We start from the raw sequence: 72,089 nt of genomic DNA on the forward strand, positions 1-72,089 counted from the left end.
TGAAACGAATGAGCAGTCGGTTGGGCATAATATGGATCTATGAAGGAACAAGGAGGAGGTGTGAACGAGGAAGGGTGAGCAGGGGGACCCCAAGAAGGTATGGAAGTGGTTTGATAGGGGTCATAATAGGTCTCGGATGTACCTTGCATTCCCTGTTGGTAGGGTATGGGTCCATGTGGCCTCCTTTGGTTCATATAATAGAGTGATTCAGTGGTTCCTTTGGCTCTCTGGTATGCATCTTTAAGTCTAGGCAAGGAAGGGCACTGATTCGTAGGATGGTATTCTTCACAGACGAAACACACTTCTAGAGAGTGCATTGGACATTCATTCCTAGGATGCTTTCTAGTGCACCTAGGACAAAAAATGGCCAAAACCCTCTTGGCTTCTTTTTGCTTCTTTTGGATCCGCAAGGTATCCAGTTGCATGGCAAGACACTGCTTTACCTCACTCTTGAAATCTTCCATCTGATTTGCAAATTCATTTTTGGATAAGGTATTGCTCCCAACATTTCTGCCCTTAGCCATTTTCTCTAGAGGAATGTTTTCTTCTTCTTCTTCCCTTGAGGTTCTTCAAATATGTCTTGCTGTCCACCTAAGGGTTCTTTACTCACAGCCATCGAAGAAGAGAGAAGGTTGGCTGTGTGAAGCAGTGGGGATGTTGTGCAATCATTTTTTTGAATTATCTCTACTCCTACAAGGCATGAAAGGAAATATTTTTGGTTGATTTTTGTATCTTTCTACCTGTACCTACAAAACTAAAATAGATTGAACTGCAACTAATTATCTTGCTGAAATGAAAATGTAGAATTGAAATGAAAGCAGGAAAGGACTAATCTATTTTGCTCAAATGAAATTACAGGAATGAAATGCTAATCTACGCTTGCAGAATTGAAAATGCGGAATTGAAGTGAAATAAACTACTTAGCAGAAGGTTGTAGTAGAAAATAGAAGAAAAGTAGCAATCACCAATACTCTAACGCTTCCCCGGAAACGTCGCCAAAAAGAGTGGTGAGCCCCAGTATTGCAGCAATAATGTTGCAACTCCTGGAACTCCCTTCTTTAATTTTATCAACCCGGTAGTTCGTAACAAACTTGGAAGCGACGGTGCTGTATGCACAAGTACTAGCTCTTGCCGCAACTGTCACTTGGTCAGTTGGCACAAGTCCGTTAGGAGCTTAAGCTAACTTCTATGAGCTCTTAGAAGAATCTTTTTAACTGATGGACAAAATCTAACTCAAAGAAGGCTAATCTACTTGCAGAAAGAAACTGGAAAGTTGAAAGGAAACGTAAACGCTACCAAACCCTAATTTTATCATCTAGTCCTACTGATGCAAAAAAGAGGATGCAAGCCACTGAAAGAGGTGCCATTACTTCTAGGAAGGTAAAATACATGTGTCTAAGCTACTTCTATCTGAAGAAAACATCTTTTTGTATTTTTGAATAAGTTGTCAGAATTATCATGCATGCAATTTAACTGTTTTTTACTGTGCAGAGGTGGATTGGCGAGAGGAAATGCTTGGAGGAGGTCGGGAAGGTTCAAAGAGGGCCTAAGGGGTCCCTAACACCCTTCTAGAGAGTTTCACAAAGTTTGGCTATCAAGAAACCTCATTTGTGAGCTTCTACAGGAAGTCTGTAGGGGTTCTACAGGATGTTCTGGAATTTATACAGGATGTTTTGTAACTTTCTACAGGATGTTCTGAAAAGTGGATTTTGTAGGGTTGATGGAGGAGAAATGGTGGGAAAGTGTAAATGGGGGTTGGATAATGATGTTAAAGGGTTTAGGACCTGGCGCATGAGGCTAAGGAGCGATTGGATTTGGTTCAAGGATGGAGGAAGCGATGATGCACAAGAATGTAGAAATTAGGGCAAGGTGGGAAAAGTATGGCAAATGAAGGGTAGGAATCATGGATTAAGGGTTGGAGCAGATTATCTGATGGATGAAAGGTAGATAGAGAGGTAATACAGGTGATCTACACACAATTTTCTAAAACTAACCAAACAAAGGCTATGCAAACCCAAGATCTAGCTATCTTGACCTAATTTGACCTAAATAACAGCAAGGAAAATGAACAGCAGTTTATTTGCAACAAAACAATGTGAAATGCTATGAAAACTAAGTAATCAAGACTCCGAACATGTAACCAACTTCTGCAAATAACAATCGAACACTAATGATTGCATGGCGAAGCAAAGACTATGTTTTTGTTGGCAGCAAGGTCACCTTGATCCCAGCTCCTGATCCCACTGAGGGAGAGGTGAAATCAGAGGTGCTTGATGGCCTTTTTCTGAAGCTCTTCCCTGTTAATAACCTATCAACTCAATTTGAACATAAAAAATCTTTTTAATCATCAAAAGCAATCTAAATAACAAAGCAAGATTTAAATCTAAATAGCAGATTTTATTCTAAGAATGCAGCAAAGACACATGAAAGTAAACAAAAGAGGTACTGGGCACTTGAGATGGGCCCAACCCCAAGAGCTACAGCCTCCTAAGAGAGATTTAGAGCTGGTGCAAAGCTGGATTCATCTTTATTGAGCAAGAAAAGAAGAGTTACATCAAAAACTGTCCACAAGGGAAAGCTTGAAAATGTGTTGAAATGCAAAGCTAATCTACTAACTAAAATCGAACTACAAACTAGCTAACTTCTGCCTACAAAGTGACTAACTGAAATGAGGCCCTAAGCCCTCTTATTTATACAAATTGAGGACCCCAACAACCCTCCTAAAATTTAGGAACTCGGATGCCAAAACTTGTAGTTAACAGCACTTTTACTAGCACTTGCTCGGCTGCCCTTGTGATAATTGATTTGGTGGCCCTTGAACTCCGAGCTGATGGTGGAGAATTCGAGGTAAGGGCCCATAAATGAAGGGGACACCTTCCTACAAATCCTCTCCCTTGTTCTCCCACGAATTTGACTGTCAAGTGCTCATTAAAACCTTTGATTTTGTCTCGAAATTGACCAAAAAGACTACACAAAGCACACATTAGACTTGTTGGCATAATGACTAACCCAATTCACTCTATTGGCATAAATATAATAAAAAAATGCAATAAACTGATGAGAATGGTGGATTAAGTCGAATTCGGAGGTTGAATGAGCCCATATAATTATCCATTTTTGGGACTCATCACATGGCACATGCATGTGGTTTCTTGGTTATCATTTATCACTTGCATGGAGGATTGCCTAGATTGACAGTGGATTTGCCTAACCTTTCCATTTCCTAGATAGTTATGGAGATTGTGTGTTTATTTCCTTGTTTTGTTTTGGTTGGTTCTCATGTTTCCTTAGCTTGGGTTGAGTTATTAGTTCATGGAGCCTTGGTTGGACAAAATCTTTGGAAGCCCTATAATGGCTTGGGTTGAGTTACTAGTCCTGGAAGCCCTGTAACATCTTGGGTTGAGATACTAGTCCTGGAAGCCTTGGTTGGACAAATGCTCTAGAAGCCCTTGGTTGGTTGAGTTACTAGTCATGGAAGCCTTGGTTGGACAAATGCTCTGGAAGCTTCGAAAATGTTGTGGGTTGAGTTACTAGTCCTGGAATCCTTAGTTGGACAAATGCTCTGGAGCCCAATAGTAGCCATGGGTGGAGTTACTAGTCCTGGGAGCCAGTTGGAACAAACGCTCTGGAGCGCTAGAAGGCTGGGATATAGACCGATCGGATGATGGTTTTGGTGATGTCCGATCATGAGGTGGAATCACTGTTTGACGGGTTGAGGTGGATGGCCTCTGGAAGCCCTAGATGGTTTTTTATTGATGTGTTCTATGAGATCCCACATTCATGCTTGGAATATGGCACGAGGCTGAATGACTGAAGAGAGATTTGGCTCAGCCATTCTACGATTGAGTGGAACGTGGAAGTCCCATGCTCGGTTTGGATTTTGCATCATTAATGAAAGGTTATTTCTCCTGGTATTTCTATGAGTATTATGATGGATTATAAGTGTTGTATATGGTTGTGATTTCATTGATATTTCTATCCCTATTATGCTAGTTATGTATATGTTTTATGACAACAGCTATGTATGGCTCTCATCATGTTTTTACTTGTAAATGAATGAACAATGTATCTATGACCTAATGGATGGAATGACAGTTAAAGTGATACAGAAATAATGCTTCATGGAAAATCTCATATAAGTATGAGACCCCTATGCTCAGATTTGTTATTTACACATGTAGGTTGCATATTTACTAAGTGCTTGACAAAATGTTTGTCATGGTTAGGCTTGTTTAGGTCAATCCCTTAATCAAGTTTTGCGTTAGTGGCTTTGCCTCGGTGTCATTTATTTTCTTGGAAAGTCTCATCAAGTTCTATGCATTAGTTTTGAGACTAGCCGTGAAAAAGTGGCTTAAATCTCGCAGTCTCTAGCACAGAACTGGCTGAAAAAGATTGCAGTCTCTCACTTGTAGGCATTATGGGAGCGACTATAGGGTTCCAGTCACATGCATGCCTTGTCATGGGAGCGAATTTGGGTTCAGTTCATTGAAATGCTAGGTTAACTTAGGTGTTGGGCACCTAGAGTGGTGGATTAGCTCCTAGGGGTCCTGAAGCACCTGAGGGAGGTTTGTAAGGTCCTCTTTTGTCGACTCCATTTCCTTAAGGTTACCTATGAGGTTGAGTCCTATCATAGTGGCCTCTCATCGCATGTTTACCTTGGCTGGCCAGTTGCTTGGGTAGATGTGGGAGGAGGGTGTTACAGAGTGGTATTAAGGCATGGTTGCGCTCTCCTTGGGCTATGAGTTCATTGTGCTTTCATGTTGGTTGCATATGTGTTCCTTATGCATGTAGTCCATGTGCTTGTTGCATTTGCTTGGTGTTGATCATGGTTGTAGTGATGTCGCCATGTGAAGGTTGAAGGTGTTGTCGTGGAGTATGTCTTCATGTGTATATGGTTGATTATGCATTGTTATGCACATCAATGTTCACATGTTATCAAATGCACGTGAGGTGGTTGTTTTTGTCATGCACAAGGTCATGGTTTGTGTAGTTGATATGGTCATGTATTGATGACTCGAATCTAGCTAGAATGGTGTGTATATGGTTTTGCACTCATGTGTTATATGTCTATATGTTGTCATTATGCATGTATGGTCTTGGTTATAATCATGCATAGTAGGTTAAACATGCCTTGTGAAGTCATGGTATGCAATTTAGATCATCATGGTGATATTGGTTGTTATGATGCTAATATGTTGGTTGAGATAGAGCAGGAGTTGTAGATCAACATAATAAGATTGCGGCATTGGACTTTGGGGTAAGAGCATATCATCATACATGTATTGTATGATTGGTATGCAGGTATGTAAGTCAAGGATTGTTATATGCATTAGGGTTATATATGTTAGGTTTATGTACATGTATTTTGATGTTATGGTTACATACATAATAGATGATAGTTGATTAGTGTAGTTATATGCACGAGTCAAATAGTCATGAATGATAGTAACCTGTTGTGGTATGCATTAATATATCTATATATATATATATCTATATATATATATATATATATATATATATATATTAACTTGAGGATTATGTTATATGTTGTTGATGAGTATGTTATAGATTAACTTTTTTTTGTTGTATGCTAGTAACTTGATGATTAGGGTTATTTCATTAAGATCTTGATGTTATATGTATTGTGTTAACCTAGATTGGCCTATGCAGATGATTATGGTTACGATATTTAGGTATGAGTCAACATAATTGTGATATGGTGTTGTAATAATCTAGATTAACTTTTCATATGTGTGAATGATAGTTGTGTATGAGTTATGATGTAAACATGTCAACTAGTGACTATTTTGGATATCATGAACTTATTTATGTTGAGTTAATATGTTGTGAAGTTAAATCATGTTAACTAGATTGATTGTGCATACAAGATAGCCTCCCCTGAGATACATTAAGGTATGAGTTTTCTTATGTCGTATATTTGGTGTTGGATTGTTTAATTATGTCGTCTAATTGATTAATTTAACATGGTATGTTTGCAAATTGGTTGAATGTTTGATTAATCACATGATATGAGTATGTGTTCAAATGATCTTGTTTTAAGATGGTCGTACTAACACATATATGTTGAGACAATTGATATGTACTTGAATGTAGTTGACAGTTGTCGCATTACGTCTAATGACTATGAGTTGACTATGGATTATGACATGGTTGTTAGTCTTGGTAAAGGTTGATTTCGAATTGATAGATATGATAGCCTCGATATTTGGAACATGTGGTTAACATGTGTAAACAGTTGTAGGAAACATGCTTGGTATTAGTGTGACAAGGTAACACTTGATGTGTTTATATAAATAATAGTTGAGTGATGTGACAATACATGGTAAGCCTCAATTGTAGCAAGGTAAATGGTAAAAGAAGGGAATTGGGCAAGAATTAATCTGGCTATGTTTATGAACCTTAATTCCAAACAAATTAGCGTTTTTCACACTGAAATTCTTCTTAACCTTGATTTCATATGGCATTATGTGGATATGTGTTATATTCATGGAAATGTACTTGATAGGTATATTAGCTAGTCTCTAGTTACAAGTGAATCTCTCAAGGGGATTAGAGTCCCTCGAGAGATGGCGTGGATGCGTTTAGTTACAAAGAAATGTGCTTAGCATTACAAGATAAGGTAATTGGTATATTGTTATGTTATATATGCATTGGGAGTTATGTGTTTATGGTAGTATGATGCAGGGGATTGCATGGCAAGGAGACTACCATGAAATTCTGAAGAAGGCTCGAGTTGAGATTTCCTTTGGAAACATTGGGAACAATGGGGATTGATTCATGGTGCCTGTTGTTTGTCTTGTGCTTTTGGTCTTTTGCTGCTTTGTTGTGCTTGATTGTGGTTTTGTTTGCATATTGTGCATGGCCATGCCACTTTGTTTGTGGTGTCATATTACTGTTGATTTTCTTCTCGGTCTCTCCTTTATTTTTTTGAGTGTCTTGGGAATTAGTTGGGAAAGGAGGAAATTTAATGGAGCTTGGGGAGAGATGTGTGGTACCCAACATGTAATGTAGGACTCGAATGAAGCTCTGTGCACGAGTAAGCACATTGAAAGGTAAGACTATGACAGTTAGTTGGATTGATTGGGTCCATTGTGGTAAATGGATGATGACAAGACAATCATGAGAAAGGTAACCAGGAAGGGTAAAGTAAATGGATTTGAGGGGTCAGGAGCCTTGGCTGTGTTGGGAATGATTGCTCTAAATGTTGTGCGTTCTATGCACAAATAAGGAAGTTCTCTTAACCTTGACCTTATGTAATTATGTTGGGATCATGATTATGTTGATTTCTATACGTGTATACATGTATATATGTATGTCATTGATTGACTAGATCATTATATTTTATGTTGATGTTTATATGTATGTATGCATATCGTTGCCTGACAAGATCATGATTGTTTATGCTAATGCTTGTATATGTGTAAGTACCTATGTATATGCGTCATTGTCTGGCAGGGTCATCAGGGATCGTTCTTGTGGAGGAATGATTGCTTACGCAGGAAAATGACATGAAGAGGTTCCTGGTCTTACAAGGAATCAATTGGGAAGAGTAGTCATGAAAAATATATGAGGTTAGTATCATGTGGATATGAATTGATATTGTATGCTTGTATTATGCCTATGTTTATGTTATGACAGGTAATGTTGAGGGATGCATCAGCGAAATGAAAGCAGTGTGGTTTGAGACATGTTGGGACAAGCATGGATAAGACACTGGAAGCAAGATTTCTTGGTAAAGACATTGCGCTTTTGGATGTAAGGTATTATTGTAGTGCATATGTTGTATATGTTGTACATGTTGCATCTATGATGTTGTGTGCATGTAGTGTTGTATGCATATAGTGTGTACATGTTGTTATGCAATGATTATGTACAAGGTGGTACAGATGGTGTTGTGTGCATATGGTGCTCTGTGCATTTTGGATATGCGGTGTTGTGTACAGATGATGCTATGTACATGTTGGATATGCAATGCTATGTACATGTGGTGTTGCGTGCATGTTGTACATGTAGTTTTATGTACATATGGTGTTGTTTGTATGATTTTACAAGTGGCGCTTTGTGCATGTGGTGTTGTGTACATGTTGCACAAGTGGCGCTGTGTGTAGATGGTGTTGTGTACATGTCGTGCATGTGGCACTGTGTACAGGTGGTGTCGTGTACATGTCGTGTATGTGGTACTATGTACATGTGGTATTGTGTACATGTTGTACAGGTGGTGTAGTGTACATGTGGCATTGTATACACGTTGGGCAAGTGGTGTCATCTACATGTGATGTTTTGTACACATTGTGCAGGTGGTTGTAGTGTACAAGTGGTACTATGTACATGTGGTACATATGGTATTGGTGTACGTGTGGTATTATGTGTGTGTCGTACATGTTGTGTCGTGTACATGCAGTACTATGTATGTGCATTGTTTGTAGTCATCGTATCGTGACATGTGTATTCGTTGTGTGGTACTCTGTGTGGGTACATGTATTGTGTGGCGTTGTACGTCGTGTATAGATGTATGAATTGTGTTGTATATTAGGTGTATGTGTATGAATTTTGAGGTGTCGCGTGTTATGTGCAGATGTATGTCTTGTGATGTACATTATGTACGTATACATGTTGTGTTGTGTCGTACATCGAACGTAGGAGTATGTATCGTGTTGTGTTGTACACTGGGCGTAAGTGTATATGTTGTATGTTAGGTGTAGATGCATGTATTTCATGGTGTTGTATGTTGTGTGTGGTGGTATGGGTGTGAGGTACACTATATGTGTGTGCACACGGTTGGAGAAGGCACTAGGTGTTTGTCAGGTGCAACAACCAATCCAGAGTGCGTAGGAAATAAGGACAAAGGTGGAAGCCATGGATTGATTAAAGGATAAGTATCAATATTTTATTTCAATTTTATTATGCATGTGATTTATGATTCTAGTCTATGATGATTACATGTGATCTATGATTCTGGTTTATGATGCTTACGTGTGATTTATGATTTTGATCTATGATGGTTGTGTTTCAAGATAACCTGATGTGATATGTTATAAATGATTATTTGGTCAAAGATGTTAATTTGACTTGTTGTGATAGGAAGCAAACATAATTGCAAATGTACTTTATTGACGAACTACCAATGAGGTATGATTTGAAGTTATTTCAATTTATTTTGAATCTAATGGAAGATATGTGCTTGGTATAGGAAGCACGAAAATGCTTAGTTGGATGGTTGAAATCGACTGAAGAATTCGTAGTAGAAGCAAAAGAAATTGGAACATGCAACAATATGTTGGTAAATCACTTCAGGAGTAGGGCCATTATGGGACATTAGTACCCATTAGTGACCATTAACTGCCATGAGCATGCTATGATCAATATGATGATTTTAAGGCAGGGATATGCCTTGGTTTTTGTTTCTTCTGATGCAAGGAAGCCTTGCCAAGGGATGGATTGCCCGGATGGAGGTGCCAATAGAACTTGGAAGGTGAGTGATTGCACGGAAGGGGATGACCGGATTGCCCGAGGGACTGTGTAGCAGAGAAGGGAAGGCTGAGGATATATTTGTTTTGGTCATGAACATTGCTAGATGGAATTATATGCACATTGGGAGTGTGCCCTGGAACAATGAGTCGGTAAATGTTCACTGAGAGGACAAGTGGCGTCGGATTGTAGCATTGGACATTGGATGCATATTTGAATTTGTAGTGGATTTTGGACTTCCTGGGAAGGAGGAGAATCCTGGTATTACCTTGAGGGTGGAGGTGTGAGCCTCTGGATTCCCTTGTTGCAGATGCAGACATCATATCATTTTATTTGTTGGTTGAGCAAATGTATATATGTGTATATTATTGTAAATACTGTATCAAGCTAGTTTATAAAGCTCCACAGGCAGTATGGTTATTTGTTGGGTGAAGCAAATGTGTATGTGTGTATATGTGGTCATTATTGTAAATATCATAATGAGTTGTGTTATAAAGCTTCAATAAACAATATGTTTGTCATTTTTCAATAGTGGTTATTGTAAATACTACAACGAGCTGTGTTATAAAGCTCCATGGGCAGTATGTTTTATTTTCAGCAGTCTTGTTGGTTATAGGTGTCATTGAACACCGAGGACAATGTTCCCCCAAGGGGGAGGGTTTTGTAACAACCCTGGTGAATTCCATGCAAATATATAAGGCCACAGATGATGGGACACGTATTCCAAGCTGAATGGTGGGGGAAATATCTAGTGGGTGTTGATTTGGTTTATTATGGATAAGGAAATTGGGAAAGGCAATGGTTAAGGCTTTGGAAAGGAAAAATGGCATTTTTGGCACATTTATTTGTGAAAATAAAGGAAATTAGGAGAAAAGGAAGGTGAAAGGTCACAGGTTGCATGTGAGGAGGAAATTAAAGGAAAATAATGGAAAATGAAGAAAATAGAGGCCTCATTGATAAAAAGGTTTCTAAGGATCAGTTGGTAATATTTTGACAGGTTTGGTGGTTCTCTCTTATATTTTCTCTCTCTCATACTCTTGGATACTTAGAGTTTTCTTGGAGAACTCTTCGAGGGTGTGGAATACTTGGATTTTTGGAGTAAGAAGGCAAAGGAAGAGCAGGAAAGTGCAAGAGGGCATTGAGATCAGCCACTACAATAGTTGTGTTTGCAGGTACTGAGTTGCATGTATGTTTTCCTCACTAGTTTTGGCATTCATGGCACATGCATGTGGTTTCTTGGTTATCATTTGTCACTGGCATGGAGGATTGCTTGGATTGACAATGGATTTGCCTAGCCTTGCCATTTCCAAGATCGCCATGGAGATTGTGGGTTTATTTCCTTGTTTTATTTTGATTGGTTCTCATGTTCCCTTAGCTTGGGTTGAGTTATTAGTTCCTGGAGCCTTGGTTGGACAAATGCTCTGGAACCCCTATAACGACTTGGGTTGAGTTACTAGTCCTAGAAGCCCTGGTTGGAAAATTTTTCTAGAAGCCCTATAACAACTTGGGTCAAGTTACTAGCCCTGGAAGCCTTCGTTGAACAAACGCTCTGGATTCCCTTGGTGGATTGAGTTACTAGTCCTAGAAGCCCTGGTTGGAAAAATGCTCTAGAAGCCCAAAAAATGCAGTGGGTTGAGTTATTAGTCATGGAAGTGTTGGTTGGACAAACACTCTGGAGCCCGACAATAGTTATGGGTTGAGTTACTAGTCCTAGGAGTTGGGTTGGAACAAACACTCTAGAGCTCTAGAAGGCTGGGATAGAGACCGATTAGATGATGATTTTGGTGATGTTCGACTGTGAGGTGGAATCACTGTTTGATGGGTTGAGGTGGATGGCCTATGGAAGCCTTGGATGGTTTTTGATTGATGTGTTCTATGAGATCCCACATTCATACTTGGAATATGGCACGGGGGTGAACGACTGAAGAGAGATTTGGCTCAACCACTCTATGGTCGGATGGAACGTGGAAGTCCCATCCCGGGTTTGAATTTTGCATCATTAATGAAAGGTTATTTCTCTTGGTATTTCTATGAGTATTATGATGGATTATATGTGGTGTATATGACTCTGATTTCATTGATATTTTTGTCCCTATTATGTTGGTTATGTATATGTTTTATGACAACAACTATGTATGGCTCTCATCATGTTTTTCCTTGTAAATGAATGAACAATGTATCTATGACCTAATGGATGGAATGGCAGTTAAAGTGATAAGAAAACAATGCTTCATGGCGAATATCAGATAAGTATGAGACCCCTATGCTCAGATCTATTATTTACACCTGTAGGTTGCATATTTAGTAAGTGTTTGACAAAATGTTTGTCATGGTTAGGCTTGGTTAAGTCAAGCCCTTAATCAAGCTTTGTGTTAGAGGATTTTACTTGGTGTCATTTATTGTCTTGGAAAGTCTCATCAAGTTCTAGGCATTGGTTTGGAGACTAGCCCTGAAAAAGTGGCTTAAATCTCGCAGTCTCTGACACAAAACTGGTTGAAAAAGACTGCAGTCTCTCCCTTGCAGGCATTGTGGGAGAGACTATAGGGTTCTAGTCACATGCATGCCTTTCATGGGAGTGGCTTTGGGTTTAGTTCAATGAAATACTAGGTTAAATCAGGGGTTGGGCACCTGGAATGGTGGATTAGCTCATGGGGGTCCTGAAGCACTTGAGGGAGGTCTGTAAGGTCTTGTTTTGTCGACTCCATTTCCTTAATGTTACCTAGGAGTTTGAGTCTTATCATAGTGGCCTCTCGTCGCGTGTTTACCCTGACTGGCCAATTGCTTGGGTAGATGTGGGAGGAGGGTGTTACATTTTCCTTCAGTAACAGAAACAACCGATTTATCTTCAACAACAGAATTATCATCATTGAGAGAAGGAAAACCCATAGACTGATCTAATATAAGAATCCCCCCTTCAAGATGTGGAATAATATTATCTGATTCATAATAAAACTTTTGAGGCACAAAGCATTTGTTCTATTCTTTCATTAATTTCCTCCCAGGGAATTCTACAATTTGCAACAATATGTCTAATTTTACCACATTTGAAGCATTTTATAGTTGTTTCATCAGAAAAAATTCTTTGTTTATCATTCTGTTGTCTATCTCCTAAAAATTTCTGCCCCCCTTGCCTCTATAATTCTTCCTACCTCGACCCTTATTGCTCTTAGTATTTCTGATAGATTCTTCTTAAGGTTTTTGGGCTTTTTGAGCAAGATATAAGGCTTCAGTAATAGAATTATGTAATGTTTCTTTCTTTCCAAAAGCCTTCTCTCTTTTTGCAATTTTCCCTACTAATTTGTCAAAATCTAAATCTTTTAATTACCCACTAGTTTGGAGAGATTCCAAGTAGTGTGAATAACTAGGGTAAAGAGATTTTATAAAGGCAATAAGTTGTAGATCAACTTTAACTCCAGTAGATTCAATTTCGTGATTGTTGGCTTTAATTTCAGAAGCAAATTTTAACGAATCATTATCTTTCATTTCTATATTATCTAATTGCAACAATATCTGTATTATCTCCAATTCAGAATATGAATCATAAAGCTCTTTTAATTTTTTTATGGCATCATACACTGTTTTACTTTGAGCAATATATCTACTTACCTCTTATGAGGCGAAGTGGAAATTAAGGCATATGCCTTCTTATCCTTACTTTTCCAGATTGCTAACTGTTTCTCCTCATTCGGCTGATCTGGTGCATTCCCTTCTTTTCCTTCACAAACTCCATCCCACAGATCACTAAAAATAAGTGTGTTTTTAATCTTCCTGAACGATTTCTGGTAATTTTCCTTTTCGGACAAAACAATCCCAATTAAAGATACCAAGGAGTTCATCTTTTGCAGATAATTTTATAGAACTACCAAAAAAAATCCGGTTTGATCACAGGCACAAAACTTCTTTTTAAAAAAAATATGTTTCAACCACAACCATAGGCACAAATTTCCTTTAAAAAAAACTCTCTTTTTTTTAACTTACATATTAGTTCATCTGTCCGCTCCAATCCAAAAAAAAGGTAGTCACCTCTACAACGCAGACACGGGGAGTCACCTTTGCACCGCAGACACATGCAATCACCTCTGCACAGGGTTCAATGCTTTGCCACAACACTGCAACAGTGGATGAGTTTATACTGAGCACGCCTTGTCTCCCTATCTTGGCTATAACCTTCAGTATAACCTCAAATGAGTTCTTTCCAATGTGGTGGTCTTCAACATAGTGGTTGGCCCTCAAACTTGTGGTAGTCTATGAAAATTCCACAATTTATGTGGCAAGTTCGATCAACTATAGGCTTATGCAAAAAGGAAGTCAAGGTGGTGCTATACAACACTCCAAACGCTGGCAGTATTTCTTTGCCACAACGCCGCAGAGCCTCCACAATCACAACGATTTCACCTTTGCACACCACCGACTCTCCTCAGGACACCATCGATAATTCCTGGGAGATTCAAGAAGTCGAACTGGTTAGGGGCATCACCATGCCCTGGAAAAGCCAATGTCGAATCAATGGCCTGCTGGTCAATAATTCAAACATTAAATTTGAATATGACATGCAACCACTCAACCGCTCTTCAAAAACCATTCAAACCAATTTCTCTGGGTCGTTAATGGAGTTTGATCCAACCTCTGATACCATTGTTATAAAGTCTGGAGAATTCCATGACCAAAATGTTGTGTTCTACATTGTCTTATTAATCAATGAAGGTTACATTTATAATTTAAAGAGACAATTATGTCTCCATAACTATAAAAAAATTGGAAATACCTAATCCATACCTATATACTTAATCATAACTATATACGACAAATCTCGAAGGGTTATAACAAAAATGTTAATACGACGTATACTTTCAAAATAACACAGATGGATATGTACTCTAAAGCTAAATAAGCACTGCTCCTGTGCACAATCTACTAATATCAAATTGCACGTGCACTAACTCCAAAATAGTTGAAAACACATTACAATTTTAAAGATCCCTCCGCACTTCCCTAATTCGGCTCAAATCCTGCACATCCCTCATTCTGCATATGGATTTGTTCTCTACATAACCACCGCACACACAAAATCACCTCTGCACAACTACTTCCAAACTCAACAATGCCCTTCGATCAATCATTGACATTGATATGGGTCCCATATATGGTGGGAAGGAAGATCTCATTGTGAAATATGTTCCTAAATAAGAATTAAAGAAGAGATTTATATATTTATTATTTTAATAAACTTTGGAAAAAACTTTCAGCATAGTGAAAGCTCTGCGCACATGTATTTGTTCTCTGCACATGCTTCCTCTGAATAACATAGTCCATTGTGTGCAAAAATATCTCAAGCTTTCATTATATGAACCTCCGCACTTAGTAGAATCTATTAATAATAAAATAAGCACTGCCCTTGCACACAATCTACTAATATCAAAACACATTACAATTAAAAAGTTTCCTCTACACTTCCCTGATTCCGCACAAATTTCCTCCGCACAACTACTTCCACACTCAGTAATGCCCTTCGATTTGTCATTGACATTTGAAACTGATATTAATTAATGCATACATTATGAAATACGTTCCTAATAAGAATTAAAAAAGAGATTCGTATATATATATATATATATATATATATATATATATATATATATATATATATATATATATATATATATATATATATGTAATTTTAATAAACTTTGCACAAAGCTTTTGACATAGTCAAAGCTCTATGCACATGCATTTTTTCTCCATACGCGCTTCCTCAGAACTGTCAGCTCCGCACAACCACCTTTGCACAACTTCCTTCGCACAACTACTTCCATAGTTGCGAAATACGTTCTTAAATAATAATTAAAAAAGATATTTTCATATTTATTATTTTAATAAACCTTGCACAAAGCTTTCCACACATTTTGGGAATAAGGAACTCAACTAACACCAATGACTAACATGTACGAGTTCCTTTCAATGCAAAGATTGAATTGACTCACTTCGTTTTACAGCACAACGATTCTTCTTCACATGAACTGAAAACATAGTTTATTTAGCACCCCCATCTATGCAAAGGAGCCCCAGTCTCCTCACACATACTTGTTAATAATATTAATTGAAGATTTGTTTAGCACCCCCCGCCCATGCAAAAAACCTACAACTGCATGTCACATGGATTGAAAACAAAATTTATTTCATATTGCACAATAAGAATAACTTTTATAGTCCAAAGATTATGATAATTGTTAAAAAAATGATACTAGCTCCCTCTACACTCCCGTCAATGTCATAACACCCCCGTCTATGCAAAGACTCCAAGTTCTCCCGCACATACTCTGTCCTCCGCATAATAAAAGTTCTGCACAACGAAACCGTACCAACTACTACATCATTGATTAATGTCATAACACTCACTATGCAAAGGACCTCAGTTTTCTCGCACATACTCCGTCTTCCGCAAAAGGAAACATAATAATATTGATTCTACATTTGTTCAGCCCCCCTTCGGAGCCTATGCAAACAACCTGCAACCGCATCAATTCTTGCATCATTGAGTAGAGCACTAACATAACAATGTCCTACAACCACATCAATTCCGATATCATTGAGTAGAGTATTAACATAATAATGTTAGTGTCAAAGCACTCACCAACGCAATGACCACTCACAAAATTAATTGTCAAGCACTTGAAAAGAATGAAAATAAAACACCATTCACTAGGGGAATTATGTCTCATCAGAGCTTCCTCAACCAATGAGAAATTAGAAATAACATTTATTGAAAATTCAAAAAATATTTTTAAATTTATGCAAAAATAGAAATATTAAGCATTTTCTCGAAACTTTGATTAAAATTGTAAAAACACAGCGAAATAATGCATAGTCAACACAACTTGAGGCTATAGCCCATGGCGAGGCAGAGACTGTTAATAATAAAATTTCTATATATTATATAAAATAACTAGAAAATTATTTTTTATTGTTATAGTACTTCAAGTATCATTATTTTACATTTTGACTTTTTTATTGTTAAGGATTAATTTCAAATGAAGTAAATATTTGTTTTTTTTTTTCTCGGCAAATGCTAATTCTATTAACTGTAAAACAAAGTAAAAATACAAGGGGTCGAGGCCTCGGGAATCATCATCTGAGAGCACTCAGAACATCAACAACTGTCCTAGGTGAAGGAAAACTAGATACCATAAGCAAGAGTGCAGATATAGACACCAGGAATTAACCAAGATAACATGAGGATGAGGTGATATAATTGTCTATCTAGAGCGCATAACCAGAGAACGAGACCAAAGCATTGCTCAAAATTCCAGAAGATCTTTACATTGCGGCATATCATGGAGAGAAATAAGACCGCCTGTCTGAAGAGGCCGAACCAGAACAGCATCCATAACCGCCGGAACTTGATCATATTAGTCATCCGCAAAACCGAAATGGAATGGGCCCAGATGGCCTCAAATTGCTGCGTCCTCATTCTGAGGCTCCTCCACCACCGGGCAAGCATTATCCTCCCATTCATCATCATATCCAACATTTTCGTCGCCTGGGTGCCTCAACAGGGGACGCGAATCACTATCATTATCTTCCCAGTTCCTCTGGCCAGCGGCATCTAGAGGCAGAGAGGCACTGGGAGTGTCGCTCCTTTCAAGCTTCTCCCCCTTACCTTTCTCCAGGCTTTCCCCTTCCATTACCTGCATGTTGCTCTGACTACCGGCCTCTCTGAAAGCCCCCTGAGGAGGCTCAGACATCATACGCACCCTAATTGGAGGCGGAGATTCTTCTTCAGAGAAGAGAATAGTGATATTGGCAGTGATTACAGGCCTATTAAGATTGCTTTGAAAAGTAAAATGATTGGTCTGAAACCCATGATACGGAGTTGGTCTGCGAGCAAGATTCACAGAGCGGGCCGCCTGCGGTCTACCACGCCCTCCACGACTCCCCCCGAAACGGCTCCTCATACTGTGGCGTACCATGATGAGGAGATTAAGGAGAGGCAGATACAAGAGAGTAGTTATACAACACAGGAAATCGGAGGCAGATACAAGAGAGTAGTTATACAACACAGGAAACGACTTTAGACAAAGACAACAGGCCAGTAAGTGCGAGGAGAGCGGCACAGGTCGAATGGCAGGGGCATTTGAGAGCTGACCAATGATTCCAGAGACAAATCTGCTATCGAAACACACAACTATCCCAAGCCTGAGATAAACAGAGAACGGAATGCACACAGAGAATTTACCTTTGTTTTCAGAGACCAGCCTGCCCCACAGACCTGCATCCAGCTTCGGCTAGAGACAAGAAGGCGGAACGCTAGCAGTGGGAAGGATAGCCCAGAACGCCATGGTTATAATAGCCAGCGCCTTACCTTGGACGGGGCGAGTAGTAAATACATAGAGCATGCCAAATCTTTTGCTCTGCAGAATATCCATCAAGAACCAAATGAACTTCTGGATTGTCGCGCTCATGAACCAAATGAACTTCTGGATTGTCGCGCTGGTCTGCATCTGGTAGTACCATGCTCGTCCGTCTGTCCGATAAATCATTAAGTCTCATTTATTTCACCCGCATCCGAGTGAAGTAAATATTTGTTAAAATTACATGTTTAAATTATTTTATTCTATGTATTCAATTTTTTTTCCGAGAGGTTCATGCATTTAAAAATGTAATTTAAAAAAAATGAAAAAATAAACATCTTCTCTAAAAGGATGCAATCTTTGAAAGTGCCATTTTAAAAAATTTTCATTATAAAAAAATTACACTTTTGACTCTCACTGAATCTCTCATTAAAAATAATTTCAACATTTCTCCTGCTTGAATATACCAGTCAACTCTAACATTACTCTTCACAAAGAGGGTTAAAAAGGGTTAAGATAACCCGAAATACTATATGCATGTTGTGAGTTGATCAAAATTATATAAGTGCTGAAAGTTTGGGTACAAAACTTGACAAATCCAATGTAAATTGTGAACCGAAAAAGCCATACTCTGATACCATGACTTCGTTTAAAAACAATATACACCACCCCAAATATATCTTCATGCCCTAAACCATAAACCACGTGACGTTCGTAGAGTCAAGATTGAAGATTCAGACATGTGAAAATCTTCAACTGAAGCTCTCAGCCGCACCTGCTTTCATGGCGATGGCAACTCCTATGGCCTCCCACAGATTATGGCAATGGCGCGCCTTTCATTCCTGTACTACTTTCCATCGCATTCACACCACACAATCGCCGTTTCTTAGCATCTCCACATATCGGGTTCACGTCGCAGCAAGAAATTTAAGCCTTGCGGTCAGCGCAGTTCCCCTGCTCACCTCCAGTCCTCAGACTGATGAACAGCAGCAGAAAACCAATAATAGTAATAAGAAGGATCAGTTCTTATTGGGAAAATCAGAAGGTGAACTCCGAAAACTAGCCAAGGAGCTGGGCCAGGTAAGTACTCTGTTCCTACATTATGTGCAGCCTCTATGTGCATGTTTTCCAAGCAACTTCCTCCCCTCCCTTTTTTTTCAGAATTGTTGCTAAATGTAATATTAACACTAGAAGTCTATGCAATATGTATTATCATTAGGGGTGGTTAAATTGATCTTCCTTGTTTATATATTTATTATCATTAGGGGTGGTTAAATTGATCTTCCTTGTTTATGTATGTATTATCATTAGGGGTGGTTAAGTTGATCTTCCTTGTTTATATATGTATTGTAATTGAAAGTCTGGTTTGCTTTCTTACAGCAAACATACCGAGGAAAACAACTACATGATTTACTCTACAAAGCGAAGCTCAAAGACCTTGATGAACAGAATCAGTGTATGTTTCCTTTCAATCCATCTAGCACCGTTGAACTGATTTTAGTTTACTGGCAGTGAAATATAGAGTAAGACACTTAGTTGTGGGGATTCTCAGCAGCTTAACGAAGCAAGCGCATGAAAGCTTGCATTTTTGAGGCATCCTTTGATGTCCAAACCTTAGGTTTACTTCTTGTACGGAAATTAGTGAACATTTCAAAAGTTACCACTGGATATTTTCAAAACATTTCTTTATCAAGAATGTGTTCAGATCACTTGCCATTAAGATGTCTGAAATGAACAGATTTATCGAGCGTTTAATCTTATTTTGTGGACTGTTGAGTTTGATTCCTTTCTGCTTGCAAACATAATAAAATAGTTTGACGCTTTTTTAACGTTTTCATTAAAATCTTTTACTGTGTGCATCTGTTCTTTTATAAAGATGCAGAGTGCTAGGTTTGTAGTCGAGGTTTGATCAAAGCTTACAGGTCCACTTCATTGGCACAAATGTGATCAGTACCACTTAAATTTCGGGAGGATCTTAAGAATGCGGGATGGAAGGTTGGGCGATCATCAATTCATCATGCTGTGAGCTCTGCAGATGGAACTGTAAAGGTGAACTCTTGTCTTAATGCACTTTCTGTAATACCCCAACTTTGAGCTTGTAAAACTAACATGCCGTGTAAACTTTTCATAATTTCATTTAATAAATGTACCTTGATGGGACCTCAGAGAGAAATTCCTGCATGAGGGAAATAAAGTAGTCTTCATGATGCCGAGATTTTGATGTTAAATATAATGAAAGAAGGTATAGACTATAGGGAAAATCCTATTTCCACTACTATAGGATCATTAATGTGCTCTTACATGCGCAGGAGATAGACTTTTATAACACGCGCAGGGGTAACGCGCCGTTTTTATTTTTCTTATCTAGTTATAAACGTCTATCTCCCGCGCATGTAAGAGCGCATTAATGATCCTATAGTGGTGGAAATAGCATTTTCCTAGACTATAGTACACTTGGTTGCTACATAGTACAATGAAAAATGGGGTTTTCTTGAACTTTACAAGTCACGACATGTGGCACGCACTCAACGATCTGTCATAAATATAGATGGCCCACTATAAACACATCCCAATGTCATCGCACTCAATCTAATGATTAGACAATTATCTACTATTTTTATGTCTAAAATACCTATAAATACTTGGCTTTGAGGAAAAGAAAGAGAGAAATTGCACTTATTAAGGTGAAACCTTGCTGGAGCGAGAAATAAATAGGCATTGAGCAGTTGTTATGAGCAAATTAAGGACATTGTGGCATATTGTTGTGGATCTATGATCCTGAGAATCTGTGATCATTTTGTTTGCAATTACATCCAAGAGGAGATGACAATGGAAGATGGCTATCAAAGTATGCTTATGTATGCTTGTTCCAATGCTCAAGATTGTGTTTGAAGGGTCAAGCTACAACTGTGCAAAGAATTGTAAAAATAAACCTTCGTTCGTGAAGGATTGCGCCTACAACTGTGTGAGAAGGGTGGGAGTTAATGTAGACTCACAATTGTGTGAAGTGTTAAAGTTTGGAATTGCGCGTCAAGGGTTTGGAAGATTGTCACAACAATAGTGTTGTCCTAGTAGATGTATGATATTGTTAGATCTCACAGTGGAAAGGGTTGAATAAGCCATTGTGAACATTGACTATATTGAACTATCTTGCTGAGCTAGTGAGCCCCATGTTTGATTCCACACGGGGATGATATTGTTGGATTCACAATTACACCGAGAGGGGGGCGGGGGTGAATTAGTATAATACAATCTTTTACTTTTTTAAACATTCAAAACACTATAAAGCATCAATCTCATCAACTGAACATGAAACACCAAATATACGTGGAATCCCTTTCAGGAGAAAACCACAAAACTTCTTTAAATAATAATTCTTTGTAGGCACCAAGTTACTGTTACAATAATTTGTAGGCACCAACCTACAAGAGACACCAATCCCTTCAATTTTCAAATTTGTAGGCACCAATTCACAGGAGACACCAATTCCCAATGATTTGCAGACACCAATTTGCAGGAGACACCAATCCCCTCAATTTTGAAATTTGTAGGCACCAACCCATGGGAGACATCGTCACACCAATCCCCTTTGGTTTGCAGGCACCAACCTGTAGGAAACACCAATCTTTTCAATTACTTTGTAGGCACCAACCTACAAGAGACACCAATCATATTTGTTGCTTTGTAATTGCTTTTGCACTTATTATTGGTCGACAATGTCCAATTGGTATGCTCTACGCAAGTCATTGATCCGTTGAACTGGTAAAAAATATGCTTTTAATCTATTCTGAATCGGTCACTCAGTATGCTCTATCATTTGTTCTTCAATGGTTGAACTCTGTGATCTGCCTTGCACTATTCCACCTGCTTCTCTGAACTTTACTTCACTATTTGTGTCTGTGCATTATATTTCTTGCACTAGGCGCTTCCTTCACCCAATTTTCAAACTCTTTTTCTTATGACCAAGCACTTAATGTTGCATATTGGTTCACAAATGGCAAGCACACAATCAAGTGCCTAACTCGCAAGACTTAGCACTCATGTTTCCTCATATGCCCTCAAGACGTGATCACATGCTTATCAGAACTGTGGAACAGATAGAACACCAAAATTTATGTTTATCATGTGCTAGAGTTCAAACCTCAAATTTGACTTTATATCGGCATAAATGAAAAACACCAAATTATTTGAACCTTAGCACCTAGGTTCGAAACTACAAAAGTGCATAGGACCTCATGTTATGACCTAGCACTAACACATATTGGGTAAAGATGATTCAGGGTTCTATCATATGACTTCTTTTTATATTGGTCTTATAGGCCATTGGAGGTTCAACATATCAGCAATCAACCAATATCAGTATATTAGGCTTGTTAGCCACCAAAAGTGGGTAACCCATATGAGAAATTTTTTCTCCTTGCATAGCTAGCTAGCCAACAACCCTATATGATCAACACATTACATGATGCCAGGATCCTCCACTTCTCGCTCCAATTAGATTTCTCTTTCCCATCTAGCATTCCTTCTTGAAGAAAGGTGGGTCATCTATTGGGGGGTACTTTAACCATTTTGTATTCATGTGCTTTCACTTAGTGTTTCGAGCATATTAATATGGATCAAGTGGTGGTCTGGATGATTGATTGATCTTGATTGTATTCTTGTTCCCTCACTTCACCTAGGAGCTTAGTTTTTGGATGTAGTCTAGTGGGACCTCCTTTAAGGCCTTAGGGTTTTAGGAGGGGCGCTATTGGGGAGCCTCTGATTGAAGCAACATGCCCATGATATTTGATATGTACCACTTACTATCTTTCCCTGTATTCATTTCCATTCTTTGGGCTAGTGGTCATTGGTCACAGGGATTAGCACCCTTTCATTATCATCCTTGAGTTTGGGCTAGAAAACTGTCTTGGAGGTTGATGTAGCTAAAAGAAAGAAAAAAAACATAAGAAAGCCATGAAGAAAGAAAAAGATAAAATGTAAAAGATGGTTAGGACATTTGATTAGCACATGGGCAAAAGCTAAACAGGAGCTCTACTCCCATCATTAGCCATCACTCAGTTCCTTAAGTACATGATGCTCATTTATTAAAAGGATCTTTTGTATTGTCCCAACCCTGATGAACGATAAAGTGACTTATCATTAAGGGGTATTAAACCAGCTCACAAAAAGATAGAAAAGAGAGATCCACGCCTTAGAATTCAGCCTCTTCGAGGGGGCAACCTCCTTTACATTACATAAATGAACAATTCTTGGATGATACAAATGACAAAACCTCCTTTCTATATATAGGAGTCTAAGGAGTCACAATATAATCCAGCCGACCTAACAATAATAATATAAAGCCACAAAAATAACAATAGAGGGATTCTATGGGGCACAGAAATAACAATATGGGGGTAATAGGGGCACAACAATATAAATAGGGGGTATAACTATAATAGTAATGGGGTAATCACTAGTATTATAGGGACCCAACATGCCCCTCTCCTTCAAAAAAGGTTATGAAACCAGCTCACAAAAAGATAGAAAAGAGAGATCCACGCCTTAGAATTCAGCCTCTTCGAGGGGGCAACCTCCTTTACATTACATAAATGAACAATTCTTGGATGATACAAATGACAAAACCTCCTTTCTATATATAGGAGTCTAAGGAGTCATAATATAATCCAGCCGACCTAGCAATAATAATATAAAGCCACAAAAATAACAATAGAGGGATTCTATGGGGCACAGAAATAACAATATGGGGGTAATAGGGGCACAACAATATAAATAGGGGGTATAACTATAATAGTAATGGGGTAATCACTAGTATTATAGGGACCCAACATGCCCCTCTCCTTCAAAAAAGTGTTGTCCTCAACGCTTGAGCAGTTCTGGATACTTCTGCATAAAATTCTCATCCTCCCATGTGGAATCTTCAGCGGATAAGTTCTTCCACTTGATAAGATACTCTGAAATTGATCGATTTCGTAGCTGTCGAGTTCTTGTTTCTGTGATTGCTTCCGGTTCCAATATAATTTTTCCTTCCTCATCAAGTTCTGGCAATATTGTTTGAATTGGGAGATTGTCACCTATAACCTTCTTTAAACATGAAACATGGAAAACTGGGTGCAATCGAGAAGCTGCAGGAAGCTCCAATTTGTATGCCATAGTACCAATCTTTTCCAACACCTTGTACGGACCATAATACTTTGGTGATAATTTATTATCCTTCTTAGCTTGCTTTAGGGACATTTGCTTATATGGTTGTAGCCGTAGGAATACCCAATCACCTACATCAAAACTTCTTTCACTGCGATGTTGATCTGCCTGTTGTTTCATTCTATTTTGTGCCAACACGAGGTTATCCTTTAAGAGTTGGAGGACTTGTTGATGTTCGATGTGATGTTCCACTGCCTGAACCTTAGAATTTTCTCTTAAATATGATGTGATGGATGGTGGTTGATACCCATAAAGTGCCATAAATGGGGTCATTTTTGTTGTTGTATGGAAGGAAGTGTTATACCACCATTCAGCTAGAGGCAACCATTTGACCCATTGTGTTTGTTTATCAGATACAAAGCAACGAAGATATCCTTCCAAACATTTTTTTACTATCTCAGTTTGCCCATCAGATTGAGGATGATAAGATGAGCTATGAGCTAACTGAGTACCAAGACAAGAAAATAATTCTGTCCAAAAATTTCCAGTGAAAATGGGATCTCTGTCACTTACAATAATCTTTGGGTTTCCATGTAGCTTTTGAACTGTTTCCATAAATGCAGTAGAAACTGTACTGGATTGAAATGGATGTGATAATGCACAAAAGTGTGCATACTTGGTAAGTCTGTCAACTACCACCATGATGACACTCTTTCCCTCAGACTTGGGTAAACCTGTGATAAAATCCATTGAAACCTCCTCCCAACGTTGGCTTGGAATGGATAAAGGTTGTAATAGACCTGATGTCTTAATTGTTTCAACTTTATTTTGCTGGCAAACCAAACATTCCGCCACAAACTTTTGAATATCTGATTTAAGGAAGATGTTCAAAGGCCTTTGTTGCTTCCGAAGTCCATGAAAATGAATCTTTCTTCAATAATGTTGTTAGAGGTGCTGTTATTCTCCCATAATTCTTAACAAACTTGCGATAATACCCTGTCAACCCAAGAAATCATCGCAGATGCTTTATGGATGTGGGGATTTTCCATTCCTTAATGGCTTTAATTTTGCTAGGGTCTACCTTAACTCCTTCATGAAATACAATATGACCCAAATATTCCACCTCCTGGACTCCAAAGAAACATTTGGATCTTTTTGCATATAATTGTTTCTCCTCCAATAGTTGTAACACCCTGTCAACATGTTCAACATGATCCTTCCAAGACTTGCTGTAGATTAGTATATCATCAAAAAATACTAACACAAATTTTTTAAGGAATGGTTTGAAAATTGAATTCATCAAACCTTGAAATGTTGAAGGTGCATTGGTAAGGCCAAAAAGCATGACCAAAAATTCATAATGACCCTCATGAGTTCTAAATTCTGTTTTCGGAATGTCTTCAATCTTCATTCTAATTTGATGATATCCCGAACGAAGATCCAACTTGGTGAAGTAAATTGATCCATGCAATTCATCCAGTAATTCATCAATAACAGGAATGGGGAACTTATCTTTAATAGTGAGCTTGTTGAGCTCCCTATAATCTGGACACATGCGCCATGATCCATCCTTCTTGTGCACCAATACTACTGGAGCTGAGAAAGAACTTTGACTCGGTTGAATTATACCAGCCTCTAGCATTTCTGCAACCATACGTTCAATTTCACTTTTTTGGACATATGGATATCTGTACGGCCTGATGTTTGGAGGAACACTTCCTGGAATCAGATGAATAGCATGATCATGATCACGCATAGGTGGGAGACCTTTGGGAGTCTCAAATACCTTGGAATGATTGTCCAGGACTTTTTGGAGATCTGGAGAAATAGATGATTCCAATGTGGAAACATCTAGCGAACATAATTGTGCAATTACACCTCTTTGCTCCTTTTTTAGAAGCTTTGTCATTCCATTAGAGCTGATTATCTTTCCTGGTTTCCCTGCAATACCCCTTAATTCAACTTCCTTTCCTTCCACAGAAAATTTCATGAAAAGTTCTTGAAAATTAAAAGCTATTGTACCCAAGGATTGTAGCCATTGGACTCCTAGTACAACATCAGCACCTCCCATTGGAATGGAAATCATTGGGCTAGTCAATACATATTCTCCCATGGATAGCTTGATATTATGGCACTTTCCAAAACAATTTATTGTTCCTCCATTTGCAATCATCACTTGACACTCTGGTGCTAGATATAGGAAGCAATTCAATTCTTTTGCTACCCTACAATGAATAAAATTGTGGGTGCTTCCTGAATCAATCAACACTATTACCTTTTTCTTCTTGATTTTTCCTTCTATCTTGATGGTTTGAGGAGTGGTAATTCCCGCCAATGCATTACAAGATATGGTCGGATTTATTTGTTCTTCATCTAGGCTTTGTTCCTGGAATATATCCTCTTCTTTTGACCTTTCTTGCTCCTTTTCTTCTTCCTCTTCACAATCTATGTAGAATAATTTCTTCTCAGCACACTTATGACCTTTTGTGTATTTGCTATCACAATTGTAACAAAGCCCTTTTGCTCTTTTTTCTTCCAATTGTTGTGGTGTCAACCTTGTAGGTTGTGGAAGACTATGGGCAACAACACTTCCGTCTTTATAGTTGTGAACGGTATGCTTCCTAGTTGTCATAATTTTCCTTTCCATTTTTCTTGCTAACCTGAATGCCTTCTCTAATGAATCAGGTTCCCAAAGGCGCACATCATGTTGGATATTATCCTTTAAAGACCCTATGAACACATCAATCATATGCTCCTCTGGAATATCTTTTACCCCTATGTTCAATTTTTGGAACTCCTCAATGTGCTCCATTATTGAACCCTTTTGTTTGAGACTTATCAATTGGCTAAAAAAAGTGTTGCTTTTTGTATCCTCATAATGTGCTATCAATTCTTCCGTAAAAATTGCCCAAGTGATAAAGTGTTTACGAGAACAAAGCCATTGATACCATACAAACTGATTTGGTTCCAAATATAAAGTTGCCATACGTACCTTTTGTGTGTTTTGCACATTATTGAGATCGAAGAATTGCTCCATCTGTAATATCCATGTGGCGGGATCCTTGCCATCAAACTTCCTCATATCGATTTTTGGAACATGGTGAGTCTTCGATCCAACATTAGAGTCTATGGAATCATGATTAACATTTCTTTTATTCTCATCATGAGTTTCCTTTACTACCTTTTCACCATTAGTGACCCTTTCTTGTAGCAACTTCTTCAATTCATCCATCTTATCATCCATGCCATCAATTTTAGCGTCCATGCCATTCACCTTAGCTTCCATGCCATCCATCTTAGCTTCCATGCCATTTATCTTAGCTTCCACGCCATTTACCTTAGATTCCACGCCATTTATCTTATATTCCACGCCACTTATCTTAGCTTCTGTTAGCTTTTGTGAGCGTGATATTTGTTGCACTTGTTCTTGTAATTTTGATATATCATGTAGCATTTCTTCCTCTTCTTCATGAGTCATGCTAGAGCTTTCAGGTTCTCTACTAGGTGTTTGCATTTTCTTTCCTCGGGGCATCAGTTACCGATAATAATGTTTTACTATGCCCTTTGAATTCCGTTAAACCAAGCTTACACAAAATTAAAAAAAAACTATACACCTTTTTTCACTTTATAGAAGCCTGATATTGAATCTGATGTATCTCTGTAATTTTGGATCCTCCAATTTTGAAATTGCTACCTGTAGTAGCCTTCTGAGTCCTCTTTCCAATGCCACAAGTCTGAGCCAAATTGGATTCTCCAAGGAAGAGTTATGTGAAATCTCCCACAGTGACTTGCTTTTAGATTGGTTCAATAGAGCGAACTTGTATGACGTGTCATGAGTCCTTGTTTCAACCTTTGAATATGAAACACACATACAAAAAACTAGTCCATCCTCTTTCTGTACCTTCTTACGAAATTTCAATCTGATCCCCAGAGAGAAAGTTATGACGATTTTCCCCAGGTCACCTGTTTTGAATGTAATTGAGGAGTCTGCAAAAAGACCAACTTCCTCAGATCATATATCCGCAAATATCACGCGAAAAGCTCTGAAATTTGGACTCAAGGTTTAGCGCGATTTCTTCTCAAATGGGTTTTTTTTGCGACTTCTGAAACGTCATAGAAAAAAATTTATAGCGAAAATGCCACGATGACCTGTTTGGAGCAGCGAAACCCTAGAATCCAAAGCTCTGATACCAAATGTTATGAAACCAGCTCACAAAAAGATAGAAAAGAGAGATCCATGCCTTAGAATTCAGCCTCTTCGAAGGGGCAACCTCCTTTACATTACATAAATGAACAATTCTTGGATGATACAAATGACAAAACCTCCTTTCTATATATAGGAGTCTAAGGAGTCACAATATAATCCAGCCGACCTAATAAAAATAATATAAAGCCACAAAAATAACAATAGAGGGATTCTATGGGGCACAAAAATAACAATTTTCTAGGTGTATGGAGTGTTTTGAAGACCTGAGAAGTGCAAGAGAAGAGTTTACAGAGAGCAAAGAACACGCACAAGTGAAAACGAGCTAATTCCCGAGTATATTTTCTACTAGTAATTATAGGCAAGTAGAACTTTCTAGGGAAGCCAAAACTATCCAATTGGGGACCATTCCTAAGTGTTTGAGCATGTTAATCTTGAATTTGGCTGCTAAATCAAGGCAGGAAAAGCCAAACTTGAACTTTGAATATGGGAGTTATAAATTTGATGTTAGTTTGGTTGGATAGCAAGTAATGAGAGGGGAGGTCATTGAGGATAGAAATGGAAAATAAGGGACTCCTTTGTGTAGCTATAAATAGTTGGGAAGGCATCTGGACAATTCATGGAACTCTGGGTCATTGGGTATGAGGGTTGTTTCCATTGTTTGTCTATGAAAGAGAGTGGCTTTCACAACTGGGAATTTTCTTGAGATTTTCCCCTAATGATATCATGGTTTGGCTAGGGATGGCCAAATGTAGGAAAGAATGAACACAATTGATCCTATGGTCAGGTGGAAAAGTGCACAACTTTCTTTAGTTGTAGGCAAATTATATCAGATAATTATATGCATTTGTCTTAATTGATGTTGTCTAGTTGTAAATTTCTTTGGTACATTGCCTATTTTAATATTACATGTTGTGTATCATATTATTTGGTAATGATTTTTATATCATGACTGAATGAACTTGGTCCATAACAAGGCTTGTCCTCCAGGATCAATGAGAGTACGTAGTCTACCAAATATACATAAATGGTCTTTTGTAATCTTGTTAGGGATCATAATCTTAGTAAATCTTGAATTGGTTGATGAAACTAATTTTGGTTTGGGAAACATAGTATCATAGAAGCCAAGGACTTGATTTCTAGATGTACATTGGTTGGAAAAATTAGTGTCCAACTTCTAAATTATTATAGTTAGTATTTGACTAAAGAATTATTTAAAAATATACCAGAGTTTTTTAAAGATATGGTTAATAGGAAGAATTTTCCACAGGGATGTAGATTAAGTGGTGATAGAGTGTGGTTTAAGGCATTTCTTGGGACATTGCCAGTTCAAATCCTCGATTAGCCTTGTATGTCGCGTGATGGGTTATGTTGGTATGCCTAGAGGTTAAAGTGGTAATGGACACAATCTAACCCATGTCACACAAGTATGAGTTTGACCTAGTTGCTAATTTCACTTGTTCACAAAAACAAAAACAAAAAAAAGGTGGTCAATAGGAAGGATTCACCTCTATAATTGTAGTGGTTAGAGTCTAACCCATGTTAGTCACACAAGTACAAGATAGACCTAATTTCTAATTCTGCTAATTCATAAAAAAACAAGGTCAATAGGAATAATTCACCTCTATAGAACCAAGTTTCTTAATATAAATTGAGTAGAACTGTAACCTGTAGCTATTTACAATTTTTGCATAACAAGATTCTCAAGGACTTGACTAACATCAATATCCAAATAAAAAATGTTTCTCAGAGTACCGTGTGGTTAAAAAAACATCATTTATTTATGGCACCACTGGCTTTGACATTTTAGATATTGTAGATGATGTTCCTCAATTTGATGCAGGTTTACCAACTTAACATTTTCTCCCCTCCAAGAGTTTAATATTATCTCAACCAAAGATGTGTTTACTCACTCCCAAGATGAAAAACCATTAATTAATAACCTGTTGTTAATTATCAATATTGGTCATTAATCAAATATCCATCAAGTTTGGATCAAAAGGTGATAGATTGTGCAAATACAATTTGGTTGCAACAATCTACTATGCTTGAGTACCCATTGTGCCAATTGCCTTTACAAATCTTTAATAGTGCCCTCAGTGAAAGAGGAGAATGGACACAGTTGAATGCAAGAGAGATTCAAGAAATTCCTGTGGAATGGATTCCCTTTGATTCGGTGCAATTCGAACTCACATTAAGAGTAACTCGATCCACTTAACCAATTTTTAAATTCTTATTTACGGTATTGTCAGGTATAAGAGGGTTTGTTTGGAATGTGAAACCACCGGAAACATAGCCTTCACATGGACAAACAAAAAAAAAGAAGTAAGTAGAAAACCATATAGAAAGAAAGAAAGAAATTATTTTTAAAGTCCATGACGCTCAAGATAGTTTATGGGACAAATTGATGCTCCATCTTATTCTTGTATTCAGCCCTTTTCTATGAATTTCACAATCAATTCTCTCATCTTCTCAACAAAACCCTCACTGAATAAATTATCCCAAGAGCTAGCTGCCAGAATATCTACATAACTTTCCATGTTGTCTTTGAAGACCTCACATTCTAAAATTTAATGCTTTTATGTTTCCATTTTTCCGAAAAAGAAAAAAATACATACTCTTTCCTCCCCACTTATTTTGACATTTTCCAGCACCTTGTTTCACAACGGATTTGATGAGAATTATTCCTTAACGGTGCAATAAGAATTTTAGCTCTCCAAGAAATATTGGCCCCTATGTACGTTTTTTGTTGATGATTATGAGTAAGATTAAACTCTTCAATATAATATTTTTTCTTTCTCCCTAACTCTTTATTCCAAATACACTTATGGAATACATCACTTGGGTTAATAAATTTCCACTATCCCTTGGTGAGTATGGTAGCTATTTTCTTTAGATTGGGAAAAAAAGAGGTGGAGAGATATTACATTTCCCACCTGGGATCTTAGCTTGTCATATTAAGAGGAGATCTAAGGACCCATATAATGCAAGTGTTGAGTTGTGAGAAGGAATGTTGAATGAAGTGCCGAGGTGAAAATTTCGAGATCCCGCCTCTCTAACAACAATCCAAGGACTCAGTTTATTACATTCAATAATCCTCTCACTTCTTTATTTCAATAAACATATTTTTGAGTTGATTATCTCCACGCCAACTCATTAAGCATTTTTTGAGTTGGTTATCTCCACACTGACTCACATTTGTATTTCAATCACTCATATTTTATATTTGGGCTATGACTAGTCTTTATAAGGAGATGTGCATTTATAAACCTGATCTCATATTATATTCAAACTTTCTTTTGAGTTTCACTCTCTTAGGTGCACATGTGATGGTTATCCATAAATCCACTTATATTTGAGCATGTTTGATTGTAATTAATCTCTTTTACATAAATGGACTTGGCTCTTTTCACTCACTTTAGTGACAATTGATATTATTTAAGGTGGGTATTCGAAGCCACTTTATTACAAGATGTTTTTTCCAACACCACTTTATAAGAATGATTCAATATCACTCTCCTATTAGATGCATAGGATGGCAGGGATATGTATTATTTCCCTCCTCATTTGGATGAACATGTTAGTGATAATGGTTTTTAACATATGCGACAATATGTAGCATCAATTATTCTTATTTAAGATGTCTATTTTGACACCTCTTAAGATATAAAGTTCAATGATACCACTCTCTTAGTAGATGAGTGGTATGGAAAGGATATGACTCCCTGCCCTCGTCCACTTATGAGTAGGTCAATCTAATTTCTTTATAACAATTAAATATATCAATAGTTTTTTCTTAACTTATGTACAAGTTGTTTCTATGATTACCTCATCAAATGAACTATCTAATAGTACCACTTTCAAAGAAGCTGCATAGTGGTGCAAGGATATATCTTCCCAAGCTTTTCCATTTGATGAACAGATCAATAGAAATGTTCTCTAGTATTCGAACAATTTGTTGATAGTGTTTTCTCAAGGTATTGGATCCACTTGTGTATTGTGTTTTGTCTAATCTTTAAAAGAGAGTAATAAACCAAATTAAAAATAGTTATAATCTTAATTAGCCATGTGATGTCTAAATCTTTAAAAAAGATTAATAAACCAGTTTAAACAAAGTTGCAATCTTAATGAGAGACTTCAAAAGGAGACCAAAAGCCTATATTTTTGGGTTAAAAACACCAAAATCAACTCTCAATCAAAAATAGTGTTACTATTAGCACCATTTTTTTAAAGTCAAAATTACTACATTTTGTAACCATGGCCTTATAAACCTCATAATGGTTCCAACAAAAGCATTAAAATAAATCCTCAAATCTAAAAGTGACACCTACAAAAACATATTTTTTTGGTTTAGGCGGTGGCGGTCAAAATTACTTCTTTCTTTAAATGATGACCTTTAACAATGTGTATACGGTTGCAAGAAAACACTTACATCAACCCTTGAATTGAAAAATGACATTATTAGTAGCACTCTCCTTTTTGGAAACTATAGTTACAATTTTGTTGAGATTCATGGACTTGAGAAATTGAGTTCTTTCCCCAAAAGCTTAACCTCAATATTTGAATTAGTTAAAAACACCCTTGATATTTTTTCAAGCTTAAAATTGCAATTTTTTTGAATTATAATATAAAACAAAATTATTTAATATATATATATATATATATATATATATATATATCAAAGTATTTTACCTTTTAATAAAACTACATTTAGATGACTTAAAAAACAAAAAACACATCTTTTACCCTTATTTAACCCTTTTTAATTAACCATTAAAGAAGAACTATTCAGAAACTAAATTTAAAAACAAATTAAAAAAACTGAATTAATTAAAAAACACACACACGCACAATGTGATCTCTGAAATTGGCCGCACACACCACCACCCCCGACTCGTGGGCCCCACACCTCATTGCTCCTTTCGTCAATGAAACACATGGAAGATGATCTTTGAAATTGGCCCCACACATCACAATGTCTGGCTAATGCACCCCGCATCTCGTCACTACTTTCGTTAATGGGTACGTGGAGAATTAGAGAGGGTGAGACCGTTAGAGGCAACAGGGGGCTAAATGGGAAAGGTCGAGTTTGGATCAATTTTTTTACCTTGAGATAAGAACATTTATGTCCAACTAATGACCACAAAGTAGGTCAAAGGGGTTGTTGAGTAGAATGATGTCCATACAATGCAGGAGAACCAAACGGTCTCCTATAAAAAATACAATGCATGAATATAAAAGGTACAATGCAGGAACATAAAATATACAATGTATGGAATGCCTTGACAGAGAAGATTCGGGCCTAACATCCGAGGTTGACTGAAGAACACTGAAAAAAACTCCACAAAGTTTATGTCCTGATGAAGGGCCAGTGGGAGGTGCGGATTGTCCACTAAATCATTGTCTGGGGGAGTTCGCACATTGTTGAGGTCTGGAGGACCTAGTCTGTCTCCCAGGGATGGATCTGAGACAGTTTTGTTGCTGAGATCTCGTGTGGCAGGGTGAGGTCCCATAGATCCTCACTGGTTTAGAGTCTGGATATGAAACGGTATCAATCGTTCTCTTTGTGCCCCTGTCTGAAGGTAGTACCCTGAAAAATGTCGTGATCCTCTGTGTGGGGTCTGGTCTGATGGGAGGCTGAAGAATATGCACTCGGAACCTGAGAGCCTCCTGCATATATAGGGCCAAACATCTCTGATTGGGATATCTGAAAAAGTTTGCGAGGGTCTGAGAGTCTCTAAACAAGAAATGGAACCTTCCTCTGATCTCATAGTAGATAGGACATCCAAAAATGAAGTGCACCTCAGTCTCTACTTCCTGTAAATGAAAAACCTGGAATATTTTGTTTGGTCTATCAATCTGGTGGTCCGTCTCTACTCGAAGTCTATGAGAACCTACTCTCAACTGACCTATAGGAATGCAAAGAGCATGCATCTAGTGGTGAAGCGTATGCTTGCGCTGAATAATGAACTTGTCTCTCAACTCTAAGAAGTGCTCAGCATAGAAGATCATCTTTGTGCACAACCCTCCTGTAGGATTGACTTAGGTGACCTAGACGAACTGCATGTAGATGTCCTCCTTGATAATCTTGTTCAACTCTTGTCTAGTAGGTAGAAGGTGACTAGGAGCATCCAAGGAATATCGAAAAGGATGGAGACGATCCAACTGAATTTCGACTGACTCTAAGAGATCTAAAACTTTTGTAAACCAACATCTAGCCTGGACCGAGGGAGTATAACGGGAAATAATCTCAGAAGAGCGATATGCCAATTAAGGGTATCAGTCCCTACTATTTATCGAGTCTGCAAATCCCCGGACATGATGCAAGAATGAGACTAAATTGAAGATTGTCTCATGCCGAAAGGGCTGAGCTCCAAACTCTGCAAGGATGATGTGTTGAGGTACTGTTTGTTTGAATCTAATGATGTGGCGAAGAAGAAGAATATGGACTCTCTCAACTGAAGCCCAATCTGACTTAACTAAATATAGCCCCCAAATCACTGAGCCATATAGAACAGTGGGACAGATCAGGGCGTCCATGAGGCTCATCTTGGATGAGATGTCCTGGAAGTGATATCGAAAGCATTGTCTCTTGAGAAGGGCTAAGGATCCATATCCTTTTTTGATCCGAGACTAAAGCGTTGCTCGCAAACTGAAGCGGGGACCTGAGAATTGCACCCCCAAGTACAAATACGTGCTAGTGATCTCAACCTCCTCCCCTCTGAATAGGAAGTGAAGGTCTGACTTTTTCTTCACCCCATTGAAGATCATAATCTTGGTTTCACCCAAGTCGACCATCAACTGTCGAAGATTGCAAAACAGAGCTAAGGCATCCAGTTGCCTCTATTATCCTTCTGGAGATGAGAATAGGAGGACCATGTCGTTAGCAACGAGTAGAATAGATATCAGGACCGGTGAATAAGGCAGCCATCAATGTCCTGGATATGCTGGTGTAGAAAAGGCTCCAGCTCATCAATATAGATCCTAAACAAGGTAGGGGACAATGGACAACCTTGTTTAACCCCAATAGTGCTTCGGATGAAATCAGACATCCCATGAGCCATGCGAAGATGACCAAGGAAGGACGCATATAGGCGCTTAATAGTTGTCAATAGGGTCGCCAAGATGCCAATATCTTTGAGTCTCTAGAGTAAGGCTTCCCTTGGAATAGAGTCAAAAGCTTTCCGAAAATCTACGAAACAACAATAGATTTTCGAAGAGCGATGTTGTGCCTCCTTAATCACGACGTGGAGGGTGAAGATGTGGTCAATGGTCTGATGAGCTAGTCGAAAACCTGTCTATCCCCTAGCTCTAAGTTGTCTTTGCTCAAGGTCACTGGAGAGATTCCTATGTAGAATAGTAGCATACAACTTCAAGAACGTGTGGCCCACCATGATCGTTTTGTAGTTATTGGCATTTGAGTTGGAGCCTAATTTGTGGACCAGATCGATGATCTGGTGTGACCATGTTGGTGGAAAACCTTCATGGACTACATGGTTAAAGATATCATCCAAGTAACTAACTAAAGCACGGAAACCATGTTTAAAGAAATCTGCTTGGTAGCCTTCCTCATCGACTGCTTTGTTGTTGTTCATCACCCAAATGGCCTCTCTAATATCTTTGTCTGAGAATAGGTATAGGAAGGGGGTGGGGAGGTAACATGAATTTGGCCCTGCCCCGTAATATCATAAAGGTTGGAATTGTGAGAGAACATGGATGTATGCTCGAGGTCAGATGGAAGAGGGGAGCGTCGGGGAAGGATGGTATGCTAGAATTGTTTAGGGGAGTGTGTTGGCAATATTGTCATTGATGGCGAAGGGGCATTGAAGGAATGCAAGGAGCGGCAACAAGCATAAAGGGAAGGAGCAACGAATACTAAAAGAAGGCAAGGAAGGAGGAGGAGTTGTGATACATTGAAATGTTTTGATAATGTTGCAGAGATTGCTATGTTGAAGAATTTGTTGTGATGTAAAATTGTTGATTAAGTTGAATTGTTGTGATGCAAAGGCAAGACCCCAAGGCAAAGGCAAAGATGTTGCAAAGATTGTTGTGATGCATTAATGATAAATATCGATATTTGATGTTGGCATTAGGTTGATGCATTTAATGATTACATGTGGCTGAAATTAATATTGGATGGATTATTTATTTTTGTTTTCTAATATTCATGATATGAAGAGTTTGGAAACGAATGAGTGGAAGGTAAAGGGTCAAGCCTATTCACTTCATATTCCTATATGGGATACAAACAACCAACAAACTATCTTTATAAAATATGTGATTTTGGAAGGCATTGAGAAGGTTAGAGAATGGGAGAATGTGAGGGAGATGATTGAGCTATTATGCATTAGTTACCTGGTACTTATGAAGCTGATGTGAAGCAGATTTGAAGGGAAGAAGATGCAAAAATTATGACCAGGTAAACCAATGCATTGTTATTTCTTGTTTGCATTAGGAGATGGTAGTCTCCTTTCAAGTAGTGGCTTGATAAACATTAGGTTGGAGCCTGTTGAGGTAGGAGCCTCATGTGGGTTGTAGCCTACAGAAAACATATGGGAGTTGGAGCTTCCTTGTAGTTGCAGCTTGCAGAAAATTGAGGTAGCAACCTCCTGTAGGTTGGAGCCTACAAAAAATCAGATGTAATAAGGAGTAGGAGCTTGCCTTTGCATCACAACAATAATAAAATTGTGGTTTTCTCCCTTTATGGGTTTCCACATATATCTGGTGTCAATATGTGTTGTTATCATGTGTTGATGTGATGTTTTGATTAGCTTATTACTTGTTGTTTACATATTCAATATGCTAGCCATTATTTGTTAAGTTACTCATGCATTCTTTCAGTTAATGAGATTAAGGACAACAATTTTAATGTCCATGGATATACTAAACTGATTCACCCCCCCCCCATTTTAGTCAAGTTTTCATAAGAGGGGGCACAGAGAGCAGAAATTTCTTGTCTTCTATGAGAGACAAAGAGTCGTTTATTATGACGAAGGAGATGATGGTAAGAAGATTTGAGGTTAGGGTAGAAGGGTTGAGAGTGGGTGAAAGCATATCGAAGTTCTCGATGTAGAGTCTTGCATTCGTCATCCTACCATTTTTTAATGGGGAAGATCCAACTTTTTGGGAGGTGGAAGTGGAACGAGTGGAGTGAGGGAAGGATTTGAATGTTGCTTCCCAAATGGAAGATGAAAGACGAGCGTATTTGGTGGAAGTAGAATCAAGCAAGGATAACTAGGTCTCTGATGGGAGGTAGAGGAGAAGATGTCAGGGTCACCTTCGTCAAATCGAAAGGTGGTTCGGGTGGGGAGGTGGAGAGATTCTTTCATGCGTGTTTTTAAACTTTGGAGAAAATGGGTTAAGTGGGGAAAGGCGAGTGGAGTGATTTTTTTTCGTGGGGAGGATGTTAAAAGAATAAATAAACAAAGTTAAGTGTATAGCAATTTTTTTAAATATTTTTATAAAACTCTGTTAATATTATACTTGCATGATATTACCCATTGAATTTCCCTTCTTTTTTCACTGATTGTTATTTTGTTTTGACTAAAAAAATCTGTAGTTTCTCAATAATTTAAAATTTTATTATTTTTTATTATTATTTAAATTTATTTATCTACAAGGTGACTAGTTTAAATCTTATTATATAATCATTGTATTGGAGGCTACTATTTAATAACTTCCATTAATAAGCCATGATCGACTCTAACTCTGACTTCTATGCGAAAGACGACTTGTTATATATGCGCTAGAGGTATTTATTCAGAAATTTCAAATGGAGTTGTCTTTAGTGTGACTTTTTGGACTTTCCGGTGCCGGAATCCAATAGAAAAATTTGAGATGAAATCTTGATTTGTGTTATTTAAACTAGTTTTTTCACTGTATATATGGATTCAGCGCCTTGGAAAACCCCTAGGACACTTCGATTGCACAAGATTACCCATCAAGCTTGTGATTTCAATAAATTCCTGCCGGATTTGAGAGAAATTTGACCGGAAAAACCCATCGTAAAAGCTTCCAAAATATTGCACTAAAAACAACTCCATTTCAAATATCTGGAAGTATATGAGGCGACGTCGCTTAATCGAGGAACAAGTCTAGAAAGCATCTATGAAGCATATTCTATGAGTATTTATTCAGGATATTTTAATTTTGTGGAAGCATGTGAGGCAGTGTCGCTTAACTGAGGAGCAAATCTTGAAAGCATCTATGAAGCATATTCTTCATCAACAAATAATATTTCATGCTTCAATGGACTCCGGGGTCCCTCTTTCTGTTATTTGAGAATCCCAGCAAAGTTGCTTTAATTAGCAATAAATCAAATTCCTTCCTGAAATTATATTTGCAATAGATTATTTTTAATGTATTGTTAAGTATAAATTTATTTATTTTGTTACTTAAAAAAAATTATATGTTTTTAAAAAATTTATAATATATATTTTTATTTATAGGTGTAGTTGTTTAATTTGTTCTATTTTTCACAATATCAAATTTATAGCATATGTTTTTGAAATAATAATTAATATTTCTCTAATTTTTTAATAATCAGTGATTTATTTTCTTAATTTTATAAAATTTTATGTGTGTTTTAAATTTTATTTAAAATAATAATTATTATGTACAATTTTTATTTTTATTTTTGTATGTTTGCACTATTTCTTGTGTTTATAGGATTGTACTTTATGCATAGTATATTTCTTTTTCATTTGGTGTTGTATATTTCTTTTTCATTTTATTGATGTTGCATGCAAACCTAAAAAAACTATAATCGTGTTTTATATATATGCGTTGAAATAGTCAAAAGTGTACTTTTATAGTTGAAAATAATATATATATATAACTAACCATTTTAATCAAATCAATAATATGTAACTATCAAATCTATAACATACATCTATTTGCACATAATGTATTTAACATAAGAAATATGAAAAATGAAAAATGGTGACTTCAGAAATAAACCAAATTCACAATATAACCATATCCAAAATTATTAAAACTACATTCAATAATATTTAAAATAAAATAAAAAAACAAAAATAATAAATACATCAGAGAATATTACATTCTGTTGTCTAAATGAAATTAAAAAAACTATTACATTTTTTTTGGTTTAAATGCAATTGTTTTGTGTTGCAAAATAAGATATAAAGACAATAAAAATCAATCACAGAATTCAGAAATTCGCGTTGCTTGACTAGCATTTCAGCTGTATGCATAGAATCTCGTCAGCTCTTCTTGTGCCATTTTTCAGTTGTTATGTTTACTGTCACTCGATTAAAAATGGAGTTGTTTTTAGTGGACTTTTTAGAGATTAGATTTTGGCGGAAAAATTTGAGGTGAAATTTTGTTTTGTGTTATTCAAACTGGTTTTTTAACTGCATATTTGGATTCAGCACCCTCAAAAACCCCGGGGATTATCCATCAACCGGCCATACAGATGGGTGATCATGACGATGCCTCGCAGTGCAAGCTAAGAAAATAGATGAGTCGCCATTTTTGTTTCCCGTTGATTATATGTAATTTTAATTTTTTATTGTATTTATTTTAATTTAACTATATTTAAATTAATATTAGTTATTTAACTATATTCAAATTATTTTAAAATTTTATTTTATTTTAAATAATTAAAAAAAATTATTATTTATTTATTTTTAAAATTAAATTTAAAATATATCTTTAAATTTTACAAATTTGTTTTTGAAAAAATATATTTTTTAAATAATTTTATTTATTTATTTTTAATTTATTCTCCAACCTCCTAGGGGTTTTATGCTATGGTTTAAAGAATGTTATTATTTTAAAAGTTTTGTTCAAAATATTACTTGCAATACCTTTTTGTTATTTAGGGGCTAATTTTTTGTTTTTATTTCTAATGATTTTGTTTCCAATCATATAGAGTTTTTATATTATATTTTTAAGGAAGAGAGGTTTTAGAGTTTTTATGTTATTTTTTTTAAAGAATATTAAAATTTTAAGTTTAATTTTTTAAAGTGTTTTTTAGGGAAGCTAGCAATCTCTCCAAATATATGCAACAACCTTCAAGTTAGAGATATTAGAGACGTCCAAAGATAACACGAAATTGGAGCTAGATACTCTAATGGGACATCTATCTAGAAATTGGAGCTAAATTTCATACTCTAATTGGACACCTATTCGGAAACTGAAGCTAGATGTCATATTCTAATGGGACACCTATCCTTCCAGCCTTACTATGACAGGGCATGGTGTCTCCCTGTGGGATTTGAAACGGGGTGGAGGGGATAACATCTCATTGAGACAACCACCCCAACTTTAAGTTCATAATCTTATTAGTACCATTTTTTTCTTACTTGGGGTTGATTTTAAGATTTGGTTCTAAAGACACCAATTATCAAGAATATGGATCTCATGAGAGCATAGCTTCTCAATTTTAGATGGATGTATTTAGATTGATTTTATACTACTAGTCGCAATGGTATAGGTTGTTGGGACCATCTTTTCAAGAAAATTGTAATTTTGACCTAGGAAAAAAATGTGTCAATGTTAGTGGTACTTCTAGATTTAGTGGGCGATTTAAAGTTTTTTTTTTAGATATATTACAATATCTTTAGAGTGTCATTGTTAATGACACTTCTTGATTCAGAGGTTGATTTTAATATTTTGTTAATGATTTTAATATTTTGTTAAAAATATTATAATATTTTTTTATGCCATGGTTGCAAAACATGGTAATTTTGAGAACAACAACAAAAAATGAAAGATACTACCAATAGCACCACTTTTGAAAACAAAAGTAAAGGCAGAAATGGTAACTAAATGCAACCTCTAAAAACAGAACTTTGGAAGTTTCTCTTGAAGTTGGTAACCACTTTATTGAAAAAGATATAAAGCTCCTATATTACCCAATAACTCCTTAAAAAATAGAACTTCTTTCAAATATCTTAATATAATCATATAGCCAAATCACATGTTCATATGTTTATGGAATAATGACTTTAACCTCTACATATATCTATTTTCACCAATTATATATATTAACTCTTTCTTAGACCAACCCTTACTACATATAAAATTTTACTTCATTACATACATTTAATCTCACATATAACTTTAACTTTTACTCACTATTTAGCCCACCCTTCATAAACTCTATTAAACCAATTTTACTTAATTACATACATTTAATCTCACATATAACCTTTACTCGCCCATTTATGAAAGGCTCACATATAACCTTTACTCACCGAGGGCGCCCTTCATGAACTCACCATTAGGCCATATATAATTTTACTTCATTACATATACCTTCAATCTCACATATACTTTTATAATCATATCATTTTGCAGATGCCTTCATGAACTCACCATTAGGCCAACCCTTATTACGTATATAATTTTACTTCATTACATATACCTTCAATCTCACATATACTTTTATAATCATATCATTTTGCTGATGATTTCCTACTCACTTTTATGATGATCACCAAAATCAGAAAGCAGGTGTTTGTGCTTTGTCATATATTTAAGTGCCCCTCAATTTACAATCCATTCCCGTTGAAAAGTTGAATGCCATAACGTAGAATGTACAACTAGATGTGCAGTGTTAGAAGTGTCAAACTTGTCTCCAGGTTGCTGTTGCTATTTGTTTGCTTCGTAATATCTTCAATCTTTTCAAACCAAATGACAGTAGCAATGAGAACACACCATGCTTTTTTGTCTTAGAGATTTGGCGGTTTTCCTTCCACACTCATGGTAGTTTTAAAATGGATTTTTGATGACCAGGGCAGGTCTCCTTAGTTTTGGAACTAAGGAAAGTAAGCTGACATTGGATAAGATTTGAAAACACATTATCTAATAAAAAGTATGTGACTTGATAAAAAGAGGACTGTTGTAGAAAACGAACTATTTCTAACTGCAGGAGAACCTAAATGTTGAGATTAACCCATCAAATAGGAATTAAATACTAGAAAAACTATAAAGGAACGTTGATATTAACCCATGAAATAGGAATTAAACACTTGAAAAACTATAAAGGAATGCCTTAGGAAGCATGTCTTGGTTAACCTCGTTATCTCATCAACGTCAATGTGAGGTTTAAATTATTTGAGTTGCGTACTCAAGAATTTGCAGTGAAGCATGGATTAATAATATTATCTGGACTTTTTTTGGTTTATCTATGTGAAATTTGTTTGTTATTTATATGTGAAATTTGTTTTTTATTTATTTGTTAGGAGTATTGTTTATTGAGGTCTTATTGAACAGAGTATTGTTTATTGAGGTCATAATTTTACTTGGAATATAAATTTTTTGTCGAAATTTGGTGAGGAAATTTTCAAAAAATCTCATTGTTGGAGTGTTTGAATAGTTTTTTTATGATAGAAATGGATTCAATACCATCGAGAACCCTCGAGACACCCAAAATTCTAAAGCTTGACAAATATAACAGGGATTTTTTTGAGACACCCAAAATTCTAAAGCAACAGCTATAACCTGGATTTTCAAAAAATTTATCTAGATTTTATCAAAATCTTGTTGAAATTTCCATTATTTTCTCAACAAAATTGTAGCCTCATTAAAAATCCTCTTAATGAAATCTTCTAATTACTTTTGAAATGATAAATTTATATACATTTCCTACTAGTAAAACGCCACAAAGCAAACCCCACACTATTAAAAACAAACTAAGTCCTTTACCTTGGAAAGAAGGAGAAGTAAAAAAAGTGAAAAATAAAATCCAAGGCATTCCATACTTCGGTGGAATGAGCTCCCAAAAGATAAAATCCAAGGCACCCAAAAGATAAAATCCAAGGCATTCCATAGGAATGAGCTCCGAAGGGATAAAATCCAAGGCATTCCATACTTCAGGGGAATGAGCTCCCAAAATGCATTGTGTAGGTAAAATGCATTGTATAGGTGTAGAACCTAATCAAGTTGGGGCAATTTAGAGGACAAAGTCAATAAAGGACTTATAAGAATGGCGAAGACATAGAGGAAAATATATGAAAAGGAGAGAGAGCTCCCTAATGCGTCCTTTATAACAATGGCGAAGACATAGAGGAAAAATATATGAAAAGGAGAGGGAGCTCCCTAATGCATTGTATAGGTGTAGAACCTAATCAAGTTGGGTAGAACCTTGGGAGGAGAGCTCTCTAAATGGATGGTAGGGGTGTATAACTTAATCAAATTGGAGAATAGAGGACAAAGTCACTAAAGGACTTATAAGAATGGAGAGAAGAAAGGATTCTATCCATTCTAGTTTTAGAAATTCTAGGTTGTTCTTTCTCTTTATCAAGGAATTTTTTTTGCTCAACTCCTCTAATCTTCTAATTGAATTCTTTCTAATTCATTTTAGAAAGATCTTCCTCTTCCAGGAAGAAAAAGAGCCATAAACTGGAATGGCTCCATATTCTTAGCTCTCAATCTTTGTTGATCTCTTATAGTAATCACATCTTGAGGTTTGCAAGGGTAACTTGGTATATCTACCATATGGTCATTGACCCGGATATGTCCATGATTCACTAATTGTCTAGCTCCGGGAATGGTGGGAGCCATACCCAATCGAAAAAGAATATTATCCAAACGCATTTCAAGTAATTGCAATAGGACCTGACCCGTTGAGCCTTTGTCTCTTCTAGCAATACGAACATATTTCAGCAAATGCTCTCAGGCATAACTTGTCTCCATCCGCTTCGTATCAGCTCAGCCCGGAGTTTCCAGTATAGCGATCCTTACCCTACGAGCTACTATAATATATGTTCTCAACTTGATATCTATAAAGATAGATGGATCATCCATATCCAATTTGTTGTCCATCTACCATAGTAGACTCACTCATTCATATATGATGAGGGGGCCCTTTTAACTCAGCGGTAGAGTAACGCCATGGTAAGGCGTAAGTCATCGGTTCAAGTCCGATAAAGGGCTCATGTTTCCCACGAAGAAAGAAGGCTCAGGTGTCCATTTCTATTACATAGATAGAAATATTTTCACCGAAATATGAAAATGACAACAAATCGGATTTGGATCCAGTCCGTTTTTTATCTTCTTTTATGAGGCGAACGACGGGAATTGAACCCACGCGTGGTGGATTCACAATCCACTGCCTTGGTCCACTTGGCTACGTCCGCCCCGGAAAAACCAATTTATCTATCTACAGTCATTTCTTCCAAGAATAAAAAATGAGCTAACGTTTGTTCTTATGTGGGTCGTCGGTGACCTCTGATAGGGGATCAAAGCAAGATCGATGACTAACTCTCAACTCTCGAACAAGTTGTATGGCTTATTATCAAATATGTGATAAAGGACTTATAAGAATGGAGAGGAGAGGAGAGATCGGAAAAACTTATAAGGTTTTTTTATAGGAGAGGAGAGGAGAGGAGAAACTTATAAGAATGGAGAGATGAGGAGATAGAAGAAAAAATGAAGAAAGGAAAGGAGATAAGAAAAAAAAATTAAAGGAAATTTATCATTATAAGAGTAATAGAAAAGAATGGAGAGGAGAAATTTCCAAAAAATATATAGAAAAAAGGAGACGAGGGAAAAAAATAAACAAAATTTATGACTAAAGAAGGGAGAAGAGGAAAAACAAAATTTATTACTAAAGAAGGGAGAAGAGGAAAAAATAATAAAAAGGGAAAGAGGAAAAAATAATAAAAGAGAAAAGAGGAAAAGGAAAAAAATAATAGAAGGAAAAGGAGGAAAAAATAAACAAATTTATGATATCATGATATCTAAAATATTAGATAGAATATTATGGAAATAAGAGGAGATGAGGAGGATAGTTATGGAAATAAGAGGAGATGAGGAGGATTGAGTAAAAAAAAAGTTAAAATATTAATAGGTAAAATATTGATATCTATATTAATAGAATATTATGGAAATAAGAATATTGATATCTAAAATATTAGATAGAATATTATGGAAATAAGAGGAGATGAGGAGGATTGAGTAAAAAATTAAAAGATAAAATATTTATATAGATTGTAAAAAATTAAAAGGTAAAATATTTATATAAATTTAGAAAGAATGGATAAAAAGTTAAGGATAACATGGTTAATAAACCAAAAAGAACTTGTGAAAAAATAATAATAATAATAAAAATAAAAATAATAATAATAATAAAAATAATGAGATAATAATAAAAATAATAATAATGAGAGGGAAAAGATTGTAGAAGATTACATGGTTCTATATGTCAAAGTTAGAGAATACACGGTTTATTCCCACAAAATCCTGGGATAGAATATTTATGTAAACTTGGAAGGAATGGATAAACTTTTTAAGTTAGAATAATTATGTAAACTTAGAAGGAATGGATAAACTCTTCAAGTTAGAGATCACATGGCTCTCTATGTCATAGAAAATAAAGTTCTCCACATCTTGTAATTGGTAGCAGCCAACATCTTGTAACTGCGAGAAGCTGACAACCACAACCAAATACTCTGACCTATAGTCTTTGCATATAGTGATAGAGATGATCATGCGTTTTATGTTTCTATAATTTTAAAGATGGGTTTAAAAGCTAATTATGTACCTCAGTTGCCTCAAATCTATTTCAAATTGAATGAAGGCTACGCCAACGTAAAGCTCTACTTCACTGGCCTCAAGTTTATCTCAACTGTATGAAGGCTACGCCAATGTAAAGCTGAAATATGGATGAGATAAATGTACAATTGAGGAATAAATTGAATTTTTTTTCCTTTTACAATGAATCAGATGGATATATTCTAGTTAATATCCATATATACTGAATCTATATTAGTTAATAGCAATGTGGTGAGCATACCAAAATGGGGATTGCAAGAAATGGGAATTACAATAGATCAGGATTTATTCATCAATTGAATTTTTTTCTCCTTTACAATGAATCAGATGGATCCATTCAGATGGATATCAATATAGACTATCTATCCCGATTTATTCATCCATTGAAATTTTTTTCTTCTTTACAATGAATCAGATGGATATATCCTAGTTAATTGAAATTTTTTTCTTCTTTACAATGAATCAGATGGATCTATCCTAGTTAATATCAATGTAGACTATCTATCCTAGTTGATATCAATATAGACTATCTATCCTAGTTAATATCAATATAGACTGAATCTTATTAGTTCATCGCAATGTGGTGGGCATGGGATTGCAATAAGTGGGAATTATTGCAAATCAGGATTTCAATGTGGTGGGCATACCAACATGGGAATTACAATAAAGCAGGTTTTAAGATGGATCTATAAACATAATTCTTTGAAAAAAAATCTTCACCCTTTTAAGATCAAAATGGTTATGAATCTGTACTGGTTCAACCCAATGTGGGAATTAAGCCTGAAAAGGGTGTGATACGCATAAAATGGTTATGAATCTATTGTACTGGTTCAACCCAATGTAGGAATTAAACCTGAAAAGGGTGTGATACGCTGTTACCATGCCTGTTTCTTTTTTTTATCTTCCAAAACAGCAGATTTTCTTCCCACGAGTTTAATGTCGAACTTCCAAGCCATTGTGAAAATATGGGTGCCTAGTAAACACAGAGGTACATTTGTCCCTGCCAATGCCTAATAAGTCCAGAGTTAAACTTGGGCCGGGAGTTCTCCCAAGTCAATATCAAAGAACCAAGTGGCCGAGTTAGGACTTCCCTACTCTTTAAAAGTTAAAGATTAAAGAGGTATCATAATCGACAAGTAACAGTCATGGTATTTACTGTCGTCTATAAAAATCTGAATTTAGTGGCCGTTTGATCAAAGCTGCACAGTTTTAACATATGAATCTTCAATTACTCTTACCATGTTACAAGATTATCTACTAATCTTTCCTATATATAACTAAACCCTGAACCCTAAATCAGCACCATATATAAAAAGAGGAAGACTTCCCATGTTACAAGATTATCTACTAGTCTTTCCTATATATAACTAAACCCTGAACCCTAAATCAGCACCATAAATAAAAAAAGGAAGACTTCCCATGTTACAAGATTATCCACTAGTCTTTCATAAATATAACTAAACCCTGAACCCTAAATCAGCACCATATATAAAACGAGGAAGAAAAAGGAGCGGCATATGCTGAAGTAGTACCTGCAAATTATTTATTTATTTACTATAAATGCAATCTGGAGAACATGGAATCGAAAGATAAAACAGATTATCAAACATTGAACCCACGGACTGATGTGATACAAAGCTGCTGGCCAACAAATCAGTCATTGGCAGGGTCTTCTTACAGGCAAATCCATCAAATTCCAAATGACACTGCAAACAGGAAACCCCATGCTGCTTCCTTGATGGCAAGCACACGGTATTCCTTTTCTCAGTCTTATGGGAGCCGTAGCCTCTGGCATTTCTATATTCCTCGAGCAGAACCCGAAATGCTCCTCTCGAGACCCCAAAGCTATGCACCAGAATCACAGACATTTGTTTCGACAGAGCCAAGGCCTTAATTACAACACCCAAACCTTCCAATCCCCCCTTTATAACACCAAACCCTCTCGCGGAAAAAGCCGCAATTTTCCCATGGAAGGCATTAACACCTTCAAATACATTAAAAACGCTCTTGGACAGCTTGTAACCCTTGATTACATAATGCCACCCAATGTCATTAGCGTCCATTCCTAGGGTTTTGGAATACCTGACCAGATTGATGGCCCCCTCGGAGGCCTTGATACCCTTGGAGAGGATTTTGAAACTGCCGCTGCTGTCTTTGATTATGAAACCTCTGCTGGCGCTCTTGGCGAGCACCTTGGTAGCTGCCATGGCCAGGACTAGGACTTGGGCGGGGCTGGGAGAGCCGAGCGTGTGGACGGCCTTTACTCCTTTCACCACTCCGTCTGCAAATTTAATGCCCGAGGCCACGCTCTTCAGTGGCTGCTTTCCTTGCGCGTGGAGGCGGAACCCCATCCCCAGCCCCAGCCCTAAGCTGACGCAGCTGATGATTGCGAGTTCGAATCCGTATGTCTCGGTCTGCAGGGCGATCTCCTCTATCCAGTCATGGTCAGCGACATCGTCCTGATGAGTGCCTGAGTCAAGCATTTTTTAACCGTTTGCTTCATCTATGCCTCTGCAGCAAAAAAATCGAAAATGGCGTCTGAAATAGGCAGTCTCCAAGGACAGAGACCGGACGAGTCACGGGAAGCCTCCAGCGCTCTCCTCTTCCACTTGATATCGTGTAAAGCAATGCTCCATGACAGTTTGCAGTCTTTGGATTTAACCAGCTGACATAATTCTTACCAGACATTTGGTTGGATGCTGTATAGTGTGATAACCAGCAGGTTAAAATCATCAGACATTTGGTTGGATATTATGAAGAGACATCTTTAATAGATTTTATCCCTCTATTGAACAAGTGTCATATAGCTAAGCCATACATATGTTAAACGTTACATAGTGTGGGACCCACCACGGGATTAAAACTTGGTTATGGACGGTTTAGCGTTTCACTTAGGTTCATTGGTGGAGTTTATCCCTATTGGTTGTGAGCTCTATCACTTCAAACAAGGGGGCTTCTCTCTCAATTAATTTATACAATGAGTATATATATATATATATATACACAATGCAGAGAGTTATTAAGGCTTGGTTATTAATCTTGTTTAAATTTAAGGGGGTTATTAATGGTTTTATAGTATTGTATATATTGGTTGTGGTACATTAATGGTTTTATAGCATTGTAAATTTAAGGGGCGTTATTAATGGCTTTATAGCATTGTATATATTGGTTGTGGTTTTCTTTTGATGTTTAAAAGTTGTTTTTCTGTGGCACATTAATGGCCTTATAGCATTGTATATATTGGTTGTGGTTTTCTTTTAATGTTTAAAACTTGTGTTTTTTGTAAGTTTGGTAGAACTACATCTTCATATGCCCAACTTGTCACCCCGATCGGAGGGATAGCACAATATTTAAGAGACTTCTAGTTCGGTGAATACAATCAGTATATATATATATATATATATATACAATGCATGGGGCACTATATATGCTACTAATCTTGTTTAAATTTAAGGAGTGATATTAATGGTCTTATAGCATCGCATATATTGGTTGTGGCACATTAATGGCCTTATAGCATTGTATATATTTATTGTGGTTTTCTTTTGATGCTTAAAAATTGTTTTTTTTGTAAGTTTGGTAGGACTACATCTTCATGATGTCCAACTTCTCACCCTGATTGGAGGGATAGCACAAGATTTAAGAGACTTCTAGTTCGATGAATACAATCAGTATATATATATATATATATATATATATATACAATGCTATAGAGTTATTAATGCATGAGGCACTATATATGCTACTAATCTTGTTTAAATTCAAGGGGTGTTATTAATGGTCTTATAACATTGCATATATTGGTTGTGGCACATTAATGGCCTTATAGCATTGCATATAGTGGTTGTGGTTTTCTTTTGATGCTTAAAAATTGTTTTTTTTTTGTAAGTTTGGTAGGACTACATCTTCATGATGTACAACTTCTCACCCCGATCGGAGGGATAGCACAAGATTTAAGAGACTTCTGGATTGGTTTGTAAGCTTGGTATGACTACATCTTCATCATGTCCAACTTCTCACCCCGATTGGGGGGATAGCATAAGATTTGAACCCAAGACTTCTAGCTCAATGAGACTTCGTTTCCACGACCATTACCAATTGAGCTACCCCAAGCAGAGGCTTAAAAATTGTTTTAAGGATTAAGGAAAGTAGGGGTTCATTGGTGGAGTTTTTCCCTATTAGTTGTAAATTATATCCCTCTAAACAAGGGGGGCTACTTTTGATGCTTTAAAGTTGTTTTGAGGATTAAGGAAAGTAGGGTTTAAATGTGTAGTATTACTTGGTACTAATTTCATGTGTATATAAATGAATTAAAGTTTAGTTGCTTTGGCTCTTCTTTTTTAAGGTAATGATTACATCTAAAAGAGTTGGATTAGATAGTGAAAAGTATGGTATTTTTCACTCTTAACTCAACCTCAATTTATATGATTCATGAAGGTTTTTTTGTCAAATTGTTATTATTTTAGTTTAGTTTTGTACCAATAAACATCTAAAACTCTTGTTGCCACTAATAGTAAAGCTAACTTTTGTAATCTCACATATTACTTTAGTTGTAAAACTTAATAAAAAGCTAGAGATTACTTTAGTTGTAAAACTTGTTCAAAAAGCTAAACTCTAGTTGCCACTAATCGTAAAGCTAACTTTTATAATCTTAGAGTTTACATTAGTTGTAAAACTTGATAAAAAAGCCTTGTGAGTTAGTTATTAGTATTAAGTTTTCATGTTTGATAATACTTCATTAATAAATTGTGCCTTTTCAGGTTAGCATAAGAAGGTTTGTCTCTTAATTGTGCCTTTTCATGTTAGCATAAGAAGGTTTGTCTCTTATTAATTAGAATCATTTGTAAGAGGATATGATAAGTTGCTTTTTTGTTTGTTTGTTTGTTTTTTTTTTTTTTTAGAGATAAGACAATTACTAATATGCTAATGGTTTCACAAGAATAGTAAACCAAAAAGTAATCAACGAGATATGTTTAAATCCCTAATGAAAATCTATACATTTTTATAGATTTGAACCTATATGAGATAAAAAGTCGTATATTTTTATAGATTTGAATATATATGAGAATAAAGTTATAATTGTCTATTGTTTTTTTTAGAATAATGTGCTCACCTTCTTGGATTATTGTAATGTATGAAACCTAAATAAAATATAAAATTCACGGGGGAGATTAGGGAGAATAGGGTTTGGAGGTCGAGTAAGCAGGTAGGGTTTCGAAGGGCCTCTACGGCTTCACCCTGACACCCCTACGCGAGTGTCACCAAACGAAGGATAGGAAAATTGACCTACAGCACTCTGTTGAAGGAATAATCAGTGGGATGGCAGGGGGGGAGAGATCCCCTCCTATAGGAATATTGCAACAGGCGAATCAAGCCAGCACAGAGCAAACGACAGAAGTGGCGCAAGAGGGAAAGGAATACCAGTCTTGGGAGCCAAATGGCAAGCAGGTTTGGGAGGAATATGCCTACCAAGAGCTGCAAAAAAACCCAGATTCTTTATCCTGAACAATAAATTGGAGGAATACCAAAAGTACATGAAGGACCATGCCCTAATCTACAAGTTCATAGGAGCATGGCTGATGAAGAAAGAGTTGATTAAATGGATCCAGCAACGATGGCAACCGAAAGGCCACATCGATCTCAAGCTTGGGGCAAAGGGATTCTTCACAGTGATATTCTCAAACCTGGAAGATAAAGAGAGGGTGTTTGAAGATGGGCCATACTTCTTCAATAATGTGGGCTTGTTCATTAGACATTGGGAAGAATGCTACAACCCAGATCAAGAAAAACTCTTGGTTGCCCCAATCTGGGTTCGGTTATTCGGCTTACCAATGGACTTCTGGGATCCTGAGATCTTATAAGGTATTGGGAACTCCATTGGAACCTTTGTTAAAGTAGCAGACTCGACAAGAAAGGGAAGATACACTTCCTATGCCAGGATCTACATTTATATGAATATCACGGAGCCACTCCTAAACTATATAGAACTGGAATATCATGATGAGATCTGGCCGCAACCTTTAGACTACGAGCACATACCTTTTAGGTGTCATCGATGCCACGAATATGGCCACTTGTTTCGGGCATGCCCCCTTAATCTAAAGGAGAATGTTGCCCCGGAAAAAAAGGAACGGGGAATCAATGGCAAAGGAAGATGGAGAAGGGTTCCAGGAGGTACAACGGAGAAAACAGACACAGAGTCTGGCAGGGAACTAGAAAGAAAACCAAACGGAGAAAGAGCATCGACCCCAGAACTACTTTTTAGTGCTTCGGGAGGATGACATGGGAGAGAATACGCTGGACAGCAACCCGGAAATGGAAGAACCAAAATACAAAGAACCAGTGGGCACTAAAATGAAGAGGCTGGAGACTGAAGTAGATCAAGGAATGGCGGATAATATGAAAATGGTGGAACAAACCCTAATGGAGATTGATAACCAAAAGGAGGACCTAAGTGCCGAAGAGCAAGTCATGAAGCAGCTTCTATAGGAATGGAGACATCTGGATGAAAGGTTCATCCCAGAAGATCAGAAACAACTCTATAAGGATACCTTCCAACAATATAAAGACAAACAGGGATCAACAATAATAAGCCAAGCAACACATCTAGGGTCCCAAACTAGCCAAGGGCAAGAGATGGGAACACATGGAAAGGGGGGGTGGGGGGTGGGTGGGGGTGGGGGGGGGGAGAAGAAGAAGAAGAATGATGAATGAATCCATCCAAATGGTGGGGGAATCGTTGGTGAATTCGGGAAGAGTAGTCCCATTGTCAGAAGTTTTTCATCAACCCCTAAAATTGTTGAAATGATTATTACAACCTGGAACATTAGAGGCCTCAACAATAGAGGCAAGCAAAGATACCTCAAGGAGAGATTGAAAAAAGATAAGCCTAGTATTATGATAGTACAGGAGACTAAAATAAGTGGAAAAAAATTGAAAGAAATTTTGGAGAAATTTAAGCCTGAGTATCAAGTAATGGCTTAAGATGCTAATGGCAGTGCAGGGGGGTTGGCGATCCTATGGAACCCGGAGGAAGTCTGGTTCGAAGATTGGGTAAGCTTACCGAAAATTCTCATAGGGAAATTTCGGAATATAGGATCCAATGAATGGGTCTTACTTGCAAGGGTATATGAGCCGCATATCCCTAGCGAAAGAGGAGCCTTCCTACAAAAGCTGGAAAACCGAGGGCCCTTTACTCAGAGGAATTCTGGATAGTGGGAGGGGACTTTAGCATGATTACAACCCTAGTGGAAAAAAAGGGACGGGTGGGAAGGGTGGACGCAGATATGGAGTCCTTTAGCGAAACCATAACAAATCTACGACTAGTAGATATGCCCATAATCAACGGTGTTCACACTTTGAACAACAAAGGAGGAGGGTCACATCAAATAGCATGCAGACTGGACAGGTTCCTAACCTCGGATCAGCTGATAAGCCGATATATTTTCATGGAAGCCTTGATCCTCCCATGCATGGGATCGGACCACTAGCCGATAAGACTAGAGGTGGACCTAAAATCAAGACCCAAGAACCGCCCTTTCAGGTTTGAAGCCTTCTGGCTCAGAGACCCGGGCATCCTTAAAAGAATAGAGGAATGGTGGACACGAAGTGAACAGCAGGGCAGAAACAACATGCATACCTTTCAACTGAAGCTCAAAGAGCTAAAGAAGAACCTCAGGAAGTGGAACAAAGAAGAATTTGGCCACATTACCAAGGACCAAAATGAGATAAAAAAACGAATGGCGGAAGTCCAACAACAAATCATCCAGGAGGGGAGGTCTGAGGAGCTGGTCCAGGAAGAAGGACTGCTGATAAACAAGATGGAGGAAAGAAGAAAGCAGGAAGAGATCCTTTGGAAGCAGAAATATAGGATCTAGTGGCTGAGGGAAGGAGAAAGAAATACAAGATTCTTCCACAAAGCCATGGTGCATCATCGGCAACATAATAGAATATACTCCCTAAAGGATGAGGAAGGACAACGAAAATTTCAACATGAAGAAATGGAAGAAATCTTGGTTAATCACTTCAAAGACCTTCTCTCGAAAGGCCTCGAGAACAGAATGGAATCTATTCAAAGAATCACGCAGCACATACCCAACCTGGTAACTCAAGAACAGAACATGGCTCTGATGTGTGTTGCCACTCTAGAGGAAGTGGAAGAGATAGTTCAAGGAATGCAAAGGAACAAAGCCCCTGGACTTGATGGGTTCACTGCAGAATTCTATCAAGCCACCTGGAAATTCATGGGGAAATATATCCTAGAGGTGGTAGAGGAATCGCGATGCAACCAAAAGGTATGTCCTAGTCTAAATTCTACATTTATAGCCTTGATTCCTAAAACTGCGGAGTTCGAAGATCCCCAAGGATTTCAACCCATAGCCTTATGTAATGTAATTTACAAGATTATTGCTACTCTTATTGTAAAACGCTTGAAACCTCTCCTCCCCAACCTTATCTCACCTGAGAAAACAGGATTTGTTGAAGGCAAACAAATCTTGGATGGATTCATCACGTCTCAGGAGGTAGTCCACTCTCTCAAGACCCAAAAGATCCTTGGTATGATGATAAAGTTGGATTTATCCAAGGCATATGATAGACTCAGCTGGGGGTATCTGTCGAGCACCCTCAGAGCCTATGGATTTTCCCAAAGATGGATAAACTGGATCCTGGCCATGATATCCTCCCTAGTAGTCTCTATCCTACTGAATGGGACTCCTACCTCGACTTTCAACCCTACCTGGGGCCTTCGGCAAGGGGACCCCATATCACCCTTCTTGTTTATCATTGCAGCGGAAGGCCTTGGCCAATTCATTAAACATTAGGTTCGAGAGTCTCGTTTGCAAGGCCTCGGGATATGGGGAAATGACCTGCCCATCACCCATCAACAATTTGTTGATGACATTATGCTATTCTGTCAGGTCTCCTTGAAAGAAGCCCATCACATCAGAGAAATCCTTAACACTTTTACGGAAGCCTCTGGCACTATGATAAATAATGGTAAATCTTGCATCTTTTTCTTCAATACCCAAGGGAATGTTAGGAACTATCTTGCAAGAATCCTCGGGTTTATTATTGGAACTCTACCCTCTAAATACCTAGGCATGCCCCTTTCTAACAATTCTTTAAGAAATGTTTGTTGGCATAACAACCTCCAAAAATTACAAGGAAATCTCAATTGATGGGCTTTCAGATTCCTCAACTTAGCTAGCCGAACAATGCTCCTCAAAGCAGTGCTTCAGTCGATCCCTATATACCAACTCTTAGGCATGGCTACCCCCAAAGGAGCATGCTTCAAAATGGTGGACATATTCACAAAATTCTAATGGGGAGGAGCGGAACAAATTAGGAAATGGGCTTTGGTATCGTGGCAAGGGCTGACTAAGAAGAAATTGGATGGCGGGCTAGGACTTAGAGACCCCTACATTCTGAACCAAACAATGGGAGCAAAAATTTGGTGGAGATGGATGGGTGGGGGAGCTGACCTATGGAAGCAAATCTGGACGAGGAAATACAATATGCTGGGGAGAATGGAGGATATCCTAAGATATCAAGATCCCCCAAAAGGATCAGCGGTATGGAATTTGGCAGTTGGTAACAGGCACCTCATTAACCAACATGCCTTCTAGGAGATCCGTAATGGAAAAAAACAAGATTTTGGACGGACTCATGGCAATAAAGAGGAAAAATGATAGAGAGACAGGAGTTCAGGGACATATATCAGTATACGAGGGATAGAAACAAGCACGTGGTGGAACAATTCTGGAAAGAAGATTAAGGTATGGAAAGTTGGAGGAGATGGAAGACAAGGGAAGACTGGGACCAGGCAATAGGAACAGAGCAATGGAACGAATTTGACAAAGAATTGAAGACACTACAGCTAGCAATCGGACAAGACCATGATATCTTGAGATGGGGACACACCACCAAAGGCACCTTCACTATAAACGAAGCCTATGACATCCAAGTAAAACAAGACCAAGATAGGCAAGATATAATATGGAAAAAAATCTGGAAGGGAGGATGGTGGCCCAAGGTAACCCATTTCCTCTGGATGGTCTACAAAGGGCGTATCTTGACTTGGGACCAATTGCAGAAAAGAGGATTCCAGGGGCCATCCTTCTGTCGGCTATGCCACCAACACATAGAAGACATAGAGCATGTCCTCAACACATGCCCGTTTGCAGAGCAAAAGTGGAGGAAAATGTAAGGCGTTTTCAAAAGAAAGGACCGAGATCAAAATAGCATAAAAGGTACAATTATTCTATGGTGAAACCACATCTACTCCATCCCAGTAGTAAACTGAGCCTGGGGTCTGGCCCTCGGATTTAATCTCTGGGCTATCTGGAAGGAACGAAACCATGGAATCTTAAGAATAAAACAAATACATAGGAGAAAGTTTGGGAAGGTGTAGTCCATAATATTAGGGAAATAATCCTGGCTGATTCAACAAGAAGATTGGCAAGTCCCCCCTGTTGGGTTGTGTTATATTCTTTCCACAATTAACTTGCGTAGTGAACCGGAGGGTTAGAGGGGGGAGCGAAGCCCCCCCTTCATTGTGTCGATTGCGCAGCGGGGGGATCACGGGGGGGGGGGGGCGGCAGCCGCCCCTGTCCGGGGGGTTTGAGGGGGGCGGGTAGCCCTCCTCTACGGGGTTTGGGGTAGTTCCCCGGGAAAAAAAATTTGGACCCTATATTAGGTTGGGCGAACCTACCTATGGTTTTCGGTCCATGGTTTTGGACGCGATGGTTTTCATTCCATGGTATTGGATGCTTCAGCATGTATAAATATGTATTGTAACATTGAAAGGATAATAATGAAAAATCAAATTGGTAGTCTGTTGGTATCATCCCAAGACCCTTTTTCCTTCCCAAAAACATATCATTTATCCATACATTTTCATCATATATCCCTCAAAATCCTTGAATATTGATTATTAATCGTTTTATAGTTATTAAATTGCATAGAAATTAATTTAGGGGTTTTATGTTCAAGAATTGGAAGTTTTTGATGACATGGTTACAGGAAGTACCTACATCCTGTAATGAGCTTATCGTTTGACATGTGGCGCAGCAGATGAGCTAGAACGAAAGGCATGGGCGAAAATCAGAATGTCCAAGCATGGACAAACACCTCTCTCCTAGCCAAATCGAACCTCCTATGTATGCGGTCAACTCAAGTCAAAGCAGGGCACTCTGACAGACAAAAGCAGCAACAGCATTGTTCCATTTTCATTTTAGTTTTTTTGTTCTTTTTGAAATACTTAGCATGGAAACATTTTGAAAAGGCTTATGTGATAAAAGCGGCAACAGCCGAATGTACATTCATTGTATCGATGACATGGTTGTGCGTACGCATATGTAAATACAGTCAGGGTTATGTTTAGAGTTTAGTTGTTGAATTGTTGAATCATTTTTCTCAGAACAGAGTTTTAAGTTAATATACAGACCTATTCACAGTCACGACGTGTGTATACTTCTTGCGTTGATTTGATAGCTGATCAGTTATAGCCAGTATACCCTTAGGCGCGGACGGGCCCTGCGTTCTTCGATTGGTATACTGTTCACTTGTTTTGTTACATTTCAGTTATCACATGTTCGCACAGTATTCATATTGGATTCGATTTATATAGCATATGGTTTACATCACAGTACGATTACATAGCTTTCGATTTATACAGTTCATGGTTTGCATAGTAGTTACATAGTTTTTGATTTCAATAGCCTTTGATTTTCATTGCATGTCTATGGTGTGCGCTTATGAATGGTTTATGGTTATGTTGAATGGTCAGCACTAGGATCTGGAAGGAAGTCTTGTAAGGGATTCGATCCCTGTGTGACTTATAGAGACATTATCATAAACTCTGTTTGTTTCACAGTTCATTTATGTTCTCTTTATATAGTTTGATAGTGTAAATATCTTTGCATGCTGTGTGTGTTTACCAAACAAGGGTTTTCTGGGTGATATCTCTGTAAGGAGGTTAAAATCATTGTTACAGTCATACACAGTACTTAGGTTCATGGTTTGATTTGATATATGCATCTCATAACAAGCACTGTAATCAAGCATATCAGTAGAGTAATCTAGGTGTGTGAATGATAGGCTACATATTCCGGTCTTCCGTAAAGAAGCCTTGTATCCTACATCCTAATCACTTGGCCAGAGATTCTTTATGTCTATATATTTTAGACCACGCCTCTAAGCTTACGCACCTCGGTCGATATTAAATATAGAGTCTAGTCTAGTACCCTAGCTGGAACCACTACATAGTCCCAGTTTTGCGATCCATGGGGAAAATCTCTGTGTATATGTGTTTTATGTGTTATGCTCTCGCATTGTTTATTTTATGTGTTTTAGAATTCATATGTAGGTAATTTCTGTACAGGGTTAAAACCTACATTTGGTATCAGAGATGTTTTGGCTTCAAGGGAATGCCTTTGTTGCTAAGGGGTTTCGCTCGGGCCTGTGGTAGACCCTGTTCAGTGGGAGATCTGCGAGATCGATTCTGGTGGTAAAAGAAGATGGTGAGCAGTGGAAAGATAGAGATCGAGAAATTTAATGGTCAGAGTTTTGAGTTCTGGAAGCTCAAGTTGGAGGATCTGTTGGTGGATAAAGATCGTTGGATCGTAGTAGATCCGGGTACTAAACCAATGACAATGTCCGATGAATAATGGAAGAAGTTGGATCGGAAGGCAAAGAGCAAAATACGATTGTGTGTCTCAGATTCAGTATTGCTGAATGTATCAAGGGAAGCTACAACGAAGGCTTTGTGGGACAAGTTAGGGACTTTGTACCAATCTAAGTCTCTGGTGAATAAATTGTTCTTGTGGAAAAAATTGTATAACCTGAGGATGAAAGATGGAGACTCGGTGACAGAGCATTTGAATGCATTTAATACTGTGGTAAGTCAGTTAGCGTCTGTTGATATTAAAATTTCATATGAAGATAAATGCATCAGTTTGTTGTGTTCTCTACCAGATTTGTGGGATATTCTGGTTATTGCAATAGGTAGCAATGCAATTGCCTTGCAGTTTGATGAAATAGTCTCATCCTTGCTGACGGAGGAGATGAGACAGAAAAATATGGAGAGCTAGAATGGTGATGCCTTGTCTGTACAAGGAAGGTCCCAGAACAAAAACAAAAATAAGTCATCGAGTGGGAGATCTAAATCTAGAGGGAGATCTAAATCTCCAAGAAAACCTGTAAAGGTGGTGTGCTGGAAATGCAGAAACGAAGGGCACTACAAAAGGGACTGTAAAACTAAAGCTCCTGATAAAGGAAAGGGATCTGATGATGCTCCTTCTGTAGAGGCGAAAACCACCTCAGATGAAGGTGGGGATGTGTACTTGGCTTCTTCAAGTACACATGTAGATCATGAGGCATGGTTGATTGACTCAGGTGCATCCTTTCACTTCACTCCCCATAGAGAGTGGTTCTACGAGTATGAGAAATACGATGGTGGTGGGATGATAGGAAGGCTAGAATCGTTGGTTGTGGAAAAGTAAAGTTGAAGTTGCAAGGTGGAAGGGTTAGAACACTTCTAAGTGTTCTACATATTCCTGCATTGGCTAGAAATCTGATTTATGTAAGCAAGATGGATGATGCAGGTGTAAAGACAGTGTTCGAGAAAGATACTTGCAAGATGGTTCGGGGAGCACTAGTATTGATGCGGGGAGTTTGGATTGGAACTCTGTACAAGCTGCAAGGTAGCACTGTTGTTGATGGGTGCAACAATTCTGTGGTTCCTGAAAGTGGAGATGAAAATCTAGTGGTCTCTGGAGAGAAGACCATGCTGTGGCATCAAAGGCTTAGACATATTGGAGAGAAGGGCCTTCGAATACTTCATGGTAAAGGTATGGTAGAAGGTATGAGTAATAGCTCTCTGGATTTTGATTTCTGTGAAAATTGTGTATACGGAAGCAGAATCGTGTGAGTTTCCCCTCTGGTGGTAAGAGGGAGAAACATATATTAGAGCTTGTGCACAGTGATGTGTTTGGACCTATGAAGGTTCCATCATTGGGTAAGTCTGTGTACTATGTATCATTTATAGATGACTTCTCAAGGAATACATAGATATATTTCCTTAAGAAGAAATCTGAAGTATTTGACAAGTTTAAAGAATTTAAGGCTCTAGTGGAAAACTAGACAAAGAAGAAGATAAAGGTGATGAGGACAAATAACGGTGGAGAGTTTTGCAGTAAGGAATTTGAAGAATTCTGTAAGAAGTGTGGTATAGCATGGAAGCAGACTACTCCATATACACCTCAGCAAAATGGAGTTGCAGAAAGAATGAACAAGACGTTGATGGAAAGGGCAAGAAATATGCTCAGTGGTGCCGGGTTAGGACAAGAATTCTAGGCAGAGGCAATAGAGACAGCATGTTACTTGGTCAACAGATCACCTTCATCAGCGTTGGAGGATAAGACTCCACGAGACGTATGGACTGGTAAGAAACCCTCTCTTTCACATCTAAGGGCATTTGGATGTGATGCATATGTACATGTTCCAAAGGAGAAACGAACCAAGTTGGATAGTAAATCTGAAAAGTGCATCTTTATTGGGTATAAAGATGGTTTAAAGGATTATAAGCTTTGGAACCCAACAAAAAGGAAGGTTGTGTACAACCGAAATGTGGTGTTCAGAGAGGTGAAAGAGGTTATTAAACATGAAGTCCAACCCAAGGAACTTGAGAAGATAGAGTTTGAGCTGAAGGAGGAAGAATCAGACTCTACAGCAGAGGAGGAATCAGAAGATGAAGAGCCACAAACTCTGGGTGTAAGAAAATCAGTTCGAGAAAGAAGGCAGCCAGAAAGGTATAGTCCATCTACTTTCTATTCAAATTTTTTTTTATCTATTACTGATGATGATCCCAGAACTGTGAAGGAAGCAGTAGATTCAGAGGATGGAAAACTCTGGAAAGAGGCCATGGTTGATGAAATGGCATCTTTGCACAAAAATGAGGCTTGGGATCTGGTGGAGTTGCCGGCTGGAAGGAAGCCCATTGGTAGCAAATGGGTGTTCAAGAAGAAGACAAATGCAGAAGGAAAGGTGGAGAAATACAAAGCTCAGTTGGTAGCAAAAGGTTATTCCCAGGTGCCAGGAATTGATTTTGGTGATATTTTTTCTCCTCTTGCCAAGGTAACTTCTATTAGTTTACTTTTATCTGTTGCTGCTGCTTTTGATTTTGAGGTAGAACAGATGGATGTGAAGACAACATTTCTTCACGGGGATCTGGAAGAGGAGATCTACATGAAGCAACCTGAAGGCTTTGCGATGAAGGGTAAGAAAGAATTGGTATGCAAGTTAAATAAGTCTCTGTATGGGTTAAAATAGTCACCAAGGATGTGGTATCAGAAATTTGATACATTTATACGGGGACTTGGCTTCACCAGAAGCAAAGCATATCACTGTATGTATTTTAAATTAATTGGTGACCGTGTTATTTATCTGGTCTTGTATGTGGATGAAATGTTGATGGTTGGAAATGACAAAGAAATTATCTAGGATTTGAAGACCCAATTGTCCTCCAAATTCAACATGAAAGATCTTGGTGCTGCAAACTATATTTTGGGCATGGAAACTAAAAGAGATCGGGCAAAGAGGAACCTCTGGTTAAACCAGAGGAAGTATGTCGAGACAACATTGCAAAGGTTTAATATGCAGGATAGTAAACTGGTGAAGGTTCCTATTCCTGTAGGTGTAAAGTTATCTGCTGAACAGTGTCCCATGACACAAGAAGAGGAAGAGGATATGTCCCGTGTTCCATATGCAAGTGCAGTCAGTAGCCTGATGTATGCAATGGTTTGTACTAGACCAGACATTGCACATGCAGTGGGAGTATTGAGCAAGTTTATGTCAAAACCAGGGAAGGAGCATTGGACAACAGTGAAGCGGGTTTTTAGGTATTTGCGTGGCACTGGAGATTATGGTTTGTGCTACCAAGGAAGACCAGGATTGGACAGAGTTTTGGATATCCATGGCTTTGTTGATGCAGACTGGGCTGGAGATTTGGATCGGAGAAGATCTACAAGTGGGTATGTGTTTAACCTATTTGGAGGTGTAGTCAGTTGGATGAGTAAGAAACAATCTGTAATGGCACTATCAACTACAGAGGTAGAATAAATGGTAGCCACTCATGCAAGCAAGGAAGCAGTTTGGTTGCATAGATTGTGTTCAAGTATGGGGTTAGTACAGGGAGCTATAAGGATAGACTGTGACAGCCAAAGTGCAATTTTCTTGGCAAAGAACCCTGCTTATCATTCAAAGACAAAGCACATTGATGTTCAGTATCACTTTGTAAGGGATATGATAGAAGACAAAAAGGTGTTGCTAGTAAAGGTGGACACTTTGAAGAATATTGCAGATGCATTGACAAAATATGTGAGCTTTGAGAAGTTCTCTTGGTGTAGAGAAACAATGGGCATTTCAGGGTTGGAAAAATGACTAAACTCTCCTGTGGCCCCTTGTGGAAAGAAAACAACAAGTGGGAGAATGTTGGGTTATGTTATATTCTTTCCACGACTAGCTTGTGTAGTGAACTGGGGGGTTGGGGGGGGGGGGGGGGGGGCGAAGCCCCACCTTCATTGCGCCGATTGCGCAGCAGGGGGGTCACACGGGGGGTAGTAGCCCCCCTGTCCGGGGGGTTTGAGGGGGGCAGGTAGCCCCCCTCTATGGGGTCCAGGGCAGCGCCTCGAGAAAAAAAAATTTGGACCCTATATTAGGTTGGGCAAACCTACCTATGGTTTTCGGTCCATGGTATTGGATGCTTCAGCATGTATAAATATGTATTGTAACATTGAAAGGATAATAATGAAAAATCAAGCTGGTAGTCCTGGTTTTGGGATCTAGGGGAAAATCTCTGTGTATATGTGTTTTATGTGTTATTCTCTCGCATTGTTTATTTTCCGCGTTTTAGAATTCGTATGCAGGTAATTTCTGTACAGGGTTAAAACTTACATTTGGTATCAAAGCTGTTTTGGCTTCAAGGGGACGCCTTTGTTGCTGAGAGGTTTCGCTCGGGCCTGTGGTAGACCCTGTTCAGTGGGAGATCTGCGAGATCGATTCATGGCAACAAGAAGATTGGCAAGTCCCCCCCCCCCCCCGCCCCCATGAAGCTCGTATCCTGCAGAAACTCAATCTAGCCCTAGGAATGATTGCTACTTCTGCATGGAAAACAAATAGGGTAGGGTTGACATCCCGATCCCATTTCATTCCAGCAGAAGAAGGTTTTATGAAACTTAATTTCGACGGGGCGTCCAAAGGGAACCTAGGCGAAGCAAGGTTAGGGGGCCTCTTCCGGGACCCTCAGGCGAATACTAGGTTCATCCATGCCAAAAGCTATGGGATAACAAGTAACAATGACGCAGAGTTTGTTGCAGTTTGACAGGGTCTCTTAATAGCTGTCATATTGGGATATCAAAACTTAGAAGTGGAAGGGGATTCAAGCCTGGTCATCAATACAGTGGCAAAACTAAACAATGGCACTAAGTGGGATAAGCTAAGCCAGAGTTGGAGGACAACACGACTCATCCAAGAGATAGGGGAAATCATTCCCAAATTTGATTATATCTAGGTCAGACACGTCAAGAGGGAAGGAAACAAAGGGGTTGACTTCTTGGAAAACTGGGGGTGCAATCCCCAACAGGAAAGTTTAGAAAATCAGTGGCCAATCCAACCTTGGGATGTAAAATTCAATCCTCTAGAGCTAATCGTGGAACAGGACTACAGACAATGTCGAGAAAGCAGAGTCTAAGCGACTCAGGATCCCGATAGGGATGTAGGCCGACAGCTAGGAGCGCATGGGTGTAGTTATGTTGGGTACCCATTCACTTAATATTATCGTCCCCCACATGCTCGAGGCAGGGGGCGCGGTGTCCTTCGGCATGATGGCAAGCTGGGGAAGTGTGCAAGGTGGTAGGATTGGATGAACGGCAAGGTATATCAGACGGAGGGGTATTTCGACATGACATCTTAGTGTGATAGTTTGTGGAGAAGGGTGGTGGCTTAGAGTTGGTGGCGAGCCTCAGAACGTGAAGAACCAGGGTCGTCGTCGTCGAACAACTGCAAACTCTGGGTATGTTATTCGACTCCACCTCAAACCTGTAATTATGGTCTTGCTGTGGTTAAGTTGGGATGTAAGGGGGTATGTCTGGGGGATAGGAAATCGTTGGTGGCAATGGGGTAGGCAACTTCTCACCATGGCCTAGTTCTGCGTCTTTTCCTTATGTAAAATGGGTGAAACCCATGACAGTTGGGGGAGAAAATACCCACAATTAGGCTGGGAAGCGCCACGCTTTTCCATCAAGGGGGGGGGGGGGGAAGCTTGTCAGTCGTAGGGTAATGCAGGAAGGGTAGTGGAGCATAGATGGGGGTAGGGGAAAGTAGCTGGTAGGCGTCCTAGGATGTAGCCATGCCCGCAATTCACATAGTAAGCATTGGGTTACCTGGAACCCATGCCGGAGTGAGGGTAAGCCCAAAAATGATGGGTGGAGACCCAGCTGGGGGGAAACGAGAGGCAAGAGCTTTAAGGCGGAGGCAATGGGGGATAGGAACCCAAGCCATAGATGGTATATAGCAGAATGTAAGGGGGGATTGCAAGCTTGGCATGGGTGCGGGACGGTAAACCTGCATATAGCCGCAAGAATTGGAGAGGGGGAAAAGGGCGCTTCAAGGGGCTGGGTCCAGGGCCTTTCCCATTGGGGGTTGTGGGCTCCGATCCACCCCAACATGACTGTGGTGAGAACGGGCAATGAAGAGAAGCAAGGCAAGACGTACCCTGCTGCAAGTAACAAGGAATGGGTGAGGTGGTGTATTGTTTCAATCCTGTGTTTCAAACTAAATTACTGTGGATGTCATTAGTGCTCAGAACAACAAGGTATGGCGTGTGCTACGCGAGGTCGTGGACATGGTAGAAGAGGCCTGACACCTAGGCAAGATATGGGGTCGGGCACGTTGGAGCCACCCAAGGGTATAAAATCAGTCGAACACCTCATAACAGAGGCAGCAGAAGCTTACCGTGAGGGGACAGATGAGGGCACCCGAAAGCTACTAGAAGAACGGGAAGAGGAAGTGAAACAAGGCAGTGCATCAGAGGAGGAGATGGACAACTGGAGGACCTTAGTCCCAGATCTGGGAAACACCAGCGGAAGAATCACTCAGTTTAAGCAAACTCTGTACTTGTATTCACTCATTAAGAGCCTATTAAGCAAGGCTATGGAGCAAATCTCAGTTGGGATGGCGGTGACACTACAAGGATTTCCGAATTACAAGAAGGATGTGGAGAAATTCCTCTTTCAGCTGCATAAGCAGGATATTCGGCTGGACATAACAGAGCGCCATATCCCTTGCATCCTGGAGCTATATGGTATTCCTGGTGAATTTGCCCAGGACCCGGCACCTGTTGCATCTGTCTCAAAGGAGAAGAATGATTAGAACAACACCCATGCATAATTTTTTGTTATGCAGATAGCTTTTAATTTCCATGTTGCAATTATCAATTTATACAATTATGTAGTGTTTGGTCATGAAGTAGAGACATATCTAGCCTGGCTAGAAAGACTAAGACAATTATGTTTTTGGATAGCTTATACTGTGGACCGGTGGCCAACAGACTTGGTTTCCCTTCAGGGCAAGTTGAGGCCACTCAGTTTATTTGTGTGGTGTAAACTTGTTTATATTTAATAGAAAATGGAATGGTCCTACCAAGCTTAACAAATATATATATATATATATTCCCATTGTTATGTAATCTTTGACTTGTTTAAAAACTTTCACATTAGGTCGAAAAATTTATCTCTCCTCGTGGTTATTTAATCTTACCTGGTAGTGACATAACAACAAGGTCGGGCTCTAATTTGAGTTCAATGCAGGAATGGGAGAGAAATCATTGAATTTCCACTACAGCAACATGCGAGAGGAATGGTTCACATGGAAAATATGAACAGAAGTTGTTAGAGAATGGAAATAAATTAGAAATACCATGTTTCGAGTAATATGCACATTTTTCATAATTTCAAATAAATGATATTAAATGATACTCGAAACCCGTGTGTCGCCCCATCTATTAGGTTCAACTACCAACTTTAACTTCCACTTATTTTTGCACCTGACGTAATTCGATGACCATTGATTGGAAAAGTAATGGGTGGTCAGATCTCATCAGGGCGGGAAAAGGTGAGTTAACGCACACACTCTTTCCCACCTGGCGACTGATAAGAGTCGTCAGATGAGAGAAGATCTCACGGTTATGCGACATCAGGTGTGTGAGAACTGATTACAAAGTGAGCCTTTTTGTGCCCAATAACACATCACGTTCGTTGATTTTTTAATAACCGTAAGATCTTAAGGATTTTATATTATTATATAATCCATCGAGCAGATAAGAATTTGTTAAATCTATCGTATTTTAGAGCCCAATGAAAGAACATTAGTCGTTGATTGATATTTATGACCATTCGATTACGTAAAAATAAATGCTAAGTTAACTTAATGAATATCTTATGGATTGGGCCATTAAGCCAATGGCTCGAATATATTTAAAGTGAAAAATAAGTTTTCCCTTCGAAAATTTGATAGGGTGAGGATAATGTAATCATGTAGGGTAAATAAAGATATAATATATCCCATGTATCACCTGTCATAAAGACATTCCAAACATAAAAAAACATATCTAATTACATCCACTACATACTAATTATGCTAGAACTAGAATAGAAATTGCCAAAATGATCTTATGCTATATGAAAGTGCTCATGAATAATGGGTTTTCTCGGTCCCGAGATAGCAGTTGTTGTTGTAAGCACATTAGATTATCTCGTAAGGATGATATATGTGGCCTACTTTTGATTAAACATTAGCAATCCCATTTTTCTCTTGATAAAAATGTGTAAATGTTAACCCACCAAAGAGTCCAACCATGTACCTAATCCTTTGCATCCAATGGGAGAACATAGCAGGATCGAAGGAAATATTGCCCACAACCTAGTCAATAACCACTTTAGAGTCCCCAAATACTCCCATCACCTCAATGGATAACCATTTGGTGCAATATACTACACCCCATAAAACAATAATCTATGCCCTAGTGTTTGTGCCCACCCCACTATTCCAAGAAAAATGAAAGTATTGGCAAGACTTTAATATAATGTAAGCATCACTACCACATATATTCTAATTTTTAGCGCCATCAAAAAACCCCACTGGCTATCTATTCCATATGCCCACCAGATTGATGCATCTCACCGATCCTTTACTGACCATAGGACTAGTCCCATTGAAGTATGGACATATCTTGAGGCTAGTCCGCTTAATGTCCAAAAGATAGTTATAAAAAATGCATGCATTCCTGCATCTCTAAATGGCCCACATAGTATAGAAAAGTAGGGTACAAAATTCTTTATAACCCATCTTCCAAACCTGTATAAATTCATCCACGAAATTTGTGTTTCAGTGAACAATAATTTTCAATATATTCATGTTCTCTCTTTTACCGTGTCCATGCATTAAAGCATTCTTAAACAAGGTCCACCATCTAAGGCTAATGAGAAACAAATGTATAAGTGTGAATTTGAATGATGTAAAATGGAAAGTGAGATGTACAAAGTCAGAGGTGTATTTAATGATGCAATCTTGCTCACTAACTCTGTGAATCTAAATGTGTTGTCTACCGACACCACAAATTCGCCATATTACAGATTTCTTGCTAGAATCTGGTAATTTTTTTCAAAAAATCAAAACGCTAGAGTGTTTGAATTTTTTGTTTGATGATGGAAATGGATTCAACACCATCAAGAACCCCAGTGGCACCCAAAATCCTAAAGTTTGACAATTGTAACCGAGATTTTAAAAAATTTCTACCGGATTTTATCATAATCTTGCCAAAATTTCCATTATTTTTTGGACAATTTATGGGTATTTTAGACTATGTTGAATCTAAGTGGTATGCCAAAACAAAGGTCCATGTCAGTGTTCAAAGGATACCCTCACGAGAGAAATGCCTTGGCCAGAAAGTGGAGTGCGAACCTCAAGCCAGCCAAAAGGTCACCTCATGAGATTACAAGTGGAGTGCGAACCTCAAGCCAGCCAAAAGGTCACCTCATGAGATTACTTCTTTAATTTTAGATTGAATTTATTTTATATTTTGAAATAATAGGTAGATTTTTCTAAAATAATGTTATAGAATTCAAAACGAAAAATAAAATGCATCAAACCCCACTTTACAATTATTATGCCTACCACGAGGCTGGTATATTGCAATGTGTAAGTTGTTGACTCTTTATTAATTTAGTTAACTATATTATATATTTTATATAACATAAGAAAATCATTTTTATATTTTATGGTAATTATTTTGTTCCAATTTATTTGTAACATCATTGACTGTTCATTTTTACATGTTATTGGCCATAGCATCGGGAGTTCAGTCATGTAATCTCCTTGTTGTGTACTCCACATTACATGTTACCTTTTGCGTTAATACACTCAAACTACTTAGATCTCTTAGATTTCTTGTAATCTGCGTACATTAATATAACTTTAAAAGTTCTCCACAAAGGTTTGATAACTTGCACGTTCATTGCTCGTTTACGTGTTTTTTCCAAAGTATTACCTAAGCTATTTTTATATTTTTTCAAATATTTAAATTATTTATTTAAATTTTGTTGGTTAACATATTGATGGTCTTATGACTAGATTGATGGCCATCTTTTCCAATGAGATAGGATTTTAACGCAAGCATGTTTCGAAGATTAAATATTTATTAATAATATTTACAATAGTTAGCTCTTGTGATAAAGTGTATTGGACCAATACACGCGTCTTTGAACTTGCCTGAGGATGGCGGGGCAACTTATATTCAGACTAACACATGCTATTACAATGTTGGTATTTCTTGTTGTACAAATGTCTTTTTTAGATGACATAGTGTTTTAAATATACAATTATAAAAATGTTTTACACAATATATTTATTTATTTTGTTCTTAAACTGTGTAAGAAATTAATTCACTCTTAGAAATTGTGAAACCAATTCACTCTTAGAAACCGTGACTGAGGGGCATCTAAGCCATCAAAATCACAAGGAGATTACACCAGGCTTGAGCCACACGAGCCCTTAACATGGTTAGATTTTTTCCCACTGAATTTCTAACGGTGACCTTCACATCACACAGAGGCTTATAATACACAAACCAATTCTCTCTTAGACTCATTCATTTTTGTTAATTTCTTAGTTTCTTTTGCTTAGTTTATTTACTCTTCTTAGTCAACTTGTGGATATACTTCTAGCCTTGAATTGTGGTTTTTATTGTAACATGTAATGTAGTTTTTATTTGATTGCTTTACATGACAATTTTTTAATCTATTTTAAATGTTTTAGTTATTTATTTTAATTAAGTCAATATTCTAATATAGTTTTATTATTTGATGCTTTGAATTTAATACGCGTGCCCATACATGTCATTGATATTAATAATTATTAATAATTACATTACTAATATTTTTTTATTAATTTTCCGGATGCGGGTGGTTAAGAGCGTTGGTACTAAGCAGCGAATTTGGGTTGGGAAGTGGCGCAGCCATCTGGCCACCCACGCTTCCACCCAGACGATCACTGCTGACATTAATGGCATTTTAATGCGCTGCGCGGGCCGAGGAAACCTCAATCTGGTTCTTAAGATGGCTTATTCGGACCGCCTTCCCCCTGTTCCGCCTCCCTTGAATTGCAATTGTCTCCCTGCTGCTGCAGAGCCGAGCTCGCACACGACAACAGGGAGATGTTGCCAAATTCTATGTTGCATTGAGATGGTAAATGGTGCCAATTTCTTGCAGAGTTTTCTATGTTGCATTTGACTTGATTCTTCGGCCTTGAATCTTGGCTCAAAACCGCGGATTACAGGTCCCCCTGCTCTCATTGGTCATTCAATCCCGGGCACTGCTCCTCCTCGTCTTTGTCTGCCCAATTTGGACCAGGTGAACATGCCTCGTTTGCGTCATAGGATGCACTGCAGGAGGGGTAGTAGCAGAGGAAGAACAATTCCCCCCCCCTATCCCTCTCTGACTCAACCCCTTCTAACTCTTCCTCCCCCTCGACGGCTCATTTCATGAGACGTTATCTAGCCACCCGCAGCGGTCGAAGGCGAGATCAGACTACAGGTTCTCAGCATGTTGAAGATGCTCCACAGCCTCCTGATGCCTCTGTCTCGTCTCAGCAACCTAGTCATTCAGCCCAATTCCAATTTCGTTGCACGTTGGAACGACCATGCATAATTGCAACCATTTCAGTAGCATTTAGAGAGGAGCCTCAAAGCTCTGAAGTTCCAGCTCGCAATATTTAGGAGCGAGCCAACACCAGCAAAAGAAAAGCCCCTGACAATAGCTCAGGGGCACACAGAACCCATGAAAAAGCTCAGGACCGCACAGACGCAGCTCATGGATGCAATAATCTAGGCATGGAAACAACTTCGAGAGATCAATAGGACACGGAAGATGACATGGAGGCGTACAGGTGTCTGATAGTGGAAGAACCTCCTCCTACTAATGACACCTAGCTAGTCAAAGTTTTTTTCAGGTTTTCAAGGCCCCCAACCTTAGAGGTCTATTATGTTGTTTCTTTATGTAAATGTTGTTAATTTTGAGGTTTGCTTGAAAAACTATTCCACTTTGGCATTACAAGCTGTTACCCCTGCGTGGGCAGCAAACAATTCTAGTTTTGCACTGGTTTCCCCAGTGCGGGCAGTCTCTTTCAGTTATTTGTTGTTAAACATGGCATATTTTGAGGTTTGATCTGCAGAGGTCGGTGCCTCCTTGTACCATTTTTGTTACATTAATAGAATTAGTCAAAAAAAAAAAAAAAAAAAAAAAGAAGAAGAAGAAGAAGAAGATTAATTATAAATTACGTTATTAATATTTTTAGATTAATTAGATTATTTATTAATTACATTATTAATATTATTAGATTAATTGTAAATGGAATAAATTTTTAATTTAAAAAGTAAATTTAAATCATTTCTATAGTAAAATTTTCACTATATAATTAAAAAAACTATATTTTAATTTAACAAATTAGAAAACAACTTTTCACTTAAAACAATGACTTAAAAAAATAAAATAATAAAACACCCATGATAAAAAGCTATATTTTAATTTAACGAAATAAAAAACAACTTTTAACTTAAAACAATGAATCTTAAAAAAAAATTAATAAAACATTCATGATATTTTTTTAATAGTAGCATTTATATACTTTTTTTTTTTTTTTTTTTTTTTTTTTTTTTTTTTTTTTTTTTTTTAATGTCGTAAGGCGTTCCCCTTTGAATTCAACTCCCCTCTTGCCCACCTACCATCATTGTGCGCCATAAGATTATATGATCGAACGATTGAAGAAGGTTCAACCATTCGATCAGGGAAAATAGTTATAACGGCTCACACTGTAACGACTGTTATAGCCCAGGTAATCAGCTGCTACCAGAGCGAAAAGGATTTTAAAAAGATTCTTGGGTTTGAAGTTCTGGTGGGACGAGAGGAACCTCGGGTGGACACTAGGGATGGAGACTGGATGTCATTGGCAATCTCATGGATGGGTGGTGAGACTTCCTGGTCAAAACAATTTCGTGAAGATAGAGGAAAGATATGTGTTTTATGTATGTTTATGTTTCTGTTAAATTTCAAGAAAGTTTATGAACTATGTATGCTAAGAAAAAGATTGTTTATATACCTCCTTGAAGGAATCAATGAACACTACACAAGTAAAAAGATTCTATCTTGAATGCATCTTGAAGTAGTACTATTAGTGGTTTTACAAACTAACTATAATTTAAGTACGATAGAAAGAAAAGAATTGTTATTACATTGAATGCTAAAGACACTAGAACTGGAAAGTAATTTCTATAGGAATAACTATTATGTAAGCATTATTTTCCTAAAGTCTTGAACTGAAAACGAATCATATCTTAAAAAGAAAAACAAATAAATTACGAGTTAGTCATGCTAGGGTTGTGGTTAAGTCTCTAAGAAAGCAACTGGATTCTGTCGGAGATAGTCCAAAACCATGGCTCAACTCCATTAACACCTAAGGGCTACAGGTAGAACCGAGATAACCCAGTTTTGCCTGTGGCCGGGTGATACTTCTTTAATTTTACAGAAGAAACGTATATTTGAAAACAATGAAGAAGGATAATACCCAAGGTATGGGAAAAGCGAAACTGATTTTCATAAGAACAGAACCATATAAAAACATACCATAGAACCAGATTGAGGATTAAACACAACATGCATTTTTCTTCATGATATATATACTAACATGCAACAAGAGAAATTTGGAAGAATTGTCAGACTTGTAACCAAATATTAATTCGTGAAATTTATTAACTACAAAGTATCAAATTC

The 72,089-nt window shown here is 37.8% G+C and overlaps 2 protein-coding genes across 2 annotated transcripts; one reads left to right on the plus strand and one right to left on the minus strand.

The window, feature by feature from the left end:
- The first annotated feature begins 18,543 nt into the window (after positions 1 to 18,543).
- LOC149246699 (uncharacterized) lies at positions 18,544 to 19,931 on the plus strand. The gene is made up of 3 exons (XM_089442279.1): positions 18,544 to 18,917; positions 19,218 to 19,293; positions 19,789 to 19,931. Exons 1-3 carry the CDS (start codon positions 18,621 to 18,623, stop codon positions 19,929 to 19,931), a joined length of 516 nt encoding a protein of 171 aa, XP_089298405.1. The 5' UTR covers positions 18,544 to 18,620.
- Positions 19,932 to 47,229: 27,298 nt separating this feature from the next.
- LOC149246700 (uncharacterized) lies at positions 47,230 to 48,454 on the minus strand. Its single transcript, XM_089458002.1, has one exon. It carries the CDS (start codon positions 48,192 to 48,194, stop codon positions 47,259 to 47,261), a length of 936 nt encoding a protein of 311 aa, XP_089314128.1. The 5' UTR covers positions 48,195 to 48,454; the 3' UTR covers positions 47,230 to 47,258.
- Between the last annotated feature and the right edge of the window lie 23,635 nt (positions 48,455 to 72,089).

This window comes from Pinus tabuliformis, chromosome 7 (assembly GCF_031772625.1).
Source record: "Pinus tabuliformis cultivar Carrire ecotype Pingquan chromosome 7, CPIR1, whole genome shotgun sequence".
Lineage (NCBI taxonomy): Eukaryota > Viridiplantae > Streptophyta > Pinopsida > Pinales > Pinaceae > Pinus > Pinus tabuliformis.

Coding starts and splice junctions, on each gene's coding strand:
- LOC149246699 (XM_089442279.1), top strand. CDS start 18,621: ATGGCGATGGCAACTCCTATGGCCTCCCACAGATTATGGCAATGGCGC. Junction 18,918..19,217: donor TAGCCAAGGAGCTGGGCCAG/GTAAGTACTCTG, acceptor GCTTTCTTACAG/CAAACATACCGAGGAAAACA. Junction 19,294..19,788: donor CCTTGATGAACAGAATCAGT/GTATGTTTCCTT, acceptor AAATGTGATCAG/TACCACTTAAATTTCGGGAG.
- LOC149246700 (XM_089458002.1), bottom strand. CDS start 48,194: ATGCTTGACTCAGGCACTCATCAGGACGATGTCGCTGACCATGACTGG.